The 71,811-nt window shown below is 41.8% G+C and overlaps 3 protein-coding genes across 6 annotated transcripts in view; 2 read left to right on the top strand and 1 right to left on the bottom strand.

The window, feature by feature from the left end:
- ALKAL2 (ALK and LTK ligand 2) overlaps positions 1 to 11,254 on the top strand; it is a 20,806-nt gene extending 9,552 nt beyond the window's left edge. For 2 of the 3 annotated variants that reach the window (XM_048497850.1, XM_048497847.1), the window contains exons 5-6: positions 171 to 236; positions 10,653 to 11,254. In XM_048497850.1, coding sequence (XP_048353807.1) covers positions 171 to 235 — 65 coding nt within the window. In that variant the 3' untranslated portion in view covers position 236; positions 10,653 to 11,254. Of the gene's footprint in view, positions 1 to 170; positions 248 to 10,652 lie in introns of all 3 variants that reach the window. The other variant, XM_048497857.1, reaches the window with a different exon arrangement.
- A 4,286-nt stretch (positions 11,255 to 15,540) lies between these two features.
- On the bottom strand, positions 15,541 to 29,039 carry ACP1 (acid phosphatase 1). Of its 2 annotated transcripts, none has more exons than XM_048497831.1 (6): positions 28,901 to 29,039; positions 21,676 to 21,749; positions 21,462 to 21,575; positions 18,099 to 18,160; positions 15,995 to 16,100; positions 15,541 to 15,880 (listed from the first exon to the last, which is right to left on the bottom strand). In XM_048497831.1, exons 1-6 carry the CDS (start codon positions 28,938 to 28,940, stop codon positions 15,803 to 15,805), a joined length of 474 nt encoding a protein of 157 aa, XP_048353788.1. In that variant the 5' UTR covers positions 28,941 to 29,039; the 3' UTR covers positions 15,541 to 15,802. The 2 variants fall into 2 exon arrangements, with proteins under 2 accessions (XP_048353788.1, XP_048353794.1); XM_048497837.1 differs by lacking the exon at positions 21,462 to 21,575 and adding an exon at positions 21,301 to 21,414.
- A 230-nt stretch (positions 29,040 to 29,269) lies between these two features.
- On the top strand, positions 29,270 to 71,130 carry SH3YL1 (SH3 and SYLF domain containing 1). The gene is made up of 10 exons (XM_048497821.1): positions 29,270 to 29,405; positions 42,563 to 42,673; positions 46,932 to 47,045; positions 50,955 to 51,019; positions 52,799 to 52,911; positions 54,020 to 54,148; positions 55,619 to 55,784; positions 59,351 to 59,411; positions 60,006 to 60,080; positions 70,104 to 71,130. Coding segments are annotated over exons 1-10 (1,029 nt in total). The 5' UTR covers positions 29,270 to 29,404; the 3' UTR covers positions 70,298 to 71,130.
- The last annotated feature ends 681 nt before the right edge of the window (positions 71,131 to 71,811 follow it).

The following is a 71,811-nucleotide window of genomic DNA, read 5'->3' as shown; positions in this document are numbered from 1 at the left end:
AGGTTTGCAATCCAGTGTAACCTTGACTTGAGTCTAGTAGCACCTTAGAGATCCACAAGATTTTTGGCATATGAGCTTTTAAGAGTCAAAGCTTCCTGTATTTTTTTTCTAAACCAATCAGTAGCAGTATGTTGGTTATTTAATTTCCATTTATGATCTTTTCACTGTAGACTATAAAAGATGTGCCAGGCTTCTGACTCGGCTAGCTGTAAGTCCAATGTGTGTGGAAGGATAAGGTAAGCATTTGGTAAGAACTAAATCATTTGTGTACGTATAAACTCCACCAACACTGTAGATATCAAAAAGGGTCAAAGCAATAGCTCTTTGGCTAAGGGATCTCTTTCAGAGAGTTGGGTATAACTGCCTTTATCTGACCAACTACTGCTCATTAATAAAGGATATTCCCCATTCTGGAAAACACTATAAAGAATTAAACATAATGTATGAATTATTCACATGCATGTAGTGATATTTTTTTAAAGCAAAGCATTCCTGGTAGAGCTGATTCAACTGTTGAGTCAACATCAATCTCCATGTATTGATATTGGTCAAATTTTTATTAATAACTGAATGCTATGTACATATTTTACTGAAACATATGCCTATTTTATGCTTACAGAAATTAGTAAGACCTCTATGATCATTCACTCATAATACAGGCAATGAAAACATTGTACAGATTTGAGGTTAGGATTGCACTAATTTCTCACTGAAGCTGTTTAACTAACATAAGCAATATCAGGAATCTCAGATGCTCTATTAACAAAACATTCAAACCCCCCCCCCCCCTCCACAATTCTCTCCTACTGGAGTTAGCACAGTGATGCAGTATCTATCTTTGAAAACTTGTGAAAGAAAACAAAAATATACCTACTTAAATTATAAAACACTCACTTCTGAAGAATGTATTTCAGAGATGAGACTTATTATTCTTTTGATAGCTTCTTGTTTATTTCCTATTGGTTGAGTTTATTTTATTGATGACAACCACAAGAAGGGAAAGCCATGCCTTTCTAAAGCAGGCATGGCTGTCCAAGACATAAAGGATGGGGAAGTATAAGAATCTCAGCCAAGTTTGGTCTAGAGCTGCCTCCCTTTTAAAAAAAGGTCTAGTCCAAAAGAAGTGCTGTTTCTCCTTTTTTATGTAGGCCATAATGGCAAACAGCTCTCATTTTGTGCTATTACTACATAAAGATGCAAGATAGTTGCAGCCAGTAGACCAGCTGCTTTCTTCTTACTCTGCGTGAGACTGTCACATTCCCTCCTAGGTGCTTTAGACGTTTGCCGAACAGTATCAGATAAATACATAAGAGACTAGAGAGAGTAAACACTACTTTGTCACACAGCCATCTCAGTAAGCCAAGTAAATCAAGATTCAAGGGGGAGGGGGAGAACCTAGCTCACCATCTATAAAAACTACTTCCTGGGCATTATTCCAGGATTTAAACTAATCTAATGAGAAGAGAATTTGTCCTTTCACAAATGATGATCAGTTTGGAACTGTGTGCCAAGCAGACATGTTTCATCTAAGTGCCTGCTCTTTTAAGAATTGTTCACACAATTCACATCTGCATGGAAAAACACTAAAGGAGGCTGACAGTCAACTCAAAGCAAGCTGACTAAACAAATCCACTACTACAACAAATATTACTTGTAAGCAGAATTCTGACCATGCCACTAAGTTGTATGATTGGCTTGGAGAAGAGCATGGAGCCTGCATGTGAAGAAGTTTAAAAATATCTTTGTCAGCAGAGGAGCTGTTTATGTATAACTCTAATTTCCATAGATAGCAACCATACATTAGAGTTTTAAATTTAGTATATTTATTATCCTACTTTTCATCTTAAACCATTCAAACCCACTAATAAAAAAGGGTAAACGATACAATCAGAATACAACTTTAAGCATTTTAACTGGCGTATCTGCCTGTGACATCATTATGATATCTATATATATAAAAAGCTAACTGTGAGTTTGTTACTCATGCCCTAACGCGGAAACGGCTTGATGGATCGCCCCCAAATTTTCACATGACGTCCCTCCTGTTGCGAGCAGGTAATCGGACATTCAAATCACCGAAAGTCCATACCTGAGCCAGGTAAAATGTCTTTTTCCTGGCGCACCAGGCCATGAAGCTGGCTGTGGTCTACTGTCTGTAAGGAATTCCAAAGAGCAGAAATAAAAAGGCTTTTGATTATAAGTCCGTTTATTCAGACATCCTGGAAAGCACACACACACGACATGGCAGGAATGAGCAACCCCGCTCAAACAACAGGTTATAACGCTGACTAACCCGTATCCTTCACTCGCTCTTCATGCGCGAGGAGAGAACGGAATTCCACTATGCAAAAGCAGCGAGTGATAAGCATTCTCCTCAACAACGTTGGTGCAGGTCCTGGCAATGGACGCTTCAGCCAAAGAATCTCCGTCAAGGCGCCAGGGTTAGGCTGTAAGGGAAACAAGAATCCACTGAGATCCTACACTCTGCCTCCTAAAAGAAATCTCCTCTTTTCGGTTTCGTCCGGAAAAGCTTGGTGAAATGCAGCAATTAAAGAGGGGGCATCGGGATATATTCTCCTTATACACCCATTGATTATAGCCAGAAGAATAGCCGCCAACCCATGACACCAGATATTGTAAACGCTTAGGCGAAAGAAGTTTAGGAGTCCAGGATAGCATCTATTTCATAATGCTTATGTCCATCAATTATAACTGGCGGGGTGTCTCCGGAGGTGGTCGTACCAGGCATCTCCGGGAAGCGGAGCCTCCTTGGAGGCAAGCTAGAATGAAAAGATGGGATGAATGTTAATACTTAGTGAATTAGGCAGATCTAAGCGAAAGCAGTAAACATCATTGATCACTCTTTGTAATCTGAAAAGGGACCCACAAATTTCTTTGCCAAGTTTTGAGTATTTTATAACGCCTGGAAGGTTTTTAGTGGATAAATAAAACCCAAGCCCTCCCAACACGTAAGGGGAATTTGAGCGGGTGTTTATCTGCCTGGAAAACTTTTGGACTTCTTGAGCCTGTTTTAAGGTAGACTGAAATCTCGATTTCCAGCCTTCAGCTTAGTGACAAAATCCATTGATTGAATTCTGGTGGTTGCAATACCTCCGCCGCAGCTGGGGCAAACGGGCGTGGAAGGATCGCCAGAGACTATTCTCAATGGGGTTTTCTGGCGCACTGCTATGAATCTCGCATTATTGTAAGCATACTTCGCGAAGGGAAGCAATTCACACCCAGTTGTCTTGATGGTAGTAGCTCTGTATAACAACGTAGAATATTGCTCTAGTGTTCTTGTTCGTCCTCGCTCACTTCTAGCCCGCCACTTTGAACGCGGTAGGGGGCGGCGACTGCTGGTGTGGTTCCCAACAACTCCAGGAATGCCTTCCAAAATCGGTAGAAATGAATTGAGGGCCATAATGATCCGAATACCACCTTCTCAGGAGAGGAATGTAGGGCGGTAGATGTGTTGGAATGAACAACCGGGCTATTTGGGAGCTGAAGGTGGCTAGGTGGTGCAAGTGAATGAAATGCGCCTGTTTGGAAAAGAGGATCCACCACCACCCACAAAACAGTGTTCCCGTGACTGTCCGGCAAGTCAAAGTGATAAAAATCCATTGGAAATAACCTGCCAGGGTCGAGAGGCAACGGAGATAGGTTTCAGTAATCCATGAGGCTTCTCGCGGTATTGACTATTCTGGCCTCCACACATAGCGGGAACACCCTTTAATGTAAGACTCCAACGCCCTTACGATAGAGCGCCACCAAAACTGGCGCGGTAGCTAAGGATGAAGGGTTTTCACAAACCCTAAGTGCTCCAGCCTGGACGAAGCATCATGGCATGCTGCTTGAAGAACCTGCTTTCGGAGGGGAGGAGTCGCGAATGATCAACACCCCTTTTCAGCAGACACCATCCTCCGCTGTAGCTGTGCATCTTTTTTCCTCTGTTGGCATCTCGCATCAATCCCGCCTCCTTGAGTTCCTGGAGGAAGGGGAGACGATGGCTGGAATGGGCGTGGGGGTGACGAGAGGATTGTGAGCTGGTGACAGCCAATCCTAGCTGGGAGGAGAGAGAGAACGGTGCATGGAATATCCTCGATAATGCTTCTCCCCGGGAGGCGGGACAATGCATCAGCCAGCTTATTAAGCTTTTACCAGGGAAAAAGTGGACCATGAAAGGAAAAGCCGCAGAGAAAAAAATCAGCCCAACGTAATTGTTTAGCTGGACATTTTGAGGGGTGTGGAAAGCGCAGCCAAGCTTTTAAGTTATGGATCTGACCAGACTTTGAAAGGGGTGCTTGGCTCCTTCTTCTAAACCAATGGCGCCAAGTGCTCAACGCGAAGTTCTGATGGCAGCGGTTTCTTATCTCCCACAGTCCAGTTTAGTCTTCGAACCAGGTAAAATTTTTTTGGATAAATAAGCACACGGTACCAATTTATTGTCTTTATTTTTTCTGCAAGAGGGCAGCCAGCGCTTCTTTGTCCCAAGCATCCACGCGAACGCATGAAAGTTGAAGCTCAGTAGGTCGGGATGTGTCAGAATCTGGCTCAGTTGTGAAAGCTGTTTTCAGCTGCTGGAATGCTTAATTCGGCATTCCTGCCACCAGGAGAGGGGGGCTCGGCTTGGCCGCTTGGGCGCCCTTTTCCTTTAGTGCGTAAAAGATCAGTGAGCCGGTAAGGCAAGTTTGGCAAAATGGGGAAATGAAGTCACCATAGAAGTTAGCAAAGCTTCTAAGAAAGATTGCAATTCCCTTCTATTGGTGGGGCAGGCCAGTCAACCACTGGCGGCTACCTTCTTAGCCGGGTCCATTTCTAGGACCATCCACAGAGGATATTCGAGTAGCCCAGGGTAGGGCAGTCTATGGAGGATTGGTGAAAACAGCACTTTGGACAATCTTGGCAAAGAGGGAGCTATCAAGCAAACGCTTGTAAAAACTTCCCGGACTAAAAGCCCTCATGCCTCCTTTCCAGGGTCTGTAAGTAAATCCTCAAACATCATCCAAATATACAACTACTCCTCTTTGTACAACAAATCATGTAATACTGCTTTATGAGGGCCTATGAAAGCCCCCCTGGGGCCCCAGTTAATCCGGCGGACATTATTAAATATTCATATTGCCCGAATTTTGTATTAAATGCTAAGTTAAATGTTCGTAATTCTCTCGCGATGCGGACATCGATAATAAGCTTCCCGTGAACTACAATTTTTTTGTAAAATCCTGCCTTTGCCTCCAGGGCATCCAAGAGGTCCTTTGATTAAAGGGCAAAGGCGATATTTGTTGGAGATGGAAACAGCATTTAGTCACACGTATAATCAGTACAAAGTCTTAACGAACCGGCCTTTTTTTTCTTAACAAATAAAACAGGGCGGCATGGGTGTGTTTTGTGGCTCAGCCGTGATGAATCACGTGCTGGCTAAATTTTATCTAAGAAGCGCTGAGCTCCTTTTTTCCTCGGTGGGGACTCCATGCGCGATATAGATCCTACCCTTAGGTACTAATTGGGCTCCGGGTTGTAGCAGGATCTTGCAATCGGTATCTCTATGGGGGAAGCTGATCGCGACTCCTGTTCCTGGAAAAACTCTGGATAGGTCTTGATATCAGCCTTTGGGATTTCTACAGCAAGGGGAGCCGACAGTACATTGAAAGCTGTAGCTTAGCATGGTTTTTCAAGCTTCCTCCCTCCCCTACCAATGGATCTTCCTCCCATCCGCATGTGATCTCCACAGGGGATCTGGAGAATTGAAGGATTCGCTCCTTCCAAACCAAGCGTTGGTTCGTGGTAAAGCAGCCATGGCATACCTAATACAATGGAGTGCTTTGCAACTGGAGCAAGAATGAAACTAATCTTCTTCCCAAATGATCGCTGTAAACGGGAGAAGTACCGGTTGGGTTTGAACCGGCCGTGACCCTCACCACCCAGCGGGCATCACCGCCCATTTGGGTGAAGTGGAATGGCTTCACTAAGGGAACTCCGGTTCTAAACCGAAAAGTTCCTCGCCACTATTGCGGTCTCCATAAGCGCAGTGGGAGCAACCTTCCGAGTCCACAAGTGCAGAGGCCAAAATACGCTGCATGTTTACTGGGGTTGGCTAAGGAAGTCAAAATAGTAATGGGCGCTGCCTTCACCTTTCACCGGATCAGGAGAAGGATTAAGATCCACGGTGCTGCTGGAAAGACTAAGCACGAGTTTCTTCCCTCTCTACGACGATCCCTCATCAAAGCAGCTTTGGACTCCATCCTCTTGAGTTGGCAGGCTGGATTTATGCGTGGAGGCTTGGCGAGGACGGAGTGCGGGCCCCGAGGGAGGCTTCTGCTTCTTCGGCAGTTAAGGCAGCCAGGTGGCCACAGGCCCTCCCCGCAGTAGAGTGCACAATCTCAAACGGCGCATACGGCAGTTCTCGACGCTGGTCTCGGCCAGCTACGGCCGGGCTTGGCTTTTCTACGCGGCCGGGCGCCGGCGTGTTGGCTGGTTTCGGGCGGGCGGCGCTCCAGCGCGGGCATAGGCAAGACGCAGGGTAGCAACCTGGCGCAGCCGAAGCTCGATCCATAATCCGTAAGCCGCTTATGGGATCCGGAAATCAAGGATCACTGTCTCACGAAGTTTAATATCCATTGCTTCAAAAAATACCGTGATTTTCATGGCGCCGGGCCAGTCTGGTGGAAGTTTCACTGGCCGCTAAGCTCGGAATTCGACGGGCAAAATCAGCAAAGGAGCGCGTTGCCCTGTTGATGGTGGCTTTTACTGTACGGATAGCATCGCTTTCAGCATTGGGATCTTGGAACCGAATGCTAACGCTTTGGAGGAAGCCCGCCACCGCAAGCGGTATCGCCCCTGCAATTCATAAAGAGTAACAAACCACTCAGCTGCTACTCCCTTATCCAAACACCGACTCCAATGTCTCGTGATTTTTTCGCTGCTCAGAACGATATATAGATCATGAAATTCTTGCATATGAGCATCGAAAGTTGCAGGATAAAGTAAGGAAGTTTGGACGCCGTACCATCAAATCGGTGAAGCTGATGGGGGGTCTGTAGAACCCTCTTTCAATGCGGCTTCTAGGTGCGTAAGTTGGGGTTGCTGCTGCATGTAACGTGGTTGTTGTACTTGAGGTTAGGGTAGGGGCGCTGGAGTGAGCAGGGGGTTGAGGAGGTGTGCCCCGGGCTTGAAAAGCTGTTAGAATCGGGTCACGATGGTGACTCGCACCGGCACCGCCCGCAGGAGGGAGGGTCACGGCAAAGGGTGAAGGTGTAGGCACCAACTGGGGCTCTTAACCAACGCCTCCTTGCCAACGCTGCCAGCCGTAGAGTTTGCTCCCCGCTCAGCTAATCTCCCTTTCCTTATGCGCGTTAAGCAGCATCTTGGTGCTGCTGCAAAGCTGCCCTCTCTCGATCCACTTCTGGCTTCTTTTCGCCTCATGGAACGGCTGCCAAAAGTCAGTTCATTCTGGGTTTGGATGGCTTTTGATAAGTTTTTCCAGCGCTTTTGGTGCTTGTAAATCCAGTTTGGACCGATCCAGCACTTTCGTCATGAATCGCTAGGATTCTGTTGATACTGCTGACGCTAACGCTTTCTCTTTCACGCAGGTCCAACTCCATTTGGATTTCCTTATGTTGCTATTTTCACGGTCCCGCTGTAGACTCTTCACGGTCCCAAGCAGATTTTCAGCCTCCTTCTTCCTACACAGTTCGCCAGCGCTTCGGCCTTAGGCAAAGTTTACGTCTCCGCAAGAGCATGGCCACCGCGATCGTCCCCAATTCTTTCTTTTCTCGCCAGGGCATGGGTAACGATTTGGGATCGATCCAGTTCCTCCCTCTGATGGTTTTTCCTCCACCGCCTCCAACTGTTCTCCATCTGGATTTCACCCATTCGCTCGTTTCGCCTCCCTGGGTTCTGGTATCTGCCGAGGTGGTGTGGAATCCCTCTTCTCCGGATCATCGATCCAACCCTCGGCCATCGCCCCTGCCTTCCGGGCTGTAACTTTGGGACGAGTGCCGGTGCTATGCCACTGCTGGATCTTTTGGGAATATCCTCGAAGTATTTGTCCAGCAACCTTTCACAAATGTGATTCTTGGGTGTCAAGGCATGAAATGGTAGATAATCCAAACTCCTCAGGGACTGGCTGCATCTGGGGTTTGTAATCCACACGCTGCCGGGTGGAAATGAAACCTGCCGATCAACAGGCTACCGATCCATAGATAGCGCCCCAAAATTTCTACATGCATCTCTGCTACACGATCTGAACCATGTCGCATCGGGTCCCAAGGGAAGAGAGGCAGGACTTCGGAACTGGACCGAGGAATCGGGAGAGAGTCACCAGCTTAAACTGGATCATCTCCCCTCGGATCTCCTCGGAGTCTGGAAGCGGGAAGGCTCAGAAACCCTCTATGGGGGCTATCGTGCCTCTCCACATGCCCAGTCATCAAGACTACTAAATCTCTGCATGTTAGAATACCAGAGATCCAGAAGCAACACAGCTTCAAGAGAGAAAATTGAGGCTCATTCCTGCCATAATCCATAAGGAATTCCAAAGAGCAGAAATAAAAAGGCTTTTGATTATAAGTCCGTTTATTCAGACATCCTGGAAAGCACACACACACGACATGGCAGGAATGAGCAACCCCGCTCAAACAACAGGTTATAACGCTGACTAACCCATCCCCCCTGCCCCGTTCTCATGAGAACGGAATTCCACTATGCAAAAGCAAGATAAACATTCTCACAAGGTTGGTGCAGGTTTTGGCCGGACGCCCAGCCAAAAGAATCTCCGTCAAGGCCAGGTTAGGCTGTAAGGGAAACAAGAACGACTGAGATCCTTACACTGTCACCCTTAGAATGTTCGTGCAGCATGTCTGTGGCCTGAGGGCTTGGTATGAGGGCTTAGAATGTTCGTGCAGATGGGCAGAGATTTATTTTATTTTTATTTATTTGTTCCACTTTTATACCGCCCTCCCCCGGAGGGCTCAGGGCGGTTTACAATGAGCATTGAAAACAATAAATAGGTAATACTGTCAAGTAATACGAGTGGAAGTGAAACACATACACACTTTGCTGTGTGAGACATCAGGTGGGGTTCCCCCTTCCTCACACGCAGGTAACTTTCACTCTCTGTGCCTCATCCACTCCTACCACACAACACACATACTCTCATACACATCCAGCTCATCCTCACACACCTCACTCTGCCCTCCCTCCCATCCAACCACCACTTACCCACTTCCTCACCCATATTCACCACAGCTTTCTTTTACTAAAAGCGAGCTGGAGTTTGCCTTTTTCTGCTACGAAAATCCGCTGGGTGGGGGCGAACCAACACTACTGGCTCCGCTTCTTTTGCATGTGGCCCTTTAAGAACCCAGGAAGCTGGCCTCGATCTGAGCGCCTCACCACCCTGCCCCTGCTGCCTGACTGGGATACCCTCCTTGCCCCAGTTCTGCCTTACCCAAGCCAGGACTGTGTGTGTCAACCAGCCTCATGGACCGCGGGATTCGCACTCTGGACAATTCCATTGCGGAATGGAAAGGGTTACTTTATGCTAAAAAACAAGACACCACCATATAACAATGTGAATTGAAAAGGGAAATAGGGATTCCATTTGACCACCCCAAAAGGCTATGCTGGGGATCATTGGACCTGCATGGACATCTGTGTGGGTTGCAGACTGTGATGAGGACAATTGCCACAGCAACACGTGGCCGGGCCCCGCTAGTTGTCAATAATATTGCTTTAGCCTAACTGTTAATATAATTGTTCTACGCGAAGGGGATGCCAGTGTCTGACAGCTGACTTTGCTTAGGCATTGAATAAAGTTGACATTATTAACAAAACTGAGCTGTTGCCACAAAGCACTTCAGCTTAGAAGTATGGAACAACGAACATTGAGACTACATAGAAAGCATTGTAACTGAGCCCCATCTAATAATATGACGGGCTAATTTATATTTACACCAATCAAGTGGCAGGAGTATGGTAGAGGAGGAAGTTGTGGTATTGAATTAGGTTTTCTTGTGATTTATTGCTGTAAAGCATCTACTTTGGATACTAAAATTACACTTCAAAACCAGATGAATTCTTCACTTATTTTAACTGCTGAGGAATAGCATAGATTACATTTGCATGGGGTTGCCACTAAAAAGCACACTATTCCCCATGACATTTGAAAATACATCTCCAATATCAGAGACAGCTGATGACACTAGCGGTCTTCCAAACACTACTAAAAGCCATCACTACCATACTGACCTTTTTACTGAAAATGGCTTGCTTTACCTGCCCTGTCCTGATGCAGTGATTCAACTTGTATGGCGATAAAACAGCACTTCTGAATTTTGCACTCTTTTGCTGTATGAAATATGTTCATTTTCATCTTGTGTTTCAACTGCATTAGTAACAAGATAGAATTTCATTAATGAAGTTCCTATCTGGTGGTGCTGCTATAGTTTTAAATAACAATCCTGTGTGCCCCGGGGGCGGGAGGAAGGGAATCAACTAAACAAACCAAGGCTTTTCAAAGCAATAATTTCTTTATAGATTCTTAAACTTGTGAAAAAGAAAATATTGCACAACCAATAATAAATTAACCAATTTCTTTAAAAGTCAGTGTTTTATATTCTTTTGTATTTCATTAAAAAAAATCTCATTTATTTCAGATTTTGCCCTCATCAAAGGAAAAAAATAATAACCAAGAGAAGTGCCTTGGAAACTAACAGGGAAATCAAATACCATCTTTGTAACATATCCATTGTGAACAAGAGATTTATTTTTGCAAGTTGATGGACTACTTCCCATAATTCTTTAAACATGTGTTTTGTATACTTGTCACCACTGTTTACAGATACATTCTTTATGGTAGAAAAACTACCACTAGAACTTCAGTGTTTAATAATACTTTTAGCTGCCCTACATCAGAAATGTTGCTATGCCAAAAGATTCAGTAATATCTTTTTCAAGTACAAAAATATTGTACATTCTGATATTTTATGGGTACCGGTTGAGAAAAAGATATTGTTTGAGACCTTTCATGCTTATGCAAATTCAAAATGTTTGGTTGCAAACTTATTCACAAATTTGTACGGTAAGGGTCGAATCAGACTCCTACAGTGCAAACTGCATGCCACTTTCAAATGTGTTTTAAGTGGAAATTTGGATTCTGACATATGTTTTCTGTACAATAGAGGTATAAACATTCCAGCTAAATGTGCAATATGTAAATAATGTAAATAACATAAGTAATAAAGTGTTTGGTATACAACTTAGGCATTCTGTCTGCTTCTGAGCTGTAGTTTTAGACAAGTAAAATTAAAGAGACAAACATTATACAGTCTGATACAAGCTACAGCTGACTGAAATAGCATTCAAACAAGTGCCAATCACAGTAGTGGATAGGAGATAACATGAAGCTTTTTGGAACAGCATTCTTTCAAATTATTCTGAATAACCACACATACTCTACAGACCTGTGGCCCTACTTTATCTTCTGTGGCTCTACCACTCCATACTGTCCTTGGCTATGCTTCATTTAACGAAAGACTACCACTGTTAGGCTAGGAGAAAGCTGTTCTGCATGCATAGTCAACTCATAGGTTATATTGCAGTGCTTTTGGATGTCTGCTTCTGTCTCTCATATGGACAGTGGATTCTAAACCACCAGTGAAGAATAATGCACAAACCCTTATATAAACAGGAAGGACCTCTGGCCTACTGATGCTAGGAGAAAACCAGGCAGAACTATGTCTGATACAAGAACAATTCAGGTTCTCTCTTGAAAGGCAAGAGAGAAGAAATGAATATGGGGTATGCTCAGAATGGCAAAGTTGCTTCCACAGTACCAGGGACCCAGCCAAGAACTGAAGTGTGACACTGTTCCTCAATCATTTATAGCAGAATATTCTGAATGAATACAACATAGGACAAAACAGCAGCTCTGTATCTGAAAAAAAAGAGGCTTATTTGCAGGTGGATTTTTCAAAAGAAAATTTGTTTGCAATATCATCAACAATTGATCTGTTACCTTTACCAATTAGGATTACATGGTAAAAAAGGCAATGGCGTCTTCCTTACAAGGTGTTCTGTCTATATAGATTCTATGGTCTCCAGCATACCCCTTTTGTGGTGCTTGAAAAGGAACCATGTCATGCCATTTCCCCCATCAGAAAAGCTAACCGGGTTAATAACCGGGTTATTAAATATCCCAGAGGTTAAAGCATACCACTTGTCAGAAGCATTTGACAAAGATGATTGGCTATAAAAATCTCACAGTTATGGCTTACTAACCCAGCAAGTTACCCAGTTTAGCTATAAATGTGTAATTCATGGAGGACATGCATTGTTCTTAATCTCTCTCCCGTTTCCTAAAAATAAATTTGTACTATGTGATTTGCTAACATGTTTGTTTGGAATCAGAGCTGCTAATACTCACCTGTATTTCACACATAATTTCCTTAAAAGCTGTGTTTATAAAATAACCATAAACTTTACATGACTACACATGTAAAAAGGCAGTGTAAATCATTACCAGGGCAAAGGATCACGAAGCTGGTTTGGCATACCATTTTGTTTCATCTGGTACTTTCTGGTCACAGGCTTTGATGTTAATTGCTATAGATGTATTTGTAATGTAATTTTGAGCATCAGCAGGGTATAAATCCTATTCAAACAAATTATGGCTTTAAAAAATGTTAGAAAAACTACAGAGATGACGAGACACAAGGTTTGTCTTGTAACAAAATAAGTCATTTCTATCTCTCCAGGATCAAAGGTATTAGAATTGTGGATCTCTACACAGGTAAAAGCTGCTTCTCAGAAAATTTACTCTCGCCCCGTATTCAAATGTAGTACAGTTGAGATACCAGTATCATCAGACTTCTGCTGAGGTCTCTGGTCAGAATATTGTAACATATCCAGGCTATTGCCTCTTATGAATTCCCCCTCCCCCAAATCCACCACATTCTGTCTTCCACAGTTGTAGTATACTGACAGTATGAGAAGCAGCAAGGAGAGAGGGAACGGCTTAGCTTGCTACATAGATTTACTCCTGTGCACCAAGGATGCCTAGCTCTTCAGCAAGCAGTATTTGCAAATACTGCAAGATTATGACAACTTCCTTGTCTTTATAGCCTGCAGGTGTCAAGCTATGGATCGCAACAAGGGTTTTTAAATTATTCTGCTTCAGCTATTTGGACTGACACCAAGCAGTAGTCCAGGAATGCTTTATGAACACACAGTTTACAAACAGAAGAGATGTATTTCCCCTTCTGTGCATGTGCTGTATGCTATTTTATAATCTTAACTATTAATTCAAACAAATTGTGCTCAGTAGTGTATTTTTCAAGATCCTACGTGGATATCCTCCGTATATTATGGCAATCGACACTTGCCTCAAATAGCTTTTTTTTAAAAAACTGAAAGACTAAGGCCCCTTCCGCACATGCAAAATAATGCATTTCCAAACCACTTTCACAACTGTTTGCAAGTGGATTTTGCCATGCCGCACAGCTTCAAAGAGCACTGAAAGCAGGTTGAAAGTGCATTATTCTGCATGTGCGAAATGAGCTTAAGTTCACAGGGGAAATTTCACTGCCTTCTGTTAATGCAGACAGTCAAGCTGCTTAAGGAAAACCTTATGTAGTCAGTCGGAAGTAACAGTTGTGAGCTGCAATCAGCAGAAATCTTCTCTCCTCTTGTTTGAGCCACAGAAGAACCTCAAACTGAGGATGGGGATTTTTCTCCCTGTGCCCTTAAAAGGCTACATTTCAGATTCAAGGAAGAATCTGAAGGGTGGGCAAGGTGATAAAAATCCCTCTGTGGATCTGTAAGACCCAAATCATTAGTTGGCTCAGTTTTGAAGCAGCAACTAAAGATTTAAAGAGAAGAGACCATGCACCTTAACTTTGAGTTGCATGTTATTATAGCCAGGCAAAGAATTAATTTTTAACCAAAACCTTGTTGTATCTAGCCTTCTTAATCTAGAAGGAAATAATGGAAACAATAACACAGAAACAGAACCCACTAATAAAAAAAAGACAAAATCCAATACATACAGCCTTCAAAAGGAAGAGAATGGCAGAAGAACATTATAAAGATTCTCCAGTTATGCACAAAGAAGTGCTCCAAAACAATGATTTTCAAACCCTGGGTCAGGACAGAACTTCCTGCTGGGTTATGGGACCCTGTAGAGCTTTTTTTTTTAAAAAAAACTGCACTTTGAAAGGAGCTGCTGCTGACAGAGCAAGGTATCATGCCTTTTTTTTTTGCACGTACATTGAGAACAGCAGCACTGGAACAGAGAGGATTCCACCTTTGCTCTGAACCCTTGTTTTCTTTTTTACTACAGAATGGTGCTGGGCTCATGTTTCCAGTCCATAGATCTTTTGGTTTGCGGCTCATGGTCCTGGCCTGGACATCAGAGAAGTAGCAGCTCTGGCTTGCCTTTTTCATGACACTTGACTGATATTGGCTCAGCAGATTCCTGGTCTAGGCTAACAGCTAACATAGCAGCTCCCTCGCCCAAGGAATGTATGCTCGATTAGGATGAGTGTGACAGAGATGGGAAGAAGGATTACAATGGAAGCATATCTCCTGCCTAAGAATGTTCAAGATCTGGATTCTTACAGTAAGATAGGAACAAAAATGTACAAAGTTAAGAAAGCAGTGAAATTGGACGCAATCTATGACAGCTCACATGACCAAAAGGAAAGCATTTAAATAAAGATCAGGAAAAACAAAGGAAATGCCACTTTTGTTCTTGACGGAGAAAAGGAAAGACAGGAGGCTCATAAAGCACATGGAGCTGGTCAGAGTTGCTACAGAGATGATTACTGCCTATTACTCTTACTTTAAAGGTTGCGGCCACTTCCATATTTCACAGGCCATAATAAGGATGAATACATTCATGTTACAAAAGAGTTATCTAAAAGGATTATTCTGCTCATAGGAGCTCTACAGCCAATACAGGAGCTTGGCTCCAACGCAACTTCAAAATTCTACAGCATGTCTGCAGTCTGTGTATATTATGTCAACCAAACTCATGTACATATGTTTGCATAGTTTATTTCACTTCTAGCAGCAGGCAGAAGCAAGGGCACTGAAGGCCCACCTATTAGAAATTTCAGTCAACCTCCTGGTGTCAGCTGTTTCACAAGGTGCTGCCGGTCGTCTTTCAAGTATCATTTCTACAGTGAGGAAGACTAGAGCTATTTTGTTTTGTTAAACAAAGAAAGCCAAGATTGGATTCTTGTCACTAGCACATTGTGCACTAGTCCTGTGTTTATGCTAAACTGCAAAAATCACATATAAATTACAATATTCCAAAGGGCTTTAAGAATTAAGTTATTGGACTAAACACTCTTTTGTTGATCTCCAGTACCTAACATCGTAACAAACCAAGGAGCTCACATATAAAACATTTAGAACTACCTGGAAGTATGACTATGATTTTAACAAATATGTGTAAGGTTAACAGTTCACACTAAAATGTTTCATATTTAGAATGTGTACATAGGAATCCTTATGCATACTATGTAGACCACATACACTCAGTCAGGATTGTATTATTTATTCTTTAGTTCAACAACCTTTCTTCCATTACATGGATGATCATGGAACAATACTGTTTGTTCGTTTGTTTTGAAAGTCTACTATTTCTCCAATAGAACATAGAGGAACTGCACTGCAAAAATAAAATGAACAAACTTCAAGTGGGATGTCTTCTGGAGGTACATCATTACAATTTGATATTAAGATCTAGAATACTTCAGCAGAAGAGCCACTATTTGTCATTTTCAGGAACAACTTGAGTATGTTAATGAGGCTTCTCTAAAAACTCTTTACAGCATCTAAGACATTGTTCATAAACAGTATTGAAATCTTCATCATTCCCCTATGGGAAAACAGAGAAACGAGAGGTAAGTGACCAGTTCCAGCTGTAAACACATTTATTAGCGACTTCTACTGATTTTATGTTAGAAAGGAGTAAATGGGTTGGTATACTTACATAGTATGGATCTTCAATAATAAGCTGTTTCTGGGGATCATAGCTACCCAAGAGCTCGATTTGAGCTTTACAGTTCTGAATTTGATTGCTTTTCCTTTTCAGATCTCTGCAATTGAAAAGATAAAGTAGCTTTTTAATCATGAAGTGAATAAAGTGTTTTTTTATTGGACATTAGCATGTTCGTAATTAGAGTTTGTACAGTATGACGGATGCTGAAAGTGGAAAGTCTAGCGTGGCACACTTTCCCAACAAATGGTAACAAGGACGCTACCTTCAAAAAGTACCGTATTTACAAATCTCCACCTTTCAGAGCAATAAACAAATGACAATACAGCTAACTGGCTTTTGTCACTGAAATGACTTCATATTGTTTCTCCCCCAATTCTTCCCCTTGTTCAACCTTAACTTTCAGATAATAAAAATGTTGTTCGTGTATTTCTAAATAATGGAGAAAACACTTCCATGCTTCCATTGCACAATACTCCTTTGTTCGACATTGCCTTTATTTTTATTCCAGCTCAGTTCAAAAATAGTATTCTTCGTGATCATTCTCCAATCATACACCAATAACTGAAATGCTGGACACTGCATCTTCTCATTTTTCAGCTTTACAAAAACAAAAAGGTTTTCTCTCTGCTTCAGACTTCCACCCATCATCACTAACTTCCAGTCAGCCAGCCAGCCAACAGACAGTGTGTGAATTTCCCCACATCTGATTCCTTCCCATCAGTCTCTTTGGACTCTGGAAAAAAATTATTGCTGCAACTGTGGGACCTATAGGGATGAACAGTTGTGTGTGTGTGTGTGTGGGTGGGCTTCAGTGAGCAGACAGAAGTGAGTGAAATTGTCCCTTTTTTAATCAGTGAAGCTTAGCTTGCCCCTTGCCCATCCTGTCTGAGGCCCCCCAACCCCTGGGGCTGTTTGTCTCTTTGAATCCTGCAACCCCAGGAATAAGCTCTCCAGGGTCAAAAAGGCATTTGCGTTTAGGGGAGGGGAGAAAAGGAGACTCAACCTTATTCTAACTGTTGGTGGGGTACTAGTAAATACTTCCACGGATCCTCTGAAGATGCCAGCCACAGATGCAGCTGAAACGTCAGGAGAAAATACTACTGGAACACGGTCATACACCTTGGAAAACCCACAACAGCCTAGTATTACACAGTTGGTAGCCATCTCTACTTTGAAGAAGAAGAGTTTGGATTTATATCCCTCTTTTCTCTTCTGTTAGGAGACTCAAAGGGGCTTACAATCTCCTTTCCCTCCCCCCCCCCCCCACATATACCCTGTGAGGTGGGTGGGGCTGAGAGAGCTCCGAAGAACTGTGACTAGCCTAAGGTCACTCAGCTGGCATGTGTTGGGGCGCACAAGTTAATCTAGTTCACCAGATAAGCCTTCACAGCTCAAGTGGCAGAGTGGGGAAGTGCACCTGCTCTTAATCACTACACCACTTTGGATGATGGAAGGCTTAGGTGGCATCCCAGGGTCAGATATGGTTGAAGACACTCAGCACCTGATGGTTCTACAACATTTCAACAAGGAACAGTAAAGTGCTTGCCTCAGTAAGAAAAATATTTTAAAGTTGTAAAGGGAGGATTCCACATGTTACTGACCTAGCTCTCTCAGATTTTGAAGGCAATGAAATGTTGGTAAAAATATGCCCCTGACAATTAAAAAAAACCCCTTCAATATGAACATTGGCAACTTCATTGTGTATTCCAGACATTTACAGGTTTCAGACATTTATTAGAGGCTCAGTTTCTGTGGCAAGATACACTTTCAGCCCTTGCCCAGAAGAGGAATATAAACACTTAACTCTGTAGGAAGTTTTGATAACCTGCCTTTTAATATGATTTGTCAGCTTTTTCTCCTTTTGAAGAATAAGACTGGTGATGGTTTTCTTGAAGGAGAGATATTTTACTGCACTTTAAATAAAATAACACTAGCCTAGCTGCTTCCTGATAACTGCCAAGCAGTTGTTGGGAGAAAGCACTTTTTAAAGGCTATCACTTCTATGAATAGCTACTCAAATCACAACACATTTTGATGCTGCATTTAGTAGAAACAACATGCATATTGCCTAAAATGCTGCCCTTTTACAACTTACCGTAAATTGCTTTCATCCATGCAAAGTATGTAATCAAATGTCCGGAAATCATCCTTTGTAATCTAAAATGCAACGAATATGTTTAAGGACTGTTAAACAGAGATCCACATCACTGTATGGAATACTAAAAGTATACTCACTGGTAAATAAAAATTTTACATTATCAGTTACATATCTAGTTATGGAAGTGTGGTTTTGAGGAGAAGGATGCAAGAAGTCAAAAAATGCCTAAGTGTTACTGGAATGTCTATAAAATCAGAAGTTCTGTATCCATATTAAAAGGTGTTCATAGGAGCTGTCTGAAAAAGTGTATTGTAAAAGTATGTCTCCTGTAAGTACACACACAGTTAAAGATTGTATGCCCTATTTTCTGATGAATATTTCAGACAGAGAACCATGAATAGGTGATAAAAACAATACTATACAAGAAAAAAGGATAGGCCATTGGATAGTTAACTGTTAAAAGCACTTGCTACAGATAATAAAGTCTGTTAGACTCAAAATGCCTTTGGTCACCTAATTGGTGTAAAAAAGGTTCTGATTATCACACAATTTGCTAGCTGCATCTTGACTTGCTTTGCATAAACAAGTTAGCTTTTTCTCCCCTCCTTACATACAAATGTGTGTCCATGGATTGCAGCCAACAAGTACTTGGAATGAAGTACTAGGAACCAATCACTATACTAACAAATCAATGTTTTAAATCAAGATTTTAAAAAAAAGATTTTAAGACTCAACAACTTGATATAGATTGTCATGCTAGAATAACAGAAAAGACCATACATGTCCTAAAATACAAGATTTTGTAGACAGAACGATCAGTTTTCAAGGGACCTCACAACAAACATTACATTTGGAAAACAATTAAAACCAACTAAAAACACAGCACAGTGGCAATCCATTCAACAGATAAAATCAAACATTAAAAAATACTTCCATAATAACATACAATGCAAAAGGCAGGTTTGTGTATTCTTGTGACTCAGCATCCACCCTTTCTGTTTAGGGTCCAGCCCATAATGTATACTGTGAGCTAAAGGCCCAAAGCCGATTGAGCCACTAGTTTTGTAAACTCACAAAGGAATTTGTATTTCTTAAACAGCAGCCTTCCCAGTTACATGACAAACCCTCTTGAGAATTTGTTTCATGGAACTGGTCCTGTCATTTAAAGCTGGGGGTTGGGGGAGTCAAATATAGCTTCTGTATGTGTCTGTGTGTACGGGAGCCAGCATGGTGTACCGGTTAAGAGCAGGTAAACTCCAATCTGGAGAACTGGATTTGATTCCCCACTCCTCCACATGAATAGCAGAATCTTACCTGGTGAACTAGATTTGTTTCCCCACTCCTACACTCCTGCTGGGTGACTTCGGGCTAGTCACAATTCTTCATAACTCTCTCAGCCCCACCTACCTCACAAGGTGTTTGTTGTGGGTAGAGGAAGGGAACTGAGTTTATAAGCCCCTTTGAGTGTCCTTAGAGGAGAGAAAGTGCGGGTATAAATTCACTCTTCTTCTTCTTATGGCCTGTCAAGTCACAATCGACTTATGGTGGCACCATAGGCATGCGTACAGTAAATCTTCAGCTATAATTTTATGGATTCCTTGGAATGTGCTTCATTTGATTATTCAGGAACTTGTATTGTTTAATTCCATGCTTTACTATTGGTCGATGACCATAAATAAATGAATTTAAATCTGATCTTCAGTTACTGACCTAAGCTTGGAAAAATCTTAAATAGTACCTGTATATATCTGAACAAAGAAGAGGCAACAGAACACTGACTTCAGAAGAAACATGAACTTGCAACCAGGTACCAAAGAGCTACCAGTCCAAAATATTAATATTTAAACCATGATAGTCAGATGCGGCTCTAGTTAATGGCTCGTTAACAGACGCTCACACACAAATTAGAATTTCTTGTTCGAAAAGTCTTTGGTTTGGGTCCAGCTGTCTGTTGACACAATGGTCATTTCCACATTCCCTTCCTCACAGTTGTTAATTTCAACTAGAGGAAAGGTCCCCAGGTTGTGGGATCCACCACATAAGCCAGTAGGTTGCAGGGGGAAAAAGAACCATTCTCATTATCCTATCAATACAGCTCTGGTGATGAAGGAGAAAGAGGGTGAAATTTGTTCCCCTCCCCATGGCTGTTAGTCCACAAGCAGTTAGTCCACAGCATCTGAGGCAGAGTTTGAAAGGACAGCTGTAGTTGGGGGACAACATGCAAGAGTTATGTAGCTGTCAGCACTTTCTGCTGTCAGATCACTGGTTCCAGTGGTTAGGAGTCAGGGATATAAACCTCCCCCTCCAATAACCATCACTGGGTTGGATCCACAGTATCATGAAGACAAAACCCATTTTCTCTAACTGCAGACCATAAATCCCCCTGAACTCCAATCCCCCTGGAGATTATAGGAATCTCATGAATAAATAAGTGGGCAAAATAAGGCTGGCAGTGTACGAATGTGGTGCAATAGGGGAGACAGGCAGAGCACCTGAATCCAACCTCTTTTCCACATATTTAGGGTAGACCATTGAAAGAGTGTTGGAGGGACTATGGCTCAGGACAGGCAGAATGTCCCAGGTTTAATCCCTGGCATCTCCAGTTAGAAGGACCAGGCAGTAGAAGAAGAGGAAGAAGAATTGGGATTTATACCCTGTCTTTCTCTCCTGTAAGGCAACGTGAAAGCTCTCTGTCTGAGACCCTGCAGAGCAGCTGCCAGTTTGAGAAGACAATTCTAATCTTGTGGGAACAATGGTCTGATTCAGAATAAGGCAGATTTGAATGTTCACAAGCATCACACAGGTGGGATGGATGGATGGATGGATGGATGGATGGATGGATGGATGGATGGATGGATGGATGGATGGATGGATGGATGGATGGATGGATGGATGGATGGATGGATGGATGGATGGATGGATGGATGGATGGATGGATGGATGGATGGATGGATGGATGGATGGATGGATGGATGGATGGATGGATGGATGGATGGATGGATGGATGACCAGAATCTGGCTACATCTGACTCATTATAAAGGTACTATCAACATTTCCACTTACTTTAAAACAAGAATTCTGATGTTTAATACTTTGTCACTGCATGTATTGAACACAGCCACTACCAAGACAGGACAACAATTACAGAGTAAGACACTCCCACGATTTCTGCCAAACAATGAAACAGACTCTTTCTACCTGCCGTGCTTTATGGGCCGCCTCAATGCCATGATTTCTTAGACAGCTTAAAGCCCTTGCATCTGGGGAGCGCCCCACGTTCCAGTCAGAAACAGCTGCACTGTCTATCATCCACTGCAAACAACAACATACATAAATTTAAAGAAACATGGGTACAGTACCTGCCTGGCAATATGACTCATGGTAATGCCATGTTTCCGCATGCAATTCTGGCCTCGATAATCTGGAGGGCTTCCTATTTCATACGTTGATGTTGCTGCACTGTCTATCCTCCACTACAGAAAAACAAATTCAAATATTTTCATTTTCCCTTCAGACTATTATAAGGCTAAGAGAAGTGTAGCTTCAGAGGACAGAAACAAAACAAAAGTTTACCTTGTTTTCAGCATTCTGATCAATTACAAGTTTTCTGAATACAGCTTCCGCTATAGGTGATCGGCAAATATTCCCTGAAGGAAACAGAATTATAAATATTTAATGCAATGATCCTAAAATAGACACCTGTAGTTCCATCAGCTAAAAGCTCCAGTAGCTCCAGAAGCAGAGTGGGTAAACTGGTAAATTAGCAAAGTTCTATGGTACTATCATAGTGCAGCAGCTTTGTATTAGCAGCAGTACAAAAGCACACTGTGTAGTCAGGAATGGGAGAGATATGTAATAGCAGCCCTTTGGTCAGTGAAGAAGGAATCCCACACGTTTGCTTGTAGCATCCCTGATGGTGGAGCACTGAAAAGCAATACACTGAACACCTAAGTTTCCAATGGCTCTAAAAGAAAAAGCATCCTTTTTATCATTTAAAGATGGCACACAAATTAATATTTCCTAGAAAACAGAAAATGGAATAACCTCACTTTAGACAGCTTAACGATTCATGCATGTCTGAGACAAAGAATTAAGGTTTATGGATAATCAAAATTTCAGCTGTGCTATGGCAAAGATACAAGACAGTTTTCTGTGAAGACCAAAGGTTCTTGCTGCATTATTAAATCAATGTCCTTGCCAGTTTTCAAGTAACACCCCCATTGACTATATCTTCTGCCTGCAATTTACTGTCAAACCTCTTTATTTTGTTGTATAGTAGTACTCCCTAGAGTTAGGCAGCTTCCCAAAGCTAAGCACAGATTGAGTATGAAAAGTTATTATGGATTTCATGAGAAGCATGAAGACTCTGTTCCAGTGTTATGAGACATTAATGTAGTAAAACTGCCAAGGGACATTCAAGTCTTCATAGTTTTGGCTATCTCAATTGGTGCTTAGAAGTTGGCCTGTTACATTCTGAAAGATTGCTGCCATATAACGCACCAGTGTTCCAGGGGCTTTACTGTTTTCAGTAACATTAACATAAAGATACTTCTTGTACTGACTTGTGATCTTCAATAAGTAAATTTACCAGCATAACAAAACCCAAACTTTGCCAGATTTTAATCCTAATGATAAATTATCTAGTGAAGTCACACCCGACAATTTGAAAAGGTTTCTGTTTCCCTAGAAGCACCCTTTTTGTCTAAGAGCAAAAAAAGTTATATATTCTTCAGTTGAGCCTGGATATTGAGATAAGCACAGTTAGATGGAGGCATAAACTTGGCCTGCTGTCCCGCCTAATCTCAGATATAGATTTCAAGCAAGAGTTAAGCATTCAAGAAAACATGGATCAACTTTCTTCATCCTGTCAAAAGGGTATATCTGGGCTACAGACTGCCTTTCCATTTGTATTGATAGCAGATGCTGAGAAAGGGGCATTTACGGACATCCTCCCCTAATATGAAAACATGTTACTATTGAGGTTCATTCTATGTCTTCCTCTCCCTTTGCTCTCTATTGGTTCCTTGAAACTCACTTATAACCCATTAAATTGTGGAAGAAATACACATCATAGATTTTAGTTTATTTTCTCAACCGCTTGCTGGCTTTGCAGCTTTAGAGCAACCGAGTCCAGAATTAAGGGATGTACTAAGGTCAAGGACTGAACAAGTGCAAACTTTTGGTGATTTAAACTACTGAAGGGCTCATGCCAGTAAAGGTTATCCATCAACTCAACTACTGAAGGGCAGTAACCTTTTAATGAAACAAGACGTTCCAATGTCATATTAATCTTTGTTAGAACTGTAGGCAGAGGAAGTGTGCACACGTAGAGGTTTCTGACCTATGCCTCTTATTTCTTTAAAAGATTTATCAGCCACCTTTCTCTCTTGCGGAACTTGAGGCAGCTTACAACACAATCATTACAAAAACACATTGGAAACAATATAAAAAACAAGAAATAAAAACACATAAAAAGCCACAATTTAGATTTAAAAACTTCAAACAGGACTGCCAACAAAGAAAATAATAAAATGCATTCTTAAATAAAACCGTCTTCAACTGCCTCTTGAAGATTAATACCGAGGGTGCCAGGTACACCTCCCTGGGGAGGTTTTTCCATCATCTGCCACAGCAAATAACTGTTAACTGAAAAGTTTCATCTCTGAAAAAAAATCACTCAGGGCGATCTTGAAACTATCAAGCACTTCTTTCTTCAGACACCGGAGGCCAGTTTGCTGGAGTCTTTAGTTCTCAATTATGTTATACACTTTCAGTCATTTCACCCCAAGGATATCTTACTACATTATTGAACAGTGTCTTCCCAATGACAAACCAAAAAAAAAGCGAGGGCTGCTGGAAAGTGTAGTCCTCAGCCATCCTCAAGGGTCCAGCTTCTTGATCTTCCCACGGAGGCAAGGACTGCACTTCCAAGCAGCCCTTGCTGTAGGAAGCCATACTCCTCTCCTCCCGCCATGGTGTGCTTCTGCCTACTAGGACTAGGTCCCTGTGGTGAACTCTGAAGAATTCCCTGCCTGGGAACACAATAAAAACTCTGTCAAGCCACAGCTGAGTGGAAAAGCCCATTTGCAAGTTAGGGGAGCCTGTCTTTGTGTGTGTGGGGGGGGGGGAGTTGGGAATCTGAGCAAAGAGAGCCCATTTGCAAAGTTAGGGGATGCTATCTGCATGTGTGGGGAAGGGGATGACAGCTGTAAGTTAGCTGTTTTTTCATTAAATAATTAGATTAGGTTTTCATTATCTGTGGTAAACTGGAAGGCCGAGCAGGGAGGAAAGGCAGGAGGCGTTGGCCCCCTTGGTGGGTGCCATTAACTCACCAACTATTTTCTGGAGCCCACTGCATTTGTTTGTACAATGGGCTTTACTGCTAGTAATTAATATCACAAAATATTATCCTAGTCCATATGGTGCAATCTTTTCTTTTACTTCATATTCATGATTCATACTCTTCTTACTGTTAATAGCAGGAGAATCTCACAAACATATAACTTTTCAAGTATTAACTTGATCACAGATTGCTATGTGAAGAATACCTGCTACTCCTGTTACAGACAGAAGGCAGATGCTATAGTGATATTTGACCAGCTTTATATTTTGAAACCAATTAAAAGTGGCCAGATGCTTTATACCATGCAAAGTCATTAAATCCTTCTCTATACTTTGGGGCAAATTGTGACGTAAATCAAGAGAAGTATAAATCAAAACCCACCTAGTTGTGAACTAATTTATATCACAGAAGATTATGTGTTCCTAGTTGTCTTCTGTTTGAGCCACAATCTTCATATGAAGAAAAGACACACAACACACACAACACACTTTTTTTGGGGGGGGGGGGAGCTTTAAGCTACATCATGGCCTAATTACCTAATAGGTTATTAATACATTTAACTAGCAGAGAGAGAGTTGATCGACCAAACCAATTGTAATGATTAATGAGATCCTAAATGCAAAGTGAAATCAATGTTCTTCCATTGCTCTCAGACTTCCAAGAGATTTTCGTGTCTTGACTTCTATGATCTGATCAACTGCTGCCGTTTGCATTTTGAATGCAATGATTCCATCCTACATTTCTTCTTCCCAGCACATCCCGGACCCACTGAAGTTAGCTAAGAACCCTAGAAACACCGTGGCCTGAAAGATGTACCTCCCTCTCTCCTTCCACACATACACACACACACTTTAAAAAACAAACTAATATCCAACACAAAATCATAGAATTGGAAGAGACCACAACCCATCATGAAGAACTATGGAAAACCCAAAAGCTTGCACACCGCTTTGTATCATTTTGGTTCATCTTAACAAAAGTTATTATTTTGCTGTGGACGAAGGCCACTACTTGCAACTTTCATTCAATCTATTCTCATGAAGGACATATCAGTGTGCACATCCAGAAATGCCCCTTTCTAACTGTCAAGCTTGTGTGCATTTGTTTTGGACCCAGGTAATGAGAGGCTTATAAAGGAATAGAGTCAGGACACATCAGTATAACAAAGCAAGTTTTAACAAGTTCAACAGAGTACCATCTGCTTCAGTATCATGTGGGTACATTTTGCATTAAATGACAGCAAGTTGGGAGTTAGGGTATGCAAGGTGATTGAACTTTCAAAATGCTTTAACCATCAAGCTGTGGTCAGCTCCATAAGTTAATCGGGAAGGGAAGATTCTGACATATAATGAATTCAAAGCAGTCAAACAACAGCCTCATGCAAACAACTGGAAAACCTACCAATGCAGGAGATGCATTGTATAGCCCAATTCTGGAAACAAAAGACTGCTCCCACAGTGAACTGCAAGATGATCCACAATGGACAAAAACTACTAAAAGAGAATAGGCATCTATAACAATGCATGCAATAGGATGTCACTTTGCAGTCTTGTGACTGCCTCTTCCAGGCAACCAAACAAATGGAAAATTACAAGGCATCATTTGGAAAAAGCATAACACAATGAATGGATCCTCTTATATTATTTCTTTGTTTTAATTTAATACTTGCATCCTGCATTTTCCTGTAGCTCAAGGTAGCTTTCAAGTCATAGTTAAACATTAACACCAATAGAATAATCCCCCAGATGTACCTTAGCCAGTGTGGTGTGGTGGCCAAGAGCAGGTGGATTCGAATCTGGAGAACCAGGTTTGATTCCCCATTCCTCCACCTGAGTGACAGAGGCTTATTTGGTGAACCAGATGTGTTTCCGCATTCCTACATTCCTGCTGGGTGACCTTGGGCTTGTCACAGTTCTTCGGAACTATCTCAGCCCCACATACCTCACAAGGTGTCTGTTGTGGGGAGAGGAAGGGAAGGAAGTTTGTAAGTCACCTTGAGTCTCCTTACAGGAGAGAAAGGTGGGGTATAAATCTAAACTCTTCTTCTTCTTTCCAGAGGTTTGCAAGGCATTTTGTTAAATAATATTGATTTAGTATAGTAGCTTGGTAAGGATTTGTGAACTGGTGAGAGAATTTCCAATGGTATACAACGGCACACAGCCTGGCTGGGAGAAGAAAAATCTTCCAAGTTTTTTTCTATGTGCTACTCTTTGCAAAACTGAAATAATTCAGATATCTAGACACAGGAATTATTCCTAGGCTTTTCAACACTGATATTTGAAGCCTGACACAAAGTTAGGGGAGCCTGCCTGAGTATGCATGGGGAGAGGAGGGAATCTGAGAAAGGAGAGCCCATTTGCAAAGTTAGGGGAGCCTGTCTGTGTGTATGTGGAGTAGGGAATCTGAGAAAGAAGAGGAATCTGTAAGTAAGCTGTGTTTTTCATTGAATAGTTAGACTAGATTTTCATTATCTGTGGTAAACTGCAAGACCAAGCAGGGAGGAAAAACAGGAAGGAGGAGTTTGGATTTATATCCCCCCTTTCTCTCCTGTAAGGAGACTCAAAGGGACTTACAAGCTCCTTTCCCTTCCCCCCTCACAACAAACACCCTGTGAGGTGGGTGGGGCTGAGAGAGAAGAACTGGGACTAGCTCAAGGTCACCCAGCTGGCATGTGTTGGAGTGCACAGGCTAGACTAGTTCCCCAGATAAGCCTCCACAACTCAAGCAGCAGAGTGGGGAATCAAATCTGGTTCTCCAGATTGGAGTGCACCTGCTCTTAACCACTACGCCATTGCTGCTCACTGTGCGATGGACGCCATTAACCCACCAACGATTTTCTAAAGCCCATTGCATTTGTTAATTAGTCCCTTTTGTATTAAGCGTGTGGCAAATTAGTATAGAAAATGCACTCTAGATGAAACCTTTTGGGGCCATGCCCCCAGAGAGTCATGTGTACATGTACAAACTGCTAGAAATTAATATCACAAAATATTAAACCTGGTCCATATGGTACAATCTCTTCTTCTGCTTCTTCATATTTATACTGCATACTCTTCTTATTGTTAATAGCAGGAGAAACTCATAAACATATAATTTTTCAAGTATTAACTAGGTCATAGATTGCTATGTAAAGAATATCTGCTACTCCTGTTACAAACAGAAGGCAGATGTTACAGTGATATTTGACCACTTTTATATTTTGAAACCAATGCAAAAGCAACCAGACCTTTATGCCATGCAAGAAAGTTCATAAGGTCACCAAATCCTTCCATATACTTTAGAATTATAACTTATGTGTGATCTTTTGACAACAGCAGGTTTGCAAATAGCTCCTCCTTTAATAACTTGGGGAAGGCAACCTAGGAGCTGAGGTTTCATCACAGCTACCGCAAATGATTAGTAGATAACTGGGTAAACATACTAATAAATTTATAAGCTAGTCATTTCTGTCATCCTTATCATGAACCGACAAAGTAGTGGATCAAGAGACAAGGAAGTGATTTTGCCTCTCTCTATACTAATTTTGCCACACTTATTACAAAAGGGACTAATTAAGACTGTACACAATGTTAAAAAATAACTCCAAATATAGTAATCCTATCTTATAAGAATCTTGTTCATTTTCAGCCTGCAGAGTAGACTGTACAAGTATAATGGCCTGTCACCAGCTAGCTGGTTCTTCTGACCCCTAAAAGAGTGTAAAAGAAGGAAACTCTCAAGAGGCTCAATTTTTAATTCCTATTTGACAAGCTGCATCTGCTATTTTTTTTCTCTACACAATTATCACAAATGCCTTAACGGGCCATCCCCTCACGACACTCTAGGTGAAACCCTTTTGGGGCCATGGCCCCAGAGAGACACCTGTGCATGTGTACTGCACAGGATATTTCAGTGCTTCCCCCTTCCCTCTTCATTTTCCCCCCTTAGCAATGGCTGAACAGCCCTGACTGTCCACAGTCCTATTCACAGTTACCTACACATAAGTCTACTGAACTCAGCAGGGTTTACTGCCAGGCAGACCCGCTCAGGAATGCCCTGTAAGGCTACCACCCTATGCACATTACCTGGGAGTCCTCAATAAACGCGTATACCGTTGCAATGTAAGTATCCCTGCACAGCTCGGGCGAGCAGTATTGCTAACAAAGGTGAACAGCAGAAGCCAAGTGAAAAGGCGGGAACAGCAGAAGAGAAAGGAGACTCCAAAAAGACGCCATGCGACTGGAGAGAATGCGACACCCCTGCTTTCTTATGCAATCGGAGAGGTGGAAAAGTGAGAAGCAGGAAGAAGTTTTGATCAGTTTTCTTTCCAAACTGCATGGTGCCCCCATCTCACTAGCACTCCCACCTTTTAGTCTCTGCCCAGACACAGAGACAAGCAATTAGGAGACCCTCTAAACTCGCCATGCAGCCTCCCCACCTTGCTCTTGGGCTTGCCTCGTTCCTCCTTCCACTCACCCAGACACACGAACAAGACAGACTTCACCTCCGACGCCATATTAGCTCAGCAGCCCATTGGGAAAAGAAAGCCGCAGAACACAACGGTCAAAGCCTACCCACAGAACTGTCGCGAAATCCCCTTCTTGCTTTACGGCAACAAGGAGAGGAAAGCCCCTAACATTCCGTCCATGTACGTCGCCTGTCTGAAAGTGATTGTTTTTTAAATATAAGGGTGAATAAATATAGTCTGTTTCTAAATGTCAAAACACGTGTAATAATCAGTGCATGACGCCAGCACACCCACTTTTCTCCACCGAGCCCTCAAAATCAGGCATTGGACTAGCCCACTATTCTCCTTCTCAATGCACCTGCCCCAGGTGAGCAGTCGCTTCTCATAGGTGGGGTTTTACAGAGGGAAGTAGCAGTTCTGCCTCGCTCTGTTTTCTCGCAGTGGTTTGATGTGCTGCTGTCAAGGTTGGGAGAGGCTTTTCCAGCTGGGGGTTTCCTGTGTGTGTATAAAAGAGTAAGTATATGGATGCTCATAAATGTGCGCAGGTATCAATTGGCAAAGGGAATCCTTTCCTGGTTTCTTTACTTTCCTCTCTCCGCCTCTATTGGATTCCTATATAGTTCTTAGTGAGATACATTGATTTTTTAAAATTTAAAAATACTTGGGAATAAAAAAGCTTGTAAATCTCCCAAACAAACAAAGCCTTACTCTGGAAAAGCCACCAGTCATTTTAGAGCGTCAGATTCCTAATCCAGTTGGGAAAGATCTGTAACTTTTTAAATGTGCCTTGTGCTCGCGTGACTTTTGTTAGTGTTCTCGTGGTGTTCAGAAGGGTAAGTTTGCTTTTAAAACAGGTTCGGGAAATCGGTAAAAAAAAGTTGCCCACTCTGTTTTGTCTAATCTTTCTTGAAATTGTTTATTCTGTTAGACTTGAGATTCAGTGCATCCTAAAAACTGGGGGCTGGTAATACTACCCTCTCCCTGTAATCAACAAGCCAACTCTGTGTCTTATATGGACCAAGACTTTGTTCACAAGACATTGTCTTTAAGTATGGTTGTGTTGGCTAAAATGGGGCACTTAATTACCTTTTTGTGCCTAGAAGTTAGTTCGTTGACACATGCATCTGTGTTCAGGGTTTGCAAATGATCATATGGGTAGTTGAAATGAAAAATAATATATTTTAGGAAATGTCAGCTGATATGAAAGTTTGCTCTGGGTTGGTTGTGGCTGTTTGATGTTTGCCAGTTAGTGATTAACATGCATTTGTGAATCTGAAGTCCTTGGTGTTCTCTTATGTTCAATGGTATAATCAGAAAAGTTTTACTTATCAATATCTTATTGATGTGTTATTGACGTTACAATGTTTTAACTACCTTCCCCCTAAGAATCAAGAATGATTGTATCTAAATGTCTGAAAGCACAGACATCTCAGCTTGCTAAAGGATATTTGACAAAGAATGGTAGGAACACCGTAGCCAAAGATTTGTAAAAAATTATTCCTTCTCTATTTCTTTTTCTATCATATATTTTAGTTGCTTGCCACTGAAATTAATGGGCTTAATTTGACTTGAAATATGCAAAATTGACAAGAAAAATGGCTTTGTTGAGGAATGTATTTTATTAACTGAAATTTCATAGTAACAGTGACATACATGAGCATTTATTCAAGCCCAATTAGAACTTGTAGACACTTCTCTGCTACCACCATCAATGAGACCAAGCATGAAGAGGAAACTGCTGGGCACTCTTGCATTGCGCCTTGACTGAGACCTTATAGAGATCCCTGAGCATCTTTTAAATTATATCTTAATATCAGTAGGAGCTTTAAATTTACATCAGGTGTTTTGGGAGCCAAAGTTTTACTGGATATTAGGGCAAAATTAAACCAATATGGGGCTGAAGGTACATCACAGACAATTTATAGAAAACCTGATAATGATCCTGCAAGCCAGCACATTATTATTAATAACAATATTATTATTTTCACTCTGCAGGAGAGGCCTGAAGCAAAGAAAATGAACACTTTGCTTAAGGTTTTCTAATAAATTATGTTTTATGTGTGATTTGAACGGGAGACTTCTTGGTTTCTGGTACATCTCTACACCATTCCAGGTTTCTTAAATCTTTGATTCAAAATTTTTTAAAAATTATTAGACTATACCTTAGAATAGCACGATCATATTTCCACTGTATAAACTGAAATATGTGTGTTCAAAGCCATAATTTAGGCTCTTTAAAGCTGTTATTTGTAAACCTTGCATAAATTCTAATATCAAAATATAAACTTCTGGGCAATTGATGCCCAGTTTTAAAGATGAAGGGATAAAAGGCAATCAGGCATATGATGTAGGAAGGTGATCCTAAACAGATTTAGTCAGAAATAAACTGTATTTTATTTAATAGACTTAGTTCCAGGAAAATGTTTTTAGGATTGCACTGAGAACTCTAACCCAGTTGTTAAGTTAATTGTATCTAGAGAAAGCTGTTTATTTTGTAGTTCCTCGACAGGTCGTTGTCTGTCTTCTCCTTCTTTGCCACCTACAGTAAAAAAACTTTATCAGTTGCCAGGAAGTTTTTTTTATTTATGTGAAATTATACAGGCTGATGTGTTTATCATTTTAAAAGTCTTTTCTGCATTTATTTACCCTAAGCAGGGACAGGCCCAATTTAGTGTTTTACAGCTTGAATACAAGCTGCTGCCTCAGCTTTTGTGATGTTTAGTTTTTAGCTGAAGGTAAGCAGAGGTTCCCGGGATGACCTCAGAATGCTGAAGAACTCATCCATAATGTTAGAGAGAGATGTCATCGGCATGCAAATGTCACCCAGCCCTATATTTTTGTCATGAATCATTTGGGAGCAATCCTAAATACATTTTCGATAAAGAAAATTCCATATTATCCTGTGCAGCTTATTTCTAGGAAAGAATTACAACTGTTGTTCTAAACCAACATCTTGGGTGGTGGTCAGATGAATGGGTTAAGATAGACTGAAACTGAATTCATACAAATTAGAGGAGATGTTTTCAGGCACTAGAAGAATCTAGGTTACCTATGGACTGATGAGATCACAACTTCTGCATCTGAATGAATATAATGCATAGGAGTGCTTTTTATTAAACAGGGAGGATGTTGTGATTGGCTTCATTTGTTATGGAGGTTCCACCTCTTCCTTAGCAGAGGGATTCTTGCAGTGGTGATTCATGCTTTTGTAACTTCCAGGCTTGATTACTGTGATGTGATGAATGTAGACTTCAGTAAAGCTTTAGACAAGGTTCCCCATGATGCTCTCATGGGTAAACTTGAGGACTGTGGACTGGACTTTAGGATAGTTAGGTGGATAGGAAACTGTTACCCAAAATGTTGGAGTCTGCCCTTTTTTAGAGTGGGAAATTAGTGGGTTCAGATCTTGCTTAGTGAAAGGGGGCAAACAAGATTTTTTTTCTACCTGTTTTTATGGTAGGTTTTTCTCCATAGAAATCTACAAGAGTCAGCAATAAAGTTTAACAAGTTTTATTAAAATGAATAAAATAATGAACTTACATACACAGGCACATGAAGAGTTTACACAGTTTTAGGATTTAGAAAGTATTGAGGGAAAAGATCTGCAATAGATTGGGATTTTGTGGGGGGAAGGCTATAATTACTTTATCCAGAATAGGAAGGGTCCTAAAAAGCAGAGTTCAATGCCTGCATTGAGCTCCAAAGTGACTCTGTGAAATCAGCTGCCAATGGACACACTGGACACTGACTACCAGGTGAGCAGCCAATTTATAGGAAAATCTAACCCTCTAGAAATATTAAGAGAGCTAAATCTTCCTGTACAAAGGTGACTGTTGTTCTCTAGAGGGGAACAAGAATTGAAAATGTAGACTTAATGATCCAAGCCCAGGGTGTGTCCGGAGATGATTAGTTTTAGGGTGGGACTGATACAATTATAGCTCTGGAATAATACTAATGCAGATGAAGCTGGTCTCTTGCAGAGGTTAGTCAGGAAAAGGAAGATTGGATTAGTGCATTTGAATACCTAAAAGGAAGTTTGATTGTGTTAGGTCCTTGGTTATCAATATATCCTTTATTACTGGAGACAGGTGTACAGCAGTTGAGGTGGAAACTGATCTCTCCAAGGCTCAAGGCTCTGCCTTTCCTGATTAGCCTAGGAAAGGTGAGGCTAACTGTTTTGCAAGTCAATGTTTGCAGGAGATTTGTCCAGACAGATACTTTTTCCTTATTGGTATCACTGACCCAATACTTCATCCATCTTGGCACTGTATTGTCCCTAAGACTGGCAGGACATGTAAAGACAGTGCTGTTAAAAACCGCCTCCCCTCTCCAAACCCACCATGGCAGGTAACAGGTTGGAGAACTGCATCCAAATAAAGTTGTAAATGTCATTTCATTTGGATTGAAGGGAAGTGTCCAGTGGGGTGCCACAAGGCTTGGTTCAGTACTTTTCAATTTTTTTTATTGAAAATCAAATTTCCAGAGGACACCTAATTGGAAGGAGCAGTGAACACTCTGGAAGACAGAGATAGAAATCATTGAATTTGACCACCCTGAAAAACTGGGCAGGTGTGAAAAAGATGCAATTAAACAACAAGGATAGAGTTCTGAATCTGGATAATAAAGATGAAAAACACACCTGGATGGAGAATACACTTCTAGTGTGTCTGAACAAGATCATGGGCATAGACGGGATGTAAGCTGAATATGAGTAGCTAGTGTGATGCAGTGGCAAAAAAGATGAAGGCAGTCCTGGAATGCATCCACAGAAGCATAACATCCCATCTATGATTCCAAAGCAGCCCAGCACTCAGTTAGCAATGCTGAGAAGAGTGTGGGGAGGTGGGGGAAACGGGACTGAAAGGCTTACTTTCGGTCCCATTTGCCCCCCCCCCCCCTCCACCCAATCCAGTGATGCTGATTGAGTGCTGTGATTCTTAGGAGCGTCCAAAGCAGCTGACACTTAGTCAGCTGCACTGGGAAGGGTGCCGGGTGTGTGTGCGCGCAAATGGGACAGAAAGCAAGTCTTTCAGTCCCACCCTGCAATTCCAAAGCAGCCCAGCACTCAGTCAGCAACCCTGAGAAGAGTGCAGGGGTGGGGACAGGACTGAAAGATCCTGCCCCTTCCCCGGGGAAGGGTGATGGTGGATTCTTTAGTTTGTTGTGTTCGGTTGTGAATCGGCTGCATACGGGGATTGTTTAAATGATCCTTAAATGCCGGCAAATCCTGAATGACAACAAGCCGGTCCAAATACTTTGTATTCGGATCGGCTCGTATTCTGGGCCTTTGTACTCAGGCCAAATGTGGCCCGAATATGCCTGAATTAGCCCTGAATCGCCAAGCCTAGTACTGTGTCCAGTTTTGGAGGCCTTGATTAAAAAAGGATATGGACAGAAAGGGGTAGGTGCAGAGGAAAGGAAGGAGGATATTCAGGAGCCTGAAATGAAAGGGCCAGACCCTACAGTGAAAGGCTGAGGGACTTGGGAATGCTCAGATTGAGGGGAGGCATGATTGCTCTCTTCAGGGATTTGAAAATCTGTTACGTCTGGCAGGGAGGTGTTCTTGTTGGTAGCAGATGATAGGACTCATAATAATGGGTTTAAATTATAGTCAGAAAGGTACTGGCTGGATATTAAGTGAAAAAATTACAATAAGAGTAGTTCAGCATTAGAATTAGCTGCTGAGGGAGGTGGTGAGTTCCCCCTCAGTGGCAGTCTTCAAGCAGCAGCTGTACGATCATTTCTCAGGGATGCTTTAGGCTGATCTTGCATTGAGCAGCGAGTTTGACTAAATGGCCTGCATGGCCCCTTCCAACTCTATGATCTTATGGACACTTCCTAAAGATGACTCAGTAACTTTAGCTAGCGAAGATTGCATCTGCTCCCCTCCATATAGATTTGGGGAACTATAAAGAACGTGTGTTATATCAATGGCACTAGCTGCTAACATTCTTCCAGGCCCAATTGTAAGTGCTCATTTCAATATTTAAAGTTGTCACGGTCTAGCACCCATATCCTTAGGAATAGCCTCTCCCTACCTGATCCTCAGCACCTACTGCATTCTTTAAATCAGGTCTTGCTTCATATGCCGGCAGTATATGGGGTAAGAAATGTAGCCAGCAGAAGGAAGGGACTTTACTTGGATTGTGGTGCAACAACAACAATACCTTTAATGGCATAAAATCATACCACTATAAATGGGTAGTTAAATATATGACAAGAATACAGAAAAATGATGCTAAGAACAAAGTTGTTGAGCCATCACAAGAAATTTAGCCACATCTTCTGTTCTTTGGGGGCACTCTAAAAGATGAATCTTTGCTTTATCAGAAATTGAGTGCCAGTGTTTAATGTGTAGCTCAATAAAAGTTTCCCTAAGCGAGTTATACAGTTCGCAGTATAACAAAATATGATTGAGTGATTCAATCTTTTGCTGGGAACAGGGGCATAATCTTTTGTGGTAAGGTATCTTAAGAATCTACCCCAAAGAATTGTCGAAGGCTTTCACAGCCGGATTCAACTGGTTCTGGTGGGTTTTCCGGGCTGGGTGGCCGTGGTCTGGTGGATTTTGTTCCTAACGTTTTGCCTGCATCTGTGGCTGGCATCTTCAGAGAGAAGTCTGTTTCACACTGTGTCTGAAACAGTGTGAAACAGACACAGTGTGAAACAGATTTTCTCTGCGTTACACCTCTGAAGATGCCAGCTACAGATGCAGGCGAAACGTTAGGAACAAAATCCACCAGACCACGGCCACACAGCCCGGAAAACCCTCCAGAACCTACCCCAAAGAAGTGCATAGTGGAGAATATTCACATGAACTTGCATGAAAACCTTTCTTAGCTGCAGTGAAGATAAGCAATAAAAATAAGATTGAAGAGAACTATTGTTTGGGCCAGGGGTAGGGAACCTGCGGCTCTCCAGATGTTCAGGAACTACAATTCCCATCAGCCCCTACCAGCATGGCCAATTGGCCATGCTGACAGAGGCTGATGGGAATTGTAGTTCTTGAACATCTGGAGAGCCGCAGGTTCCCTACCCCTGGTTTGGGCGTATTCCAAATCTTATAGGTGAGCTAAATGTCAAATGCTGAGATGAAAAATTTTGGATTTCAATATCAGTCATTGTTTTAAAAGGTTAAAAATGAGACACTCGTCCACATTAACGAAAAAGTCCAATGAGAAGCCCAAAGAGTTTATCTTGTTAATTGGCTCGGAAAACCCACCAGAACCAGTTGAATCCGGCCGTGAAAGCCGGCCGTGAAAGCCTTCGACAATATCTTGTTAATTATTTGAGTGCTCCATTTGGTATAGTACAAGTCATTCAACATCAAAACTGGTTAGACTTCCAGGCACAGATCTAAAATGAAGATGTAACCAGTATTTCAATGTATATAGCCATATTCGAGTTTCCATTAGATTTGAGCCAGTTTCAGAGCAGAAGGTATAATAAGTTACACAGTTGGGGACTCCTAACAGGTTTAGAAGAAAACATGATTGAATCTGTTCAAATTGTGCCACTTAGCCAGATCGGGGCACAATAAAAAAAATTTTCTGATAGCATTATAATTCTAAAGACTCTGGTGGCTGCAGGTATATATTGACCACCACCCCTTTAAAAAGAAAAAGGATCTAATTGCCATTGCTCTCTGTTCTGCCTTAGTGATAATTTGTTTAAAATGTACATACCAGTTTAGATTGTATTGAAAGCCTATACCCAGATAATTGAAACTTTTGACCTGTTCAAAATATTTTCCTCTGAGGGACCAAAGTTTTGGCTTCCAAGACCTTGCAAAGACCAGTATTTTTGTTTTCTTGTAATTGATGACAAGACTATTTTGCTCAAAATAGTTGGCGAAGGCATACAGTAGACAGACAGACCAACGTTTAGTGTGGGACAGTAGAACTATGTCGTGCACATACAATAAGGGTGGAATTATCGAGCTATTAAGCGTGGGGGCAATGTGAGCGGTAGAGATTTTGTGAAGTTGCTAAGGAAGAGGTTGAAAAGAAATGGAGCCAGGACACAACCTTGCTTGACACCCTTTTTGGAGATCATTTCTGCAGTGAAATGGCCAAGGTTGTTGTAGTGTATTCTGCAACTTGTGGACGAATAGAGTTTCTGGATTTAAAAAAGAAGATGAGAGTCAATGCCCATTGCTTTCAGCTTTTCCTATAGGAGCTGTCTAGATATGGAATCAAAAGCCCACTTTAGGTCAAGGAAGGCATCACAGAAACTGTTGCCCTTGGCTTTGCGATATTTCTCAGCTAGATGATTTAAGACTACACAGTGATCGTAAGTTGAACGTCCTTTGATAAAGCAGATGTGTTGTGATTTCAAAAGTAGAATTACCCATTCCAAGAGTTTCTCTAGGAGATGACTCGCATATAATTTGTCTGCAATGGGCAGCAGATTTATGGGTCTATAGTTAGATTGAATGCCTGGATCACATTTCTTGTAAATTGGCACAACTTTAGCTGATGTCCATGCCTTGGGTAGTTGACCACTGTTGTCAATCATGGTAAATAATGCTGCCAAAGTTGGAGCTCATCTAATGGCTTGCTTTGTGAAGATTTCTGGATGTAACCCATCTGGTCCAGGAGCCTTTCCACATTTGCTGATTAAACAAAGTATGTCATCAGTGGTAACAGCTGGCAAATCTGGGGTTCCTGGAGGGAAAGAATCTTCATTTACAGAAAGTATAATACAGGAGTCAAAGAGTATGTTGTTATAATGCTCCCACCATGCAAATGCAGAAATAGGGGTATTTAGTGAAATGGGTCTCGAGGGAAGGGCATTAGAGACAAGTTGCCAAAAGTATTTGGAATTTTTGGCTTTGGAGGCATCCAAATTAAAGATTAATCTTACTTTTAGACACTTTAATCCTTCCAAATATAGACTTGAGATTAAAATTTGCATTATGTGGAGTGTCCCAACAGGGGGATCTGCCCTTTATATTGAAAAACATCAAGGACAACCTTAGTAGATAACAAGGACAGGCTCAGATCAGTTTCTTTGGATTTTACACTGCAACTTCAGACATGTGTAGGTTGAAAATCCCCAGATGAAAACAGCATTCTATCATTGTGGTTATCACAAGCAGGATGATTGGAGTCTAGAATTGCTGGATCATTAAGAACATCGCTTGTGTGAATGAGAGGCTTTACTGTCTGATTGGACTTTGGAGAAATCATTAAGAATTGTGAAAGCAAGTCATTTTTACTGCTCATAGAGTCTATCTTCCCCATTACCATTTGCAGAGTTTTGGCAGTAAGTAAAGATTGGTCAGCCAATTCAAAGAGAATCCTTGATAGAAAGTCACTGGGCGGGAGGGGATGTATTAGTTTCCCCTAATGTGAATACTGGGTTCTTTTGACTGGTAGAGTTAGAGAGATTCACATTCACATTCAGTGAGTTAATCTCAAGATTACCCTCCTCCTTGAGCTCAGTGGGAGGAATCGTCTCATCTGATTGAGAAGACATTGTTAAAGGGATAAAGGAGGCTATTTTGTATTGCTTTAGTTTGGGTTGATCTGAGGAAATTGGTGACTCTTTTTTTCTTTTTTGATGCTCGTGTTCTGTTTTTGTTGGTCATTTATAGATGTTAAGTAGGAGGGTAGAATTGGCTAAGTTAGAGCAGAAAAACTGGAGGGAACGCTGCCGACTAATGAGGCATCCTGGTCAGATGCTGAGGCAATAAAACTGGCCTAAATTGAAAGTCAGCACAAATAAGTTGTTCTGAACAGGACGCTAATAAGATTAATAGTTTGGAAACTGAAGCAAAAACTTAATAAACAAGAGAACTTGGTAAAAAAAAGTTCACAGCAGGACCTGACAGTTCAAGGAAACACAGCCAGCAGCCATTTAGCCATACAGACCTGATTGTGGTGCTGTCTCCCCTATTAGGTTCAGAGTACCCTTTTCTTCCTGCTTTTAGAAAGGGGCTCAAATTGTAAATTTTTTGTTTTGCATTGCATTAATGAATTTGATGCTGTGATTCCTGATGGAGGCAGTGGCGTAGTGCCAAGGGGACGGGGTGGAGCGTGATGCACCGGGCGCACACTGGTATGGGGGCAGGCAGGGGTGTGGCAGGGGTGCAGGACGCAGGCATGCCCTGGGCACAGTTCCCCCTCGCTCCACCCCTGGATGAAGGATTCTTTGACTCTCAAAAGCTCATACCCTGAAAATCATGTTGGTCTCTAAGGCGCTGTTGGATTTGAATCTGGGTGATCTTCTACAGACCAACACAGTTAACTCCTGAACTTAAACAAGCATGCTAACTTTTAAAGGACAAATTCATGCCCCCCATATGTCCCAATGAGCTCTGTCTGCCCTCACCCCTCTTTTTCTTATCTCTAATGTATTTCAGCTTTCATTCAGAGAGATTATCTTGCTTAAGAGGAGGATAGAGAATTCTGTTTGTGTGTACTTAGATGCTAAATTCCAGTTGTTCTGGAATACAAAAGTAATTTCCTGTGAGAATCTTAAAATCCTCTTGATAAAATTTTGTCTTCTAATTAGGTTATCTAGCAGATTTCCCTGAGATAACAGTCACAAAATAAATTTAAAGCATCTTGTCAGGTGCTTAGTTCATGGAGTCTGTGTTGAGATGTTGTGATGGACAGGAGGCTGTAACTCAGCCACTCTGATGAACCCCAAGGGGTGCTGATCCACCATCCAGTTAACTTTGGGAATGGGCATGAGATGTTGGAGGAAGCACAGGAGAAGAAGAGTTGTGTTCTGCCTCAGGGAGTGAGCTCGTGTCTGGCTTGGGAAAAAAGAACAGACAAAGTGAAGATTGCTCTGTTTAGTAGTGTGGCACAGTGGTTTAGCTCTACCTCTGGGAGAGATGGGAGTTCTTGTTTGTTATACCTGACTCTAGGGATGAGGATACCTTGTAGAATTTTGTCTGATTCTGGGGAAAGGGCAGGCTGGTGTGGGTAGAATCTTCTGTGTAAGAGAAGATCCAACCTAGTGACCAATCAGCAAAAGTCAATTGTTCCTGAGATCATTGTAGAAAAGGCTAAAAACTCTCTGAAGTCTTAACCGGTTTAAATTGTTTAAACCTCAGCCAAGTTTCTTATCTGGATACCTGTGCTGCTGATGTGTTCCTTTAAGCCAATCTAAATAAATAAATCTTCTTAGTTGTTTATATATTAATCTTGCCTCCGTGATCTCAATAATCTCCTGGTGTATCACAAAATTGACCTCACAGCAGTGAATGCCTGTGCCCTCGCTACCTAGAGGTGTGCATTTGGCAAAAGCCGAACAGAAAGAAAAGGTGGCAGTTAAAAGTGGTCCGAGAATCAGATCCCAGATCATGCAAAAAAATTTTCAGCATGATTCAGGATACTTTGAACCCACTACCAATGCTGATCCCCATCCCCCCAATCCCACATGGAGCCCATAGGCTTTTGGGATGTACATTCAAAAATGGTGTACACTTCTATTCCTACCCGCAGAACACCTGAAAACAGAGGGACAAATTTATAGTTCAAGATGAACTTGGATCCCAAAAATCTTTGGAGGCTGTGTGCATTCTCTAAGTTGGAAAGGGATACTTTGAGTCTCAAATGCCAATTCCCAGAAAAACTTTCTGGTCTCTAAGGTGCTACTAGACTAGAACCCGGCTGGACTAGAACATAGCTACCCTCTTAAACTAAAGAAACATGCTAACTCTTTAATGAGAGACAAATTAATGCCCTCTATATGTCCCATTGAGCGTTCTCTCTCTCTCTCTCTCTCTCTCTCTCTCTCTCTCTCTCTCTCTCTCATCTCTAATGTATTTCAGCTTTCATTCAGAGAGATTATCCTGCTTAGAAGGAGGTTAGAGAATTCTGTTTGTGTGAATTTAAATGCTTAGTTCCAGCTGTTCTGGAATACAAAAGTAATTTCCTGTGAGATTCATGAAATCCTTTTGGTCATATTTTTCTTTTAATTAGGTTATCTAGCAGATTTCCCTGAGATAAAGTCATAAAATAAATTCAAAACATCTTGTTGGGAGCTTAGTTAATGGATTTTGTATTGGGGTGCTAAGCCCATTCATGGGAGTATGTACTTAGATCACAGTCCAAAGCTGGATTTCCATGATTACACTAAATTGTATATGTGATATTTTTTTAAAAAATAACATTTGTAAAGTTGGTGCTTCTGTTATGTTATTGTACAGTGCCAGAGTACAATGGGAAGGCAGTTAAAATCAGCAAAACATAACTAGATATCAGTCACCTGAACACTGGGGTTGAATTGTAAGTTGTCTTACTCTTTTTTCTATAAACACACCAGTTGTTATGATCTGGTCTATGCTTGACAGTGGATCAGGGGTCAGCATATGTATCCTGTAGCTGCATTGTGTTTCTTTGGAGGCTGCCTTGACTCTGACATTATACCCATGGTCCGTAGACCTGATGGGGAATACAAACTTGTGAAAGTCAATTTGTGCAGTAGTCTGTGGAGAGATCTGGAAGTCACATGGTCACAAGGTGATAGCCATTACTTGTCTTCAGTTTGTCATTCCTCTCGTTTCTAAGCCATAGCCACTTTCGCACATGCAGAATAATGCACTTTCAATCCACTTTCAATGCACCTTGCAGCTGGATTTTACTTGTGAAATAGCAAAATCCACTTTCAAACAATTGTGAAAGTGGATTGAAAGTGCATTATTGTGCACTTGCAAAAGTGCTCTCGGTCAAGAATTGAGAATTCAACTGGCTTCAAAAATCTTTAGAGGCAGCTGCAAGATTCCAGTTAGGATTTTTACTCCATTATCTTGGATTGTAATTTTTATAGTACCAATTCTTTGATCCATGTTCACACTATAAAATATTAGCTATTTTCTACAGTTAATGTTTGTTATATTTATCTTTTCCTTTTGTCTTCTATTTTGCAAAGTTTTTTTTTAAATTTTAGCTCAGGAATTCTTAATATTATTCTTTCTTATTTTTATTCCTGTAAGTTGTATCAGGTCTTTTGTATGAAAATGGCAAGCTTTTATGCTTTGTTTTAGTAGAGCCATATTCTTGAGTTTTATTTTGAAGATTTCAGCGAAGTTATCGGAATAAAAAGAAAGTGTGTTTAAAAGGAGTTGAGCCAACATAATACAGTTGGGATAATTATGGATTGACAGGCTTCCCTTGGAAACCAGCAAATTCAACAGTCTGTTAGTTTTCCAGTGACATTTTGCCCTGGAGTGATGACTCAGATGGGGATCAATATCATCTTTCTTGAATAAGCACTTCCCACCAAATACTCCAAATCCATCAATTAACAAACCCCCTTCTGGAACAACTGGTTTTTTTAAAAAAAATTCCTACTACATCCCTTGTCTCTCTTGAATACTCGTGGAATGGGAATTGGAGTAATTCTTTATGTAGCTTGAAACATACTTTAAATCTACCATTGAAGCAATGTGTCACTTATCCACAGATTGTATTCCCACCATAATGATATCAAAATAATACATTTTACTGCAATTGATTGGTGTGATTTCCCAAAAGTCCTCCTATTATTTTGTTGAGATTGCAGGAAAGTTGTACGGTATTGTACATTTTGTGCTACATAGGATTCTTGAGGTTGTAGAAATCCAAACACCGAATACTGTTCAAATATAATGATTTTTTCCAATCCTTTGCTGTTCAAGGTTTTATATTATCACTTTTATAACATTTTTCCAGTGAATAATCCCATACCTTCCAACTTGAAGTCTGAAGCAAAAAAAGCAGCTAAAATTTTAAGAGAATTTACAGAAATAACATCCAGGAATGGACCTGACAAGATAATACCTGGTTAGTATGTTAAACTCTCTCCCTCCCCCTCCTCTTTAAACTTTAGTCCATCTATCTGTATCTTGGAGCAAAGTTTTCCTCTTGGCTTTCTTCTTATCTGACAGTTCACTTGAAAAGAATAAAGGATGAGCTTTGTGTATAATTTGCTGACAGGTCTCTACAAATTGTTGAAGCATTCTTGCCTTCAGTCCTAACATAAAAATCCTATTATATGAAGATGCTGAAGACATCAGCATTCAGACATAATGACAAACTCTGGTTTGCAAACCATGGTTACTTCTGAATCTTCAAACGAAATGGTCAACAATAATGTGAAGGTGGTATCTAATGCACTGTTTGAAAGACTAGTTTGGGTTGCATCTGAAATTATCTAACCATGATTTGTGATGGAACTGTACCCCTGCCTGGCCAAAGAAAAAGGGCACAGAGAAAATCAATTTGCTGTAGTGACTCTATCTCTAATGCTTTCCTGTATTACTCCTTCCTCTTATATGGCCTCTGTTCTGCCTCCAGGGCAATTTGACAGCTCTCCTGACTCTGTTTTTGCTAAGAGTATTCCTTTTTTTTAAAAAACAAAGTAATGTGTGAATGCTCATTAGATAGTCTGTATTAAGCACCATTCAGTGTTCAACATGTTTCGTACTGAAACAAAAAATGCATGATGTCTCAAGTGGGGACAGCTACCCTCTACCTTACTTCTATTCTGAGGTATAACGTATTCAGTGATGAATAAGGATGTTCTATGCTGCTGTAGCCGTACCTCAATGATTAGGCATGAAATGTGAAAATAGCACATGCTGACTCTATCCAGCAAGCTGAAATTTATCTTCTCCAGTATATGGTGGAACCTTCCGTCACTTTAGGACCTGCAGCTGTTTTGCAAAACAACCCAGGGCACAAAGTCAGACCCTTCCCTGAATGCCATTTCTCATCATGACAGTGATCAGTTCCCTGTCTATTGCTGACATCTGAAAGCTGAAAAAAACTTTGTCCACAGCTTCATCCAACCCAGAAATCAGAGTCTTCATAGCCTGATGAGTGACTAACAAGATGGTCTACAGGACCAATTTAGCTGGGTGACCTAATTCAATAAAGATACAAGGAATGACTTCAACAGGTTTTCTTCACAATTCAGAGCAAACAATGAACCTTCTCAAAAAAACAATTCAGGTGCTCTAGTGTTCAGCAGAAGCAGCCATGCTGTAGGCAGTGGAATAGTGAAGGGACCAAGCAGTGGACAGCTAGCAGAACGACTGTTCCTCTGTTATTCCTGCCATTATGCCTTCTATCTCTTGGTTCAACAAGATGACCTTGATGGTTCACCAGACTTTTCATCAGCTTGTGAAAGCTATGTTGGTTGAAATATCAAGCTGTGCTATTCTTCAAGAGAGTCATCCTGAGCCATTAGAAAGACAATAAATCAACCACCACAGTAATATACATGGAGCAGTGGTGAGATTCAAATAATTTAACAACTGGTTGTTTACAAGCACCGTTTTAACAACCGGTTCTGCTGAAGTGGTGCAAACCTGCTGAATCCCATATGGAGGTACCAGCAGTCTCACCCAGTGCTGCCTGCATGTGACTATGATATTACCATACAAGCCTCCCTCCTGGTCTGTAAGCAGGGTGGAAATGTAAAGATTCTACTGTGTAGGCCGTTCGAGGGAGAGAAACTGGAAGACAGGGACATCTCAGAAGATCTAGTCATTGGTGTGGAATATGCACTGAAGTGACAAGATCCACCATATGACGTTTTTCTGGCTTCTTTGGTCTTCTACTTGTTCACAGTTTTTCTCCCCAGTACAATTTTTCACTCTGGGCCACAGTGAATGGGATCTCCCTGTTGACATTGCTGAAGAAGACACAGCTTGAAGCAGCCCTGCCGGGGTGACTTGTGATATCCTTTGTTACGTTTGATCAGCAGAGTTAAATAAACATCAAGCTAATGTTTCTCATATGTTCCTTTCCATATTCATATCTAATAATCCAATGTATTATCAAAATAATGCACTGGGAGATTAGTAGTGGTTCATGTGCTAGCGATGCATGTACTCACTGATCTCTTAAAATCTATGCAACCATCATACAGAAACCAAAACTCATATCTTCTGACAAGGATACTACCGTTCCAGTGAGGAATGGCAGGTGTGTTGTGCTTAAATAACCAATGCCAGTTCTTGTAAGACTTATGCTTATGTATTTTCTTGTCTTCTTGTCAATTACAAAGTTCTTCAGTATCCCTTTTAATTGCCCATCACATGTAATAGTATTTTCAGGCAAACTAATCTTACATTGCTGCCACTGTATTGTGCAACAAACATCCAAAGTCAGCTAACTAAATTGACATTTTTGCTGACTTGGGTATCTGTTGGTTCTCCCATTCAGAAGGCATGCTAACATATATTGGGAGGCTGTGGTGGAAATTGCTGCCAAAGAAGAGTCTATTGAGGGAAGACAGTGGGAGTAAAGGCTCAGAAACATAGACTACAACCACCTCTAGCTGGCACGAAGTTTGTTCCAATGGAACTAATAACCATTGCTGACTTTGTAGTCAACATAGAGAACAGGAAGAAGATGGAGAGGCTACTGTGTGTGAAAGATAGGGCAGCTGGATATTTTTGGGCTGGACAAAGTTTCTGTACCAAACTAATTGTCATGGATACAAATGCAACATGGACTGAGCACCCAGTGGATTGGGTGTTGTAGGAAATCACTATGGACATGTCTGAAACCATCAGTAAAGTCCTAGAGAACTCCTCAAAAGTTAGTGCTTGCTGCCATTTGGGAGTCTCATACTGTGCATCAGATGAAGGCACATATTAGGCCACTAGAGGTACCAGAACAGGATTTTGGGTAGTGGACCACAACAACCAATGATTGTGGCCAAGACATTACAAAGGGCCACTCCATAGCAACATACCACCAAAAATAATCAGTGTCCCAATGATGCCAAAATGTTCACAAAACAACTGCACTGATACAATGTGAAATGTAGATGAATTTTAGTAGAAAGGAATTTGTCATTTGATCTCATTCCTTTTCATCATCAGTTTGAACTGGTGAGAGAGCAGAAAAATTCCCTAAATTTGGCAGAATGTTATTTTTACTCCGGTCCTATACCAACTGCACTGGCTGCCGATCGAGTACCGGGTCATGTTTAAAGTTTTGGTTTTGACCTTTAAAGCCATTCGCGGCCTTGGCCCTGCATATCTAAGGGACCGTCTCTCCCTATATCGCCCTTCTAGGCCCCTCCGTTCATCGGAGGCGGACCTACTGGTGATCCCTGGCCCCAAGGCGATCCGGCTGGCCTCTACAAGGGCCAGGGCTTTTACGGCTCTGGCCCCTACCTGGTGGAACAGGCTTCCAATTGAGATCAGGGCCCTGCGGGATTTACAAAGTTTCCGCAGGGCCTGTAAAACGGACCTGTTCCGCCAGGCGTTTGGCCAGCCGGGATGATATCAACCGCAATAATAAGTAAACATCTGGCCTCCCGTGGGTTCATAAAAGGGGGAATAGAATAGAATAGTTGAAGCCATCTCTAGTTTAATATTTTATGTATTTTAATTAACTTATATTTATGATGTTTTAAATTTTTATGTTGTTGGAAACCACCCTGAGCCTTCGGGGAGGGCGGTATACAAATATAATAAATAAATAAATAAATAAAATAAATAAAGGGACATAAGAGAAAGTGACATCCTCCCAAGTGTACACAAGTAAGAATTTGATTATCTGTTTGCTTTCATTGTCTGTGATCTTGTCACAGTGGTTTTGCTCTGCCGCTTCATTTCTCTTACATGTGACTGAAAAATATATTGAGAAATCCCTGCCTTTTGTGGTGTTTGACATAATAGATTATGATCACTTTATATCAGAACTAACGTATGAAATCCCTTCCCCCCCTCCCCCAATAAACCCCTAAGTTTTGTCAGTAACTTTATGTTTAACTAAAGTTCCCATTAACTAAAGTTTCCCATTGAGGGGAAAAAACAACTTTGGATTTGTCCTTCCACTCCCATGTTATATAGCAAAACATTGTTTAAACCAAAGGCTGGTGCAAAAGCAATTTGAGATAAAGGACAGGGATCTTCTTCTCTGAGAGGAAAAAGTCAAATATTGGATTGGGTAACTTCAGCTTCAACTTGTTGCATTTTTCAAAACACGGTTCGATCTAGTTTGAATGTTTTTTAAAAAGGCTTTGCCCTTTGATGAGTTTCTTTTCCATCCATAATCTTGAACTTTTCATTATTTACAGCCCATGTGATTGCTAAAGCAAAAGGCCTCGCAATATTGTCGGTGATCAAGGCTGGGTTTTTGGTAACAGCTCGAGGAGGCAGTGGGATTGTATTGGCTCGTTTGCCTAATGGAAGTAAGTTTGTCCTTTTTTCATTAAAAGAAAGAGCTCTTTCGTTTCCATATGATTACATAATAGTGTTATTTGTTGGAGTGTGGGAAAGATTTTAAAAAGTTACTAGCTGAACAAGATATTTTGAGGTGTGTGTGTGGTGGGGAGGAATAACCTTGTTGGTTTACAGAAATACATCAATTCTTGTGTAAAGAAAGTGGGGAGACATCTGTTTTTAAACAAAATTGAGATGAGGTAATGTCCCTTTCTGCATCTGACATTACTGCACTCAGGTGGAACTTTTCTTTAAGCCAGACTTTTTTTTAGTATTTGAGCCTGATGAAGAGAACAGTGTTTACATATGTACATAAATGCCTTCAAGTAACAACCTTTTATGGTGGCCTCTGCAAGGGGTTTTCAAGGCAGCAGTGAGAAGCAGAGGTGGTTTATCACTTCCTTCTTCTGCAGAGTCTTCCTTGGTGGTCTCCCATTTAAGTACTGACCCCATTTAGCTTCCAACATCTGAAGAAATCAGGCTATACCAAGCCATCTTTCATCCCAAACTCTCAAATTGCCTCTGCTTTCTTATACAAACATCAGAGCATGTTTAAAAATTTATTTAGTGTTGTCACTGCTACTCTTTGTCCTGTTGGGGTACCACTCACCTCCATATGCCTGCCTTGTGAGCAAGAATTTTAATTCCCTATAAAACAGAGACATTTTAGCCTCTAGGTCTGACATTTGGCAGAGAGAATTGTTGGGGTCAGGATGTGTTGCCATAAAGTTTCCTCCCAGATGGATGAGAGGGAAAGGGTTATAGGAAGGCGAATTCCCCACTGAAAAGGGAAACCAAGCTGAGTAATTGAAACATGATACTAACCAGTTTAATGAAATGAGATGAAATTTTTTTCAAAAAGAAAACAAAATTGTGCACAGTCCTCTTAGCTAAATTAGACAGAAGGAAACGCCAAAGCATTCTGTTTAGTTTCAGTTGTAAGAACACTTTGTGGAACTTGGCGTTGTTAAGAGTTTTTAAATTTAAAATATGCCTATAAGAACAATAGTGAATTCGTTTCAGTGGAAAACTGGATGCTATTTGCCGTGTTCTGGTGCTATAAACATTTTTGATACCAGGTGAATGCTTTTTCTGTTAGTCATTGAGTGACAACTTGTCATCTTCTCCCGCCGTCCCTTCTGGAAAGTGGTGCAACATTGAAAACAGTATGCTAATGAGACAGAATTGTGTTAGTGGTGTAGCCACATGCCTCAGATGTGTGCGTTGATGGCAAGTACTGGTAGCCTGCTTCCTTGACTCCGAAGAATAGCTTCAACTGAATGTTCTCTTTGTCTTGAGTCTATAAATTGTCCAGAAAATATTACAGTGCAATTGCATAACATGAATTGGGAGTTGACTACGGTATGAAACAGCTCGTTACACACTGTTGCGAAACTTTTCAGATTAAATAATGAGACCATTTTGGTAATCAAGGCTTTGCTGTTCAGGTGGTTCTCCCTGCTAAAGATTAACAGTTCCAGGAAGCTGTGTATAGTGTACATACTTTTAAAGGAAAAATATTTTCCAAGGTATTAGCAAAGAATCAGTGTTCTCAAAACTATTGTGAATGTGTTTATGAAGAACTGTATAACAGACCAACCAGGATCTAAGTTGAATCTGTAGCATCTTCCTCCCTTCCTTTTTGTTGAAGAACTCACAAGCAATATCACAGCTGGAGACTTGCAGATTGTACTGGAAATCTTTCTTGGGAAATGCCGAAGGAGGTTCTGCTTGGGTCAGATTCACAGGCAATAGTTTCTGGCTTTATTTTATTTTTTATGCCCCATGCAGTGTGTATCTGATTTGGCATGCCTAAGTTGAATTAGATAAGTTATTGCTGTAAAATTTCCAGTGTTCGCTTATGGAAATTTGAGATCTCTTAACTGAGATGTAGCAGGATGAAAAAGCTAAGGAGTGCTGGAGGTCAATACATTCAGTAATTCAAAAGACTTTAAAAATGAATATACAATTGAAACCAAAAGTTTTCTTGTTGGAACTTATGGACATATGTGTGGAGAAAAACATGGAGCTTTGTTTTTATACATATCAGCTGCAAGAATACTGTATGTGCAAAAATGGAGAACTCAGATATATCTGCAATACAAGAATGGTGGATGAAGGTTTTGGAGTTGGCGGAGATGGCTGAACTCACTTTCGCCAAATACTCATAAGGTCTTTGCTGCATAGTGGAGGCCAGTGTTCACTGTAGCAAGATTTCTTGTACAGATTTATTTTCTGGAGCCCCACTTTCACTTTCCATTCTCTTCATAGCAAGTGGAGCCATTTATAGACGCCAGAACAGGACAGATTTGCCAGTGGGCACAGATTTGCCCCTATCTTCTCTCCACCCATAACCAGCCTTTCCATCCCCTCGGACTACTTTGCACGCTGTCCCTCTCACCCCCGCCTCTTGTGCTGGTGGCTCCTTCCTGCTTCCTTAACTATACTGACCAAGAGGTTGAGAGATCTCTCATATGTATAGTGCGGGTGCGGGTGCGGGTGCAGGTGCATGTGGAGGGGAAGGGCGGATGGAGAAAATATCAGTTCTGTGCCTTTAAGGCTGTTGATGGTTGGAGTTAAGAGAACTGGGAGAAGCAGAGGCCCTGCAGAGTTCAGAAGACAAACTGTTCTGCAGGCAGGGGCATAGAGGGAGAAAATGGAACCCAGGGCAAAATGGCTCCCCATGGCACTGCCCCCACCCCGGTGTCCCCCTCACAGTTCTGCCCCTTCCCCCTCCTACCTACCAGCAGCCAAAAGCTTTTTTTCTGCTGTCTTCTGATAAGCAGCCTGGCTGGGTGGCAGGGGAGGGGTTATCCTGCCCCCATGGCCCTGCCCCAGCAGCCCTGCCCCCTCCCCTCTCCCACTTAGCAGCAGCCGGCTGAAAAAATACTTTTTTTCTGCCAGCTGCTTGTAAGCAACCTGCCTGGTTGGTGTGGGAGGGGGGAAGGGGTCAGCCCAGCCCACTGGTGGCCCCTCCCCCTCTTACCAGCAGCCGGCTGAAAAAAAATAAGCAGCATGACACGGCTGCGGGGGGAGGGGAGGCCATTGGCTGGAGCCTGGGCTGCGCCTGCACAGGCTCTGCCAACAGCCTGCCAGCTCCCACTCATTTGGCCCGAGCGAGAGGGGACTGGCCCAGGGGGGCGAGGCGTGTTGGGTAACAAATGTGGGGGTGATTTTCTGCCCCCCACATGACTTACCAAGGGCACCTGGGGCATATGTCCCCAGATGTCCTCATTGTAGCTATGCCACTGGCTGCAAGTTGTGGGTTGCCTTCTCGGGTGTAAACAGAGAAATGCAAAGAATGCCCACTAGGAGCCTACTGCACAGAGAACAGGCTTGAAGTAAGTGTTCCATGCATAATGAGTCTTTGTTACTGAAAGAAAGGAGTTTAGTAAAATTTTTGGACAATCGGAAACCGTTGATACATTACTTAGGTAGAACAGAAAAAAGTAATTGATGATTAGTGGTTTTGAAGATTAGTGGATTGTTATTATAAGACTTTACAGAGAAAGGTATTTTAATGATCAGTATTGGTTAAGTTGGAATTTTAAGTATGTGGTTGAAGAGCAAGTGGTTTTAATTTTTACTGTTCACATTCTATGTAGATGAAATTGGGAGTCTTTATGTTAAGTGTTCTTTTTAATAGTTTTTGATCTTTGCTTTGCTTTTTGTAAGCATTTTAAGTACTAATAAAATCTGAATATCAAGTGTTCCCTTTTTCCCCTTGAGCAATGAGTATGCAAAATTACCTGCCTCCTTTGAAAATGAAGTTTCAATAAAAGAGATGGGGAGCACCCTCTTTTCATGTGGCATCAGTACATGTCTAGCTAGTTCTAAATGTTGTTACATAATCACATGTTTCTGTTCACGTTATCCAGACTGGTCTGCTCCTTCTGCAATAGGGATAGCTGGTCTTGGTGGTGGATTTGAAATTGGAATTGAGGTGAGCTGCTTATGTATGAAATTTTATTCTTTTTGCAGGCACACATCTTCTGTTCAATACCTGACAGTGCCCCAAGATACTTCCTACTTATTGTCTGACCTAGGACCCTAAAATAAGCTTAGTCTATAGCCATATATTTCATATGCTAATTTAGTAAGAGTTGGAGTTTATGGCTGAGCAGGAGCCATGCTATTCTATGTCTTCCAAGTGTTCACTTCATGATAGACAATTTAATTGCCTAGATCCAAGTGGGAAGGGGATAGTTTGCTGCAGTTACAATAAGTTGTGCTGCTTTAAAAATAAACACAATTTTTGTGGGATGAACTCCTTCACAAGACTCCCAGTTGTTTTGAATAGCTAATAGTTTAGTCCTGTCAGCTAATTTTCAAAATGAAGAATGTTTTTCTTGAGAATTACCCCTAAAGAACAAATTAGGGAGAATTGTGCTTCTTTGGAATACAGAAGGCAAGGAGATGGCTGGCATGGCTTTTGAGCCTCTAGTACCATCAGCGGGGACTATTTTGTAATGTAGATCATTTGTGTACACACCTGCTAACTCACCCCCAGACAGATAAGTGTCAAACCGTACCCTGAATCCAGCCAATTAAATAAAGGAATCAGCTGCTCCCCCGCTCTCAAAAGTTGATATTGTATCCTCCAAGCCCAATTGCCATCCTATAAAGTGTCAGATTACTAGACCACATATCTGTCATAGAAGCTAAGATGGAACCTTTAGTAAGTGCATACAAGTGAAATTAAGAGTCAGGAGACATTCCACTACCAGTTCCATGTAGTAGACATAATTCAGGAAACAAATGTTTACCTTGCTCTTAAATCTCCTTGTTTTATGAAGGTCTATCTCCATGGCCTCCTCAGTTGTTGATAGGATGAACATACAGCACACCTAATGAGCAGTGTGACAGGCACAAACTTCCAGGTGTGATAAGCGTGCATGTGTTTTCCCATACATATTGTAAACAAAGGGACTTTTCCCCCTGTCATTTTCAAAGGCATCACTTTTGCTGTTCTATACTGAACGAGGTAAACCTTGAAAGACATGGGAGATCAGTTGCTATTCCAACTTCAGGCCATTGCCAAAGCCTGTTCCTCTGGATTTGTTGTACTGGAATACCACCAAAGCTGTTTCTTTCCTGGTTTCAGGATGCTGGTTTATTAAACTGCTTATTTATGTTCCACTCTTTTCCTAAATGGGGACCCAAAGCAGCTAACAATCTTGAGAGGGGAAAAGCAAACCAAAGGGAGGATATTCTTTCAGCAGAGAAGCTTCTCTCTCAATATTTTTCTCCCAGCGCTAGGCCCACCCATCAGACTAAGAGCCCTTCACCTTGCACTTCTCGGCAAACTCAGGCATTACATACTGATGTGCACAGAAATCAAATCCAGTAAGGTGTTAGTCAACTGCAGCTACCTGTTTAGATCTTCTCCAATTTCTCCCCTGCCAGAAACTGCTTGCTTTCAAACCCTTGGGCATCTAATGCTTTAGATATTTGTACTCTTTGGGTCTAGAATTATGTTTATTTCAGTTACTTAAGACCAAAACAAAAGGGAGATGTGTAGCCGTTTAGTAGTAATACTGGGTAATACTAGTAGTAATACTGGGTTCTTAGTTTATTTTCTACTAAAAATCTTGGTTCTGCAAAATGTTTTCTGTGTTATTCCACTGGTTGGCAGATTATATAATTTGAGTAACTGTGTTCTTGCTTTCTGGAAATAGATTAACATTTAAGGGTTCTGCCCTCCTTTTTTTTCTTCCTGCAGGTATCTGACCTTGTAGTAATACTGAACCATGAAAGAGCTGTTGAAGCATTTGCAAAAGGTGGCAATCTTACCCTGGGAGGAAATTTTACGGTGGCCATTGGGCCTATGGGGAGGTAAAAAGATGGCTTCTTTCCAGTTTTGCAGGCACAGGCACTAAGGACCACATAACACCTGTTGGGTTTGTTGGTTTGTCTTTCTTTCCCTGCACCAGCCTTTAAAGAAAACCACTGTGATATAGTGACTGATTTATGCCTAATAAAGGTTTACTGTACTGTACTGTACTATAGTGACTGAGAGCAGTGGACTGTAACCTGAAGAACCAGCTTTGACTCCACTCCACGTATGAGCAGTGGACTCTGATCTGGGGAACTGGATTTGTTTCCCTGCTCCTCCATGTAAAGCCTGCTGGGTGACCTTGAGATAGTCACAGTTCTCTCAGAATTTTCTCAGCTCCACCTATCTCACAAGTTGTTTGTAATGGGGAGAGGAAGAGAAGGTGATTGTGATCCACTCTGAAACTCCTTAAAGGTAGAGAAAAGTAGGGTATAAAAACCAATACACACACACACACACACACACACACACACACACACACAGTTTATTTTTTTTATTCTAGTGGAGTACCAATCATGGAACTGGAGTCGCCTCTAGTTTGGCCATAAGAAATGGTAGTACTACATATAAATATCTTGATTGCTGTACCTGTGGCTGTTTTTGCAATATAGGGAAATGGTAATGGCTGCCACCACAAAATGGCTGCCCGGGGAGGGAGAATGGCCAATCAGAGGATGTTGGGGGATTCCATCCCAAGTTTTGTCCTATGATACAGGCAGCTACTTTTTAATGAATTCTTCCTGTAGACACAAAGGACTACTCTAAGCTTTTTCAGAAATTCCTCCTGCTCCAGCGAGGTGGAAGAAAAACAGGACTGATTCTTTCGGGGAGAACTACCTTGAGGACAAAATAAATGGGCACCAAGAAACACATTAACAGGTGCGGTCAGCAACTGAGGTGCTGATAGGTTCTGTACAGCTACCTATGTGAGATTTACAGTAATACGCTTGGAAGCTAGAGTGACTTTCTGTAGGAAGAACAGTTTTACAAATGTATTTGAATGTGTGGTTCAAAAAAGAATGTGAAAGGCAACTTTGGCATATGCAAATGATCAGTAGGTAACTGATAGCTGATGCCAGTGGGTTTCTTTTCTTTCTCCCACCTCAGGAATCTAGAAGGTGATGTAGCCTTAAGAAGCTCTGCTGCTGTCTATACTTACTGCAAATCTCGAGGGTTATTTGCAGGTGTGTCTTTAGAAGGAAGCTGTTTAATTGAAAGGAAGGAAACAAACAGCAAGTAAGTTGTAAGCAGAGTATTTGCTTAACCGGTTAGTTCTCGTGATGGGAAAATGTTAAAGAATTGTTTCTCCTTTTAATGTTTGCTCATAATATGCTGCATGCACTTGGGAAAGAATATTATTCTTGAGTCTATCCAGTAACTTCTTCAATGTTGCAGTCACACAGTGCAAGTCACCTTTGTGCTAAGTATGTTTCTTCCCACTGGAGCTACAGAAATCATAATTGAGTGTTTGCTCCTCCAGGACATAGTCATAGAATCATAGAGTTGGAAGAGACCACAAGGGCCATTGAGTCCAACTGTTTGCCATGCAGGAACACACAATCAAATCACTCCTGACATATGATCATCCAGCCTTTGTTTAAAAACCTCCAAGGAAGGAGATTCCACCACTCTTCAAGGCAGTGAATTCCACTGTTGAACAGCCCTGACAGAAAGTTCTTCCTAATGTTTAGGTGGAATCTCTTTTCTCTTTTGGCCCAGCTCTCTAATCTGTCCAGATATTTTGAATCCTGCCCCTGTCCTCCATGGTATTAGCTACCCCTCCTAATTTGGTATCATCTGCAAATTTGATTAACATGCCCTCTATTTCATTATCCAAGTCATTGATAAAAATATTGAATATTACTGGGCCCAGGACAGAACCCTGTGGCACTTCACTACTCACTTCTCTCCAGAATTAAAATGAGCCATTGATGAGCACTCTTTGTGTTTGGCCAGTCAACCAATTGCAAATCCATCTAACAGTTGCATTGTCTAGTCCACAACTTTCCAGCTTATGGTCAAGAATATCACGGGGCACCTTGTCAAAGGCCTCACAAAAATTAAGGTATGGTACATCCATAGCATTCCCTTCATCTCCCAAGTTTGTCATTCTATATTAGTCTGGCATGACTTGTTTTTGAGAAACCCATGTTGATTTTCAGTGATCACATTATTCCCTTCCAAGTGTTTACAGACGATCTCCATAATGATCTGCTCTCAATTCTTCCTCATATTGATGGCAGTCTGACTGGGCGGTAGTTGTTTGGGTCCTCTTTTTTCCCCTTTTTGAAGATGGCAACAACATTAGCTCTCCTCCAGTCTGCTGGGACTTCTGTTCTCCAGGAGTTCTCAAAGATTATAGCAAGCGGTTCTGGGATTACTTCTGCCAGTTCTTTTAATACCTTGGGATGTAGTTCATCTGGCCCTGGAGATTTGAATTCATTTAAAGTATTCAGGTATTCTTGTACTAACTATTCTGTGCTGAATTTCCCCTACTATATCTTCTGAGGCATTTCCCACCAATTGTGCACTGTTTTTCTTTTGGGAAAAAACTGAGGCAAAGAAGAGTTGTGTAGTTCTGCCTTTTCTCTGTACCCTGTTAGAATTTCACTATTTTTTCCACTCAGTGACCCTATCAAAAATACAGAAATGAGATGATTCTTTCCTAATTAACTTTTTCCACCCTCCTCCCCATTTTTGAACTAGATTCTATGGTATGGACATCCGTGCAAGTGCCATTCTGTTTGGTGACCTACCACCTCCTCCTCAGGCGCAAGATCTTTATGATATTCTTCAGTCTTTTACTCTGCAATATGAAACTCTGGAGCGGAGAAATTATGGATTGGCACCAGCTGTAAAGGAACCAAGAAAGGTGGGCACAAACCAGTTCTGTATCAGTTGACTGCTTCAGTCAAGACTCTCTTCTAGTTTTTTATGGCACTCTATGTCCCGTTGGCTACATTTGGCGACTAGTGATCAAACTAGAATTGTGGCTGTAAGGCAGAACATTGTGTGTGAAAAGTGACGACATACAGCTCAAGTGTACACATAGAATTTTCTTCAGGAGCTCCTGAGCTCCTATACCCCTCCTCTCTCACTTGACTACCACAATTGTCAAGTGCAGGTGCTTGAAAGGAGGTTAGGAAGACCTCAGTACAAATGTGGAACCACTTCCCCATGGTGGGCAGAAGGAGAACAAAAATCGAGAGTGAGTTATAGTAGAAAAATCACATGTCTGTACTGTGGGCAGTATTGCAAGAATTGTTCCAACATGGTAGTAGTTGGTTATATTTTAGTCAGAAAAAAGAGGATTTTTAATGTCTTGTAGTTCTGGATAGTGATCCTATCTCTATATTTTACAAAATCAGATTTGCTAAGTGGAATCTCAAAGTACTAAAATCATCTATTCAGATACTTTGTTTTTCATTTTTTAAGTAGTCACAGTCTATAGGATGGAGATAATTGAAAGTCAGTGAGAATCCATCTGCAGTGAGAACCTGCAGTTCTCAGGGTGTGAACACTGCCGCTGCACCGTTTCTTCTTTTAGGAGCCTGTGCAAGCACCAGTGGGGGTGTTCTGGGGTTGTTCCCGAGGGCTTTTAGCCTAGGAACTAGCAACTTCAGTTTTGGGTCTTCGCTAAGTTTTAAAAAAATTCTTTTACTCTCTTTTCTACACCTCCCTGTTCCTTTTTGGGGGTAGCATGTTGCACATTCCCTGGCTGCTGCAAAACTACCCCCCCCCCCAAAAAAAATATCATTAGACAAGAACAGTGTGGAAGGTTACTGACAAAGTATGGCATAGCAAAGAGCATCATTTTGAGCCCAAACTCAAAACATTTATCCAATGTTTGGAGTCTCTGTGCTTGCCTGTTATGCTGTGGCATGTAATTTGGGGAAATAAAAGTAAACCTTTAACTTGAATTTACAGGGAGATCCACACCTACACAGAAATAATTATCAGGCAAATAAAGATAATGATTTGGATCCTACGGATATGTTCCATGCATAGTTCAGTCCAGCTGTAACAGAGCTTGCTTCCTGTGCTGCTAGCGCTTGTGCTTTTGCAGAGGCTCACTGCAAACCATTGCTGTTACTCAAGGAAAAGCAGCCACGGAAGCAGACGGTGCTGTAGCCAAGGTAGAAAGCATTTGGAACACATTCACAGGATCTCAGCCAGTGGTTTGGATCCAACCAGATTTTCCACTTATAAAAAAAGGGAGGAAGGGGTTTTTCTTTGTTCTCTCCAAGGCTGTTTTTGGGAGTATGCATAGATCAGAGCCAGATGAATGGGGAATGGAACTATCTGAAAAGGCTGCCTGGATCTAACCCATAGTCAAAATGAACAGAAGATTCCAGAAAGATCACCATTATGAAAGACAGCTATGATTTTTGCTTCCTGAAGGTATTAAGCACCACGAAAAAGAAGTGTGTAGACTGCTGAGATGGTGGCAAGTATATTAGATGCAAGTATTACAAGTGGAAAGTGTATATTACAGAAAGATCTAAGTTGTGTAATAGGGTCCAGTGATGTATCATTTGTAGTGCTGTATATTCAGTTGATATATGAGCTGTATATGAGCTGATATATTCAGTTAATTAAAATGTATCACGGTGGCATAGCAGTTCGGAGAGCTGCAGTGGTCTTATGGTTAGTTTTATAATGAGTGTAAGTGATTGGAGTTACTATCCAGTTACCAAGGCCGTTTCCGCACGGGCAAAATATGACGTCGTCGCAACGGAAAAAGAAGCGTCAGAGCGAGAGCGTTCGCACGCGCAGCGGCGGAGGTGCGCAGTCGCGCCGTCGCGAAAACGCTAACCGGCGCGAAGACGGTGTATTCAGAAAACGCTTAAAACCACTCTTTTTCCCCATGTGACGCATCGACGCCGCACTCGTGCGAACAGCCGCCACGGAGCTGTCGTCAAAAATGGCGTCGGGCCTGCACGGCTTCGCAAGTGCGCAGGCGCAACGTCGCGAGACGCCGCTTCCGCAGCGCTTCCGTGCGAACCGTCACATTTCTGCGGGGCTGCGGACGCCCGCAGCTCCGCCTGTCTGTGTGAACGCTTTTTTTGGGATGCGTCGCAATTTGCGACGTCATCGCGTCGCTGCTTTTGGCCGTGCGGAAACGGCCCAACTTAAACTGGAAGACTATATAATACTGTTGATGCACTTAGAATGGCCTTGCACTGTTGAGCCATGGCAGCTCTGATGTCCATTATGAAACTCACCAACTATTGCTTTGGTTGCCAGCTCAGCAACCACTAGGCGTTTCCCCGCATAATGAAACATGACCTCATGACTGGAATTACATTAAGTGACGGGGTTGGTCTGTTCCATTGTTGTTGTGGCAGGCATTTTAGTTAAATGCTGAGGCAAATGTGAATTCATAAAACTTCCCATGAATAATTGTAACACCCTCACGAAGTATTGGGGGATGCAGCAAAACTAACATTTTAAGGTGCCCCAGACATCTCTTGTGTTAAAGGTTATATGTGCAGTTTTTTCTCAGGGAGATCAGTTATACTCAAGGCGGCTAACAGTACAATTTTAAAGAGAGTTAGAACTTGTAAAGACTTCAGTGGGACGTAAAAGGGTTTATTAGGTTTGTACTGTTGGGCTCCACATACACCTTTCTCTGTAATTAACTGCTGTAAACTTCCTTAAAGTCAGGTTCCTTATTTGCCTCGACTTATACTATGAAATATAGGTACCTGTTTTAGGAAAACATGACATGAGATTGGCCAAAGCTGGAGGTCACTTCCATTTGTGGGGATGGGGGTGGGTGGGAAGAAGCTGAATTGAAATAATAAATAAACAAATAAATAGTACTGAAGCTCCATAGGGTAAATAATTCTTCTTTCTTGGGGCCTGACAGTGTTCACATGGGAAAGAAGCATGTCGGGGTGTGAAGATCAGAGATCTTTTTCAGGAGGGGAAAATTTGAGAAAATTGCCCCCACAAATATTCTAGGCAAGATCTAAGCCATTATGGTGGCGACATAGCGTGTTTGAACAGTTGTCTGATAACTGGAAGACAATCCTCCACCAAATGAGTAAGGAGAAAACTCATAGCCATTAAGACGCAAGATCCCCTGAAACTCTCCATTCTGAGTAAGGTTTTGGGGACTGAAAAGCATTGAGCCATTTTTGTTAGTTGTACTTCTAGTTTTACTTTCATCAGTGCTGCTAGCACCCCAAACCTTTCCCAGCAACTGCATTTGGACTTTGATCTCACAATGTCATCAGTTGCACTGTTTAGAAAGCTGAATGGTAACACTTCTGTGTAGCGAGTCCTATGTAAGTGATGATGTTTGCGTAGGAAATTTGTTGGGTTAATGATTTTGGATTTCCTGAGAATGTTGGATTTGTGTGCACTGTGTACTAAGGATGAACATGTTGCATTTCTGCCCCTTACCCTTCCCCCCTCCCCCACCCTCAATAGACTAATGAGCACTCCTCAAGGCCACATTCACGGAGGACTTCTGAAAACTCCACGCCAGAAGGTAGTAGTGCATGTTCTCTGATTATGTCTGTACAGTTTCATGTGTCTTTCCTTCTGCCTTCCTGTATTACTTAGTAATTTTGTTATAACAGTTGGTTAAAACAAATGTATTCCTTGTAAACCTCTTAGAATTTATACCTTCTTTTTAAGGTATACAGTGGGTGTACCACATATACACATTACGATAACCATGTATGTATATCTATCTTATGCAGCAAGTTCTTCTGGCCACTCCCAACTTTTCTGTGAAGGGTGGGACAGGGAGAGCACAGCTCCATATGCATAAAATATAAGTATACTACTTATACACATATGCAAAACTACCTCCATACATTGATGCAGAAGTGTGGTAGGCAGAACTAGATGAAGCAGTTAAAAATGGCTCTTTTCTCTCCCCCCACCCCCCCAGCCCTGCACCCTTTCACAAAAGCAGACTATTAAAATAGAGCTCTTTCTTCTAATCCTTTTGAGTTCTTTGGGCTCTCTTGCCCATCTAGTTTTGTTGTTGTTTTTACTATGTGTTCTGAGAGAACCATTATAGCTTCACAGTATTAAGATGAGATGAATTAATCACATGTTTTGGACTCTTTGACAGCTGTAACCGCACCAAACAGACTTTATCCCGAGCTTCCCCGTTACTCTGAGCTTCCCAGTTACTCGGCTGCAGTGGGTGAGTGCTTACAAGATTATTGTTTTTTGCAAGTCCAAGTTGGATTTAATTCAAGAATTATTTTGTACGTGATTATGCTGTTTGTCATCCAGACTGTGCTGCTGTTCCACGCATAGACCTAAAACTGGAGAATTCACATAAATGTTTACAACTTTGACATTTGGTGAACATTTCCGGAAGAAAATGGCTTGTGTTTTTTTTAATGTAACAATGTTGAATCAAGCATATCTTGATATGGTCTTATCCCAAGGGGTGGACTATTTAATGTTGACTTTTATTCATTTTTGTTTCTGGCAAGGAGTCCCTCAGAGATTGCTTTTGAATTTCATTACAATACAGATTCAGCCACACGCAATTAATCAATCACTGCAGTGTTAAATGAAAATGGCAAAGCCAAAGAGTATTTTTGTAAGCAGTATTTTGATTTTTTTTAAATTTAAAAGTTGGTATTGCTTGCATAGCACTGATCCTTTCCGATATAAATCTCAACCATGATTCCTAATTGCTCATTTAATACTCATCTGCAAACACACAGGTAATAAGTATGTACTATACTGTAAGTTCTGAATAAACCAAAGAAAATTGTGTCATTCTGTTTGCTAGTCAAACTTTCTCACTTCCATTCTACTCCAGTACCATATGGTTTAATCCTATCTAAACACAGTCCTGAAACTCTGGCCTTGTTAACAAGAAGACAGCCTGATGCAGTGGTGGGGTCCAAAAATTTTAGTAACAGGTTCCCTCGCCAGCCCCCCTCAGCAAAGGGGGCAGAGGTGTACCTAGGCAAACCTGAGACCTGGGCAAAACCTGAGTTGGATGCCCCCCATGGGCAGCCACCCCACCACGACCCCAAATTTTTTTTTTTGCACCAGGTCATTTCTAAATCATCATCACATTATAGAAAATGCCCCAACTCACAAATCTGAACACAGCAATGGTGAAACACACAGGTTCTTTGATAGAGACTGGTGAGATAAAAGGTACGAAAGGCTGCGAATCAATGAATTGCAGAACCTGAAAGGGATTAATCCAGTTCAGGGAGTTACATTATTAGCCGCAATTGCTGTATGGAACCTTCACATTCAAAGGCAGTATGCCTCTCGGGGAGGCGAGGGTGTGGAGATGGAGAAGCGGACCCAATTAGTAACCCCCTCTCGGCACACACAAATAATTAGTAACCCACTCTTGGGAACTGGTGAGAACCTGCTGGATCCCACCTCTGGCCTGATGGCAGTAACATGAGGAAATTAGCTTGTGGAGAAAGTTACAATAGCAATCCCTCAAAGGGGCTTTCAAATCCTGGGTATAGGTTTTCTAAGGCTTGCACTGCACCAGTTCGCAACTACTGCCAACAAAATGGTGGACCATCCTTTTCTTATGGTTGCCTGTCTGTGATGGAAGGTACAATGGGAAGGGACAGGCACAAATTGCATTGTTGTGTCTGGAACCTTTGTAATGCATCTGTAGTACTTGGCAAGGTTGGATATATGGCAGAGCTGCAAAATGGACCTATGAGTTGTGCTGCCTGCCACAACAGTGTCACCATGCTTCTTTAAATGGAGTGTTCTAGAAAGTCTGAAAAAGTATGAGTAAAGTCTTGGTTTACATATACTTCTTTTGCCAGGTTAAAAGGGCACACCTTACATACGTCGCTGGAGACTCCTTTGCAAATATCCCTAGTAGTTGATGCAGAGCTCTTGTATAATGACTGTCTAGCTCTCGAGCCCCCAGTGCCTTCAGAGCTCCTAAAACTTTCCACCTCAGTTGATAGTTCCATCTTGCCTAATGGCTTGTTACCTGTAGTCAAATAAATCAAGGTCATGGGAATTTCTTCATGGTTGGCAATCTGTTTTCAACTTTCTCTGTTTCACAGAGTTTTGGTATTGCTTTAAATAATCAACAGCAACTTAAAATATGAAGTTTCCTTTGGACAATGCAACTTTGACTGTTGCTTCTAAGTCCTGTTAACTGCCCTAGTTTCATTTGCTTTCCTCAGGGCAGTAATCTCCCGGCATAACGCTTGTGGTATCTTTTTATGGTACCTGCTTACTCTCTCCCCAAAGCATCTCTTCCTCCAAGCTCTTCTTCATCCAATCAGAGCAAGAGAAGGTTTCAGCTTTGTGTCTGCTGGGAGTATTTGACCTTCCAACAGTAGCAGTATTGGGCTTGACCAAAGGCCATCCCACCCCCAATCATTTTTTTGTGATGGTACCTAATCTCAGAATTTCAAAATGCCCACATGTTCAACAAGGTTGGGGGAATCTAGGCTCATGAATTCATCAGTGTGATTCTATGCATAGTTGCTTGGGATAGTTCCAGTACAGGTAATCATACAATGAATGGCAGCCTCAATCAAACAAACACTTGTGACATCATTTTAGCAGCCATTTCCTAAGGAAATGTCCCAATATTTTATTGGCTGTCCTTTCACTACAGTACAGACAGCTCAAGCAACATGCTATAAAGATAGATTTCTTGCAAGGGAATATACTCCACACTGTATGGTACTTCAGTTTTGGCAGCAGTGCTGCATTGCCCAGGCAAAACTTGTTTTATTCATTTAAAACATTTAGGAGCTCAGAGGTGCTGGCAGCAATCCTCATCAATTCCAGTGCGGAATGCCACAGCACAGATGCTAGCTATCTATCAACTAAAACCTCCGCAGTTCAGAAGTGACCTATAGTAAACCTGTTATGTTGACAAATTCCAAGATCTCATTTCTGTCTTTTTCAAAGAACAGATGTGGGAAGAGATTTAAATGGGCAGCAGGCATGACCCCACATCTCCATGGTTATTAATCCAATTCAGGTACAAAAATCTCACTTTTATTTATTCTGTCTGCACTGGTGATCCTGCCACAACTGAGCCTATCATAATCTGTAGTCGTGCATCTTCTGTCAGAGGCTGCAAGCATTGTGCCGCCACCCTCGCCTCCCATGAGCTACCAAGTCATTCTTTAGAAATACTAGTCTTTCTCTACCAGACTGTAAACACAGTGCAGATAAGGCACCACACAGTTGAAGTTCAGATTAAAATCCAAATTAAGAAGCAGCCTAAAGTCCAGCTCCAGTTTCTCAAATGGGAGAGGAGGGGGGATCACTATGAGTAGGGGGGAACTGGTGCCTGGAGCAAATTGGTGCCCAGGTCAACCCCATGGCCCCCACGGCTCCCCCCTACTTACCTTAGTTCAGCCAGCTGCTCTTTGTAGCCGGCTGTAAAGTTTCTGCCGGACCTGGAGAGGGTGGGGTGGGTGTGATTTTCTGCCCCCATGTGACTCACTGCAGGGCGCCCAAGGTGTTTGTCCCTAGATGTTCCCATTATAGCTACGCCACTGCCAAGCAAGCAGACCCGAAGTATCCAGTTTTCACACTGGTCCACCTGCTCGACTTAAGAGCTGCCTGCCCCAGGCTTGGGCAGCATTATCCTCAGCTGCCTTTCCACCCAACTCACCCTTGCTTAGATACATAGGGGTTTTTCCAAATTCTGTTCTGTATGGTTTGGTTTTCTTTTTGTTGTTGTTGTTGTTGTTGTTGTCAGAACTTTGGGTTTCCTGGACTTCTGGGTTGGGTCTTGCAGGGTCTGGATGCTCCAAACCCATCGGGACAAATTCCTCTGCACAAAACTTGCAGCAAAAGTAATTTTAGTGGGTATCATAAGCGATGCCCTGTCTCCCTAGCAACAAGGGGTCAGTGCTATCAGTCACAGACCAGGAAAGGGATTTGGGCGTCTTAGTTGATAGTTCCATGGGAATGTCAACTCAATGCATGGCAGCTGTGAAAAAGGCAAACTCTATGCTGGGGATCATTAGAAAAGGAATTGATAATAAAACTGCAAAGATTGTCATGCCCTTATATAAAGCAGTGGTGCGACCGCACTTGGAGTACTGTGTCCTGTTCTGGTTGCCACATCTCAAAAAGGATATTGAGGAGATAGAGAAAGTGCAGAGAAGGGCAACAAGGATGATTGAGGGACTGGAGCACCTTCCCTATGAGGAGAGGCTGCAGCCGTTTGGGACTCTTTAGTTTGGAGAGGAGGAGGCTGAGGGGGGGATATGGGATTGAAGTCTACAAAAAATTATGCATGGGAGTAGAAAATGTTGACAGAGAGAAATTTTTCTCTCTTTCTCACAATCACTAGGAACCAGGGGGGCATTCATTACAGAAAATTTCTGGGGGGAAGAATTAGGACTAATAAAAGGAAACACTTCTTCACAGCAACGTAGTTAGATTGGTGTTTGGAATATGCTGCCACAGGAGGTGGTGTGATGGCCACCTTAACCTGGATAGCTTTAAAAGGGGCTTGGACAGATTTATGGAGGAGGAAGTCGATTTATGGCTACCAATCTTGATCCCTCCTTGATCTGAGATTGCAAATGCCTTTAGCCAGCAGACCAGGTGATCCCGGGAGCAACAGCCGCAGAAGGCCATTGCGTTCACATCCTACATGTGAGCTCCCAAAGGCACCTGGTGGGCCACTGCGAGTAGCAGAGAGCTGGACTAGATGGACTTTGGTCTGATCCAGCTGGCTTGTTCTTATGTTCTTATGTTCTTAAGGGGAGGAAAAGGAGTTGGAGGAGGCTGGGGAGAGGGATCATGCTAAGAGGGGGTAGAAATATCCCCTCTCGGAGTTTCTCTGCTCCTTGATAGCCATGTTACATGCTGAGAATGTGAAACACAACATCAGAAGAAGGAACTGACTTCTCTGAGCCCCAAGGTCTCCTGGGAGCTGTAGTTTCTCAGGCAGTTTTTAGCCTGAACTATAAATAGGCCGCTTTTTTCAGCCTCAAAAAGAACTAAAAAAAGAAAAGGAACGTAGGTAAGTGTGGGAAGGAGAGCGGTGTGAGTGTGTGCCCGGGGGGGTGGGGAAAGAGGGAGGGGCCGGGGGTGATTTTCCATCCCCAGGTGTGTGCCCGGTGCACGACGCCCCCCCGTCCCCTTGGCACTCTGCCACTGCCCCCAGGTATTCCCATATCACTGCCATTCCAGATTCTTCCCTCAGTAGTGGGCTGCGGAATGGCAGTAATGAAATCAGGCAGCAGGAGGGCCACTCTTTGGATCCCTTCTCCTATCACAAACCAAATCTCTGTAGCTGTGACTAGTAAAAAGCTGTGGCCTGTTATAACCCCCATGCAGTACTGGCTCATTTTTCTGACCAGTATTTGCCACCTGTTTCCCATTGGGATCACAATTGAGCATCTTCCCTTTAAGATATAGGTCCTTCAGACCTCGACAAGAGCCTTTGCTGATCTGTCTGTGCATGTCAGGTAGTTTAGACACTTGCCTGTCATTTGCTGCCTTTATGAGCTTGTAGGCCTTGGCAATAGGTCTCAAGCTTCAAATGATTGCTGAATTAAGAAGACTTCAAACATTTTGATTCTTGACAGCGGCCCTTGTTCATTTTGCAGGAAAGCCATCATTCATGCCCTTAATATTTATTTAGTCTGTGAAACTTGTACAATTGCCATGAGTTAATCATGCTAAAAAGCTATTTGTTCTTAGTGCCTGCCAATTACTCAATTTAACACTGGCCTTGGTCCCTGTCTTTGTTTTGTAACCTGTTCTGTTGTTGTGTGCATATTCAAGGTATTTATTCCCAGTGGGATCCTGAATTCCATATGTTATATCTGCCCTCCCCCATTATTGTATAAGCCAGAAAAAGAATTTTGATTTAGAGGGCCGTAAATAGTATTATTCTAGTAAAGCAGTCATAAAAATAGTCTTAGAATTTGTTTCCTGGGGATTTCCTTCCTTATGATAAGCATTAAGGCAATCTATAATAGTAACAGCGGAAGGGAAGCTCCAAGAGAGATGTTTATTTTCGTTCAACAGAGGCTACAAGCCTGATTAGGAAACAGAAAATGATAAAAAGAGTGTGTGTGAGAGCGCCTAGGCTACAGTAAACTGCTTTAGAAGGGAGAGAGGCTTCGCTTTTTCCTATTTACAAAGTTGAGCATGTCATCGTGGCTTATAAACAGATATGCCACATTATCCCTACTGGCTAAGGACCTTCTGTTACAAATATCCATTAGTCACCCTGATCTAGTGCGTTGCTTTCATCGTTTATAATCGGCTATGGGTGCTTTCTAGAAATGATTACAAACCTACTATCACATAGCCTCCACACATGAACTTCTGCTGCCCTTGTGAATTGTGAGATGGAACCATTTCTCTTGCGTAAGTTCTGAAAAACAACCAGTCCTAACACATCATGTCCATTCCATCAGGAAAAAAGTTCATCACTGTATTCCACTGTTCTGTAAAAGGTATTGGTTTGCACCAAGTTTGGAATAACCCCGCGGATGGATTCAGGGAGCTGTCCGTTTCTTTTGCCTCCCTATCTCTTTGCATAGCTTCTTTTACTAGTTGTTGTAAAGATGAGTCTACTTCTGAGCTTTTACCCTGGGGCTCTGCCTGCCTCACCTTGGGCCTTTCCCCACTCACCGTTTGGAAGGTCATTTAAACCGCATCCAGTTGACTCCACTGCTTTTGAGCATGGAAGCGAGCTCCCCACAGCTGTTTTCGCTTAAAAAACCTCACTTAAGTAATGCGCGGTCAGAAATTAGCGTTCCCCAAGACCACGCACTCAGCGGCACTTGGGAGGGCGGGTCTCTGCTGTGATTGGCTGGCGTGCAACTATGGAGCTCAAACAGTAAAAGCGATGTTGAAACGTTGCCATGTGCACACATCATCACTGTCGCGTTTTGTACATTCTAAAAGCGACGTCGCATGTGCCCACGTAATCATAAAGCTGCTTATTGCGTTTTTTCCACTTCTTGCTGTGGCCTCTGATTGGCTCTTTCCTTGCGGCGTGCAAAACATTGCCTTTCTTCCTCGATTGTGCCATAGCGCCATTGGGGAGAAAATGGGGGAAGAGTCTCTGAATTCACGTTTCTTATTCACATTCACTCAGCCCAACGAGTGGACGTGCCGACGGGACGCCTGTCCTAAAAAGTGGGACAGGGCATCTGCCAAAATGTTTTTTCCCCTAACAAGTGCTTCAGAGTGAAATTGAATTTCAGTAAAAACTCTGCACATCATAGGTGCTTTGAATTAAGCTTGCAAGGATTCCAAAGGGCCTCTAAGTTTTTATGGCTGGCTGCTCCTCTCCAGTCAATGCCTCCTGGTGGTTAGGGCAAGTTTAATCGCTGCTTCTTCTTTATTCCAAATAGCCCAGTTCTGCTCTGTTTCGTTAATTTTTTTTTTTAGATATAGGCACAGGGTTACAGTTGAGCCCCTTCCCTTTTGCAAAATTACTGCTCCAATAGCGACATCACTGGCATTGACTTGGACCACGAAGGGCTTAGCGGGGCTCGGGTGTTGAAGCACCACCTTGGTAGTAAACAGTCTCTTTGCAGCCTTGAACACCCGCTGACACTCTGGACCCCATTGTCCTCTTCTCTTTTATTGTCAATAAGTCTGTGAGGGGCAATGCCACTTGGGCAACATTTGGAATAAATGGCTGATATAAATTTGCAAATCTGAGGAAGCTCTGGAGTTGTCTACAGGTTCATGGGACTTCCCAACCCGCCATATCTTGGACCTCTCCTGGATCCATTTCCAGGCTGTTGGCAGAAACTCGATATCCCAAAAAGTTGGTTTTTATGAAACTTGCACTTGGTTAGCTTGAAATACAACTGATTTTCCTTGAGTTTGGTTAACACTGCCCATACCAACGCCATGTGTTCCTCACAGGTTTCAGTACAAATTGGGGCATCTTGGCAACTGTTGGTTTGTAAGTTTTATTTTGATCACAAATGATTAGCACAACTGGGCTGGTGGTATGAGCTACCAAATTTTGCAAATTTGAAATACCTTCTGGTACTGTCTACATAGGGAAAATTAATTTCCTGGCAGCCCACTCTCTTGGTCAAGAGCACCATGGTGTGGGTGTCAAGAAAGCATCATTTTGAAGTTCTGAGTTCCTGGGTTTCCTGAGGGTATTTGGGGTTTTTTTAATTTGTTTGGGACATTTTAAGCCTTCTTTTCCACACAAAAAATACCAAAAAAAATTTTTAGAACAATTTGTCAAGCCTCTAGAATTTTCTGATGCATCAAGCAGTTTTAATTAACTGTGATTAACCAGTAGTAACAGAGTCTTCCTGATTATGGGGACCAAATTAATAAACCTGTACCTTCAGAAATTCCATAATCAAATTGTAGGAAAATCCAGCATGGTGTAGTGCATAGGTGTCAAACTCGTGGCCCTCCAGATGTTTGACACCTGTGGTGTAGTGGTTAAAATGTTGGACTAGTCCACAGGTGTCAAACTCGCGGCCCTCCAGATGTTATGGACTACAGTTCCCATGATGCTGGCAGGGGATGATGGGAACTGTAGTCCATAACATATGGAGGGCCGCGAGTTTGACACCTGTAGACTAGGATCTGGAAAACCCAAGTTTGAATTCCCACTCTGCCACGGAAGCTTGCTGAGCGATCTTGAACCAGTCGCACAGTCTCAACCTTGACCCTGGCTAGTATTTGGATGGGAGACTTCCAGTGTCACCAGGGTGTGGAGGCAGGCAATGGCAAACCATTTCTGAACATCACTTTGCCTTGAAAACCCAATGGGGTCATCATAAGTCAGCTATGACTTGATGCCAAAAAGCAGAACAAAAAGGTGGGAAGCTCTTACATTGAAAAAGTTGGCCATCCCAGAAATAACACTTGATCCACTGGTTTTCCCCTTCTCCCATTTCCCAAGATAAAAATGAACTGGATATGTTGAAGGCCTTTTTTTTATAAATAGCAAATGACTTCCTTTTAAAATTTGATTTAGTATAACAAACATTCCGGTCTCACAATTAAGATTATTGCAACCAGTTTTGTTTTTTCCAGTTTCCAGTTGACAAATCAACACAGCTCAATAGCTCAAATATCTGTTGAATGTAGCACTGTAGCACCATCTTGTGTGGACTGTGTAGGGGTTTTCTTTTCACTCTTTAAAGTACAAACAAAAATGTTTTGCAATGGAACAAATTATGTAACAATGACTTTGCATTTGCATGACTCCTCAGTACAACTATATAGCTTCTTTGCTAGTTGAGATGCTATAAGAATACCAAATCCCACAGGAAAATGCTATTGCCGTACTAACATCACAGTTAAATCAAGCCCATCTTCTCACTTTGCTTCAGTTTGGTCAGTTTTCATTATGATTTCTTAAACAGTGTTGCCAGCTAAGATAAATTGTTTACCAGATGAATAACTCGGTTGAAACTGTTTCAGCTCTTCAGCATTCTATGAAAACCTGACTACTTATTTACATGTTAATTCAGAAGATAGCTCAGTTTGAGCTGGCAGATAGCTCATGTCTTAAGACATTGTAAGCTGGCAGTGCATGACTCTAAGAGCTCAGCTTTCTAGTTGCTCCAGTTTTTAGCTCTTGAAACTCTTAATTAGTTCCTTTGCCAGCAAACCTAAACTGATAATGCCCCAGTCTGTTTGTAGATGTTAATGGATGTATCTACTGCTCAGTGTTACAGAGTGCCACTATGAAACATTTTTGTGTATTGGCTCTTAGCAAATGTTTTGACTCTCAACAGTGGGCTGATGTGCAGCCAACCTAAACATTAAATGATGTTCTATGACCTTTGAACTATCCCTCTCTTTATTTCTTTCACTCTAATAACACTGTGTGACTTTAGTGCAATATATCAGGAAATTCTACAATCTGAGCTGCTTGCCAGTGATACACTCGTTCACCATAGCTACAGTCTCTTTCCTACCATCTCCTCCCCTACCCAAACTTCTCCATAGACCATATTTGTTACCTTCTAGAACAGTAGCAGAAGGAGAAGAAAAAGAAGGGAAGAAGTAGACAGTTTATAAAATGGGGCAAGCCATCCTTTTAATAGCATTTGGTATCCATTCATGGACTACTTTGTAGATGCTGAACTGGAACCAGGCTGTCTTTACTGTATCGTAAGATATTGCATTTGGTATGTAAGCTTTGTCTACTTTGTAAAAATCTCAGTTTATAATTAAGTACAGCCTGAGGTCTTGAATATATTTCTTCCTTTTTCAGGAAACTCTTCTACCAGTCCGATGATGGCGACAGCAATGTATCCATTTAAAGGACAACAGGCAGGGGATTTGACTTTCAAGACTGGAGACCAAATCAAGATCACAATGAAAACAGATTCACAGTTTGATTGGTGGGAAGGATATTTACAAGGCAGGACTGGCATTTTCCCTGCCAATTATGTCACAATGAACTAAAGATAAAGCATATTAAATGGGGTTATTATTGAATTTACATACTTCTGAAATATGCAACAGATTATCACTTGTATTAGATGATCTAGTGGAGCTGTGTACAGAGGAGTCACAGGGAGGCACCCCTCCCAAACATAAGTGCATTTATAGGCAACGCAAAGAGATATTGCATGGAAAGAGAAGTTAATGAATGCCTCCCTGTCCTTAGCCAGTCCACCTTTCATGCCTTATGGAACAGCTGGGTGGGGAGGCACTTCTGGGTCTCTCATTCTCTACAAGTACCTTTTCCTTTCACGGGGGAAACAGATGTTGATTTCCATGGGACTTCTTTGTGCCTGAAAACTGTGCCTATGCTTGTTTGTATTCAACCTTATTAACAGATTTTTTTTTTGTCAATATTTTCAGAAATACTTTTTCTATAATTTTGTTAATGGAAGAAATTACAGAATTGATCAAAATAATCTGCACATGGAATGATGCATTTAATATATTATGTGTATTATAACATTTTTCATTAATAGTGCCTAACAAAATTTTATTTCTTGCCAATGTGTCAAATTTTATTTCTTGCCAATGTGTCAAAATAAATAGGTATTTACAGTGGACACATTAAGCCTTAAATTGCAATACAGCAGAAGTCAACTCAACAGGAAGGCAGTCTTTTATTTTGTTTTTAATCTGATTTTCACGTCTGTTTTTTACACTGGCTTCCAAACCTCTCTTAGCTGCCCCCCTCCAACTCTGCTCCTTGTCTGGAACTGCTACTAGAAATTTTCAAAGGTCACATTGAGTATGACACTCGTCCTGTATAAAAGTTAATAAACACTTTAACGATTCTTCATTCCAGTTGGTGTGATATTTAATTCAAATCTCTGCTCACAAAGAATGCAACATTTTATATTAGAGTACTTCTACCTGGGGCGTGGATGCCTGGTATGCTAATGAGACATGCTAGATATCTTCTCCTGGATGCTTTTGTCCTTAGTGACTTGTCTGGGTTTAAAAAGACATAGTTTCTCCCCAAGTGCCAGCTGTGAAGCAGACCTAGCATTAGATCTGAAGGTAATGGTCAGTTAAATTCCCCAGTAATGCATTTTTCATCACTTATGCTTGGTCACCAGATTATATATTTACAGACCACTGTTTGTAATTGTGCACAGTTCATTGCTTAGTGTAGAGAGCTCCCAATTTTCAATATTATTTCTGTTGAAACTGTTGACATGGAGAATAATGGCCTTAGGTGTAGGAGGGCATTGGTCTGATACAAACATACTCTTAGAGAGGGACCCATTCTTCAGATGATGAATGAGTACCGAGGAAAAAGGGGCAATTTGATCAACAGACATTTTAACTACCTAGTAACTTTCCAGCCCTTTGCACAGGCTGTAGACGTGCTGCTTAATTAATCTGGTGTTAGGCCAGGATAGTAGTCAGCAGCTATGGTGAATGTCAGCATCCCCAATGTTGTAAGCAACATAATTGTGAGCTTCTGGAAGAGGAATTATAAATTAATCTTG

This window comes from Sphaerodactylus townsendi, linkage group LG01 (assembly GCF_021028975.2).
Source record: "Sphaerodactylus townsendi isolate TG3544 linkage group LG01, MPM_Stown_v2.3, whole genome shotgun sequence".
Taxonomy (NCBI): Eukaryota; Metazoa; Chordata; class Lepidosauria; order Squamata; family Sphaerodactylidae; genus Sphaerodactylus; species Sphaerodactylus townsendi.
The sequence above is the reverse complement of the archived record's forward strand: the minus strand, read 5'-3'. Positions and strand labels throughout refer to the sequence as shown.

Coding starts and splice junctions, on each gene's coding strand:
- ACP1 (XM_048497831.1), bottom strand. CDS start 28,940: ATGGCGTCGGAGGTGAAGTCTGTCTTGTTCGTGTGTCTGG. Junction 21,750..28,900: donor TGTCTTGTTCGTGTGTCTGG/GTGAGTGGAAGG, acceptor TGTTTCCTTCAG/GGAATATTTGCCGATCACCT. Junction 15,881..15,994: donor TTATTGAAGATCCATACTAT/GTAAGTATACCA, acceptor GTTTTCCCATAG/GGGAATGATGAAGATTTCAA.
- SH3YL1 (XM_048497821.1), top strand. Junction 51,020..52,798: donor GATTTGAAATTGGAATTGAG/GTGAGCTGCTTA, acceptor TTCTTCCTGCAG/GTATCTGACCTTGTAGTAAT. Junction 60,081..70,103: donor CAGTTACTCGGCTGCAGTGG/GTGAGTGCTTAC, acceptor TTCCTTTTTCAG/GAAACTCTTCTACCAGTCCG.